Source organism: Myiozetetes cayanensis, unplaced genomic scaffold (genome assembly GCF_022539395.1).
Source record: "Myiozetetes cayanensis isolate MyiCay16 unplaced genomic scaffold, myiCay2020 scf6-25, whole genome shotgun sequence".
In the NCBI taxonomy this organism is placed as follows: Eukaryota; Metazoa; Chordata; class Aves; order Passeriformes; family Tyrannidae; genus Myiozetetes; species Myiozetetes cayanensis.
Window position 1 is genome coordinate 8,305,263 of NW_026087853.1, and position 71,695 is coordinate 8,376,957.

The 71,695-nt window shown below is 46.5% G+C and overlaps 1 protein-coding gene across 1 annotated transcript; it reads right to left on the reverse strand.

Annotated features, from left to right (window-relative positions):
* Positions 1–1,765: 1,765 nt before the first annotated feature.
* Positions 1,766–27,724, reverse strand: EXOC3L4 (exocyst complex component 3 like 4). The gene is given in 12 exon segments (XM_050336475.1): positions 1,766–6,243; positions 8,348–8,469; positions 10,047–10,199; positions 10,898–11,020; positions 13,129–13,243; positions 15,398–15,493; positions 17,474–17,574; positions 18,799–18,924; positions 19,912–20,029; positions 23,368–24,019; positions 27,365–27,527; positions 27,529–27,724. Coding segments are annotated over 12 exon segments (2,106 nt in total). The 5' UTR covers positions 27,703–27,724; the 3' UTR covers positions 1,766–6,080.
* Between the last annotated feature and the right edge of the window lie 43,971 nt (positions 27,725–71,695).

Genomic DNA, 71,695 nt, shown 5'->3' on the forward strand with positions numbered 1-71,695 from the left:
TCATATAGTTAACAAAAAAAGGGGAAAAAAGAGCTGTGTTTTCAGATAAAACAGAGTTGAAGAGAGGCATTTCACATGGGATATCACAAGGCTGCACATCAGCTCTTGAGACATTGGGGATGTAGGACCAGGGATGCGTAGATGCCTCTTTTCCTGGAGCTGCCATCTCCTGGTGGCAGAAGCAGGTGTAGGGCTGGGCTGCAGGCTAAGGCAGGGGCAGGAGATGTGTGGAATGAGCAGCACAAACTGTTTCTCAGTGCTTCCCCTCCCTGCACCCCACTGTCTCCCCTTTGCCCCTCTCCCCGTGCCACAAGGACACAGTCGCATCCAGAAGGTCTCCTGAGCCAACATGGTGTATCATCCATGCTCTGGCAGCCTCAGGCAATGGTGCTTCCAAATAACAGAAATAACAGCTCCTCCTGAGCTTGCTGGGAGAGCTTTTTACCACGTGCAAATCCAGCCTGGGCCTTTGGGCTGTTATTTCTTTCCCCATGTCTTCTCGAAGACAGCACACGTGTCATCCTGGGGAACGGTCTTTGTTTCAGAGGGTGACTAATGGCTGCTTGGCTAGAAGAGGCACAGGGTGGATTCAGCCTTGAGATCACTGGGGGAAAGAGGTACCATGTGCTTTTGCTGGTGCCTTGAAGGCTCAAGACCCGTTTGTTTAAAGGGCTCTCAAGACGACAGCATGAGTAATGCATTCTTGATCTGTAGCTCGGGCTGTGAGGGGAAGATGACGGTCCATGAGTGCATGACGTGCTTTTGGAGACAAAAGCCACCAGATTTTTGGCCTTGTTCCTTCTAATGAACCCCTGATGACTAATTCCGTGATTGCCTCTTATCTACTCAATGAGCTTCTGTTCATAGCACAGTTCTCTCAGGAAATACGTTTTCCCTGAGTTTTGGAAAATGTATTGTAAAGTTGTGAGCTGCCTCACTGACAGGAAACGATCCCCAGCATTTTGTGCCTTGCTCGGGATAATGGACTTTTATAATTACTTTGCTTTTCCTTAATTTCAGTTCTGGGATTACCCATGACCAGCTTCACCAGGAAGCGCTGTTGGATCTGAGCAACCTGGTCTAGTGGAAGGGGTCCCTGTTCTTGGCAGGTAGGCTGGACCTACCTGATCTTTGGCATCTCTTCCAACCCCAAACATTCTGCAGTTCTGTGATTCTGTAAAAGCCACCGATGGTAGGGATGACACGCTGTGCTCAGCGCTGCAGCCCCATCAGCACTAGTGGTGGTTTTGCTGCATCTAACTTGCCTCTACTTATGCAGTGGAAGCTTGTTTCTATATTCCTGACCCCCACAGAAAATGGTGAGGAGAATATCCCTTCCCTTTTGCAGCAATTTTTTAACCAACTGGAAGACAATTATCACGACTGTGCTCTATGCCTTCCCTGGAAATAATACCTTAGTCCACAGGCAGCAAAACGTTGAAGGCCACTGCTCTGCACTGGCCAATTTAAGCAAAGCTCTCATTCTCTGGGGATGCAGTTTGTGAAATAATTCCTGTTTTCTGGGCCTTCTTCTGATTCTCCACATCTTTCTCCCAGCTGTCATTCACCATCCCCTTCGCAGGGACTGAGTGCAGCCGGGGGATGACTTGGCAAGCTGTGTAACCACCCCTTTCTGCCTTCTGGCTTGCTTTGCTTTTTCTGCACTTCTCACAAAAAAAGAGTTCTGTCTTGCCTGATGCCAATCTCCCCACAGTCCTGGGAACCAAGGCATAATCTTCCATCTCCTAATGAAGCCATGGCTCATTATGGAGCTCAGGCTACTCATGCTGTCAAGCACAATTTCATGCCTGGAGAAACATAAACTATGCCTGGACAGACATCTTGGGACTTAGGTGCTCATCTTTAATCTGCCATTCACTTTTCCTGACTCATTTAACAAGAGGCACAACCTCTGTGCAGCTAGCAGAGAAAGCCTTACACTGACATTTCAAGACTCTCACTTAAGTAGTATCAAGATGGCAAAAATAATACAACAGCCTTTTTTTCAGAGGTTTCTCTGCCTTACATGTTACTTGTTTTCTGGATAACATATTTGAATGACTTGGTATGAATTTACAAATACAAATGCAGAGTGCTACATTGGAAGAGTATTAGAGGCTATTTGCAGTGCTCTGTGTAACAGGCATGAAGGCAGGAAGACAAAGTTGATGTGTTCAGTATGCTCAGGCAGTAGATAGTTATGTGGCTATGTGGGACTAGAGAAAATTCTTGTAGTTTTGTAAAAGTTATCTTAATCCACTTATGCCACACATTAATGTACATCAGTCTTAACCTGCTCCCAATACTGTTTTTTTATTGTAACAGTGGCAGTAAATAGTTTAAATCAATGCTCTGTCAGCCTGACTGATCTCTTGCAACAGGTTTTATAGGAGAGGTGGACCAGTCCCAGTGCTAATGTCATGTCATCATTAGCAGAATTACATAAAATAGTCCTTAAGGGATGGAAATGGACCGTGATACTGAGCAGAGCACTCTATCTGCCCAGTACCAAGAAGATGAAAATGACTGGCTTTGAGGCAGTAAATCCAACCAGGGGAGTTCCTGGAGAAGCATGCAAAATACAGAAGACAAATGTTCACTAAACATCAGTATTTTGGAGAAGTGTGATATATAATCACCAAACTCTCTAAGCCCAAAGCTAATACAACATTACTTTTTAGCCATCCCTGAGATAATAATGCTCTGGCACCTCTTTTCATCCCAGCTGTGTGTGCTGGGTGGTGTCAGGTCACATAGCTCAGCTCATAAAGTGGATGGAATATTGCAATCTGCTTCTCACTGATCATCTTTAATATTTTAACCCAGTTGAGAGCTCATTTCTGAAAGATACCATGACAGGGAGCTAAACATTACAGTGGTGCTGCACCAAAAGACTTTTTTCAGGAATATTTTCACTGATTGGTTAGAGGAGTCTCAGCTCAGGGACAGCCTCCTGGGCATTCATTGCAATGTGTTGGTACTCCTCCTTTTTTGCTTTGAGCGAGCCTGTTTTCCATATCTTCCTTTCAGGAAAGGACAACTTCATAGAGCAAAATTGATGAAATGATGATACCTAAAGGCTGGTCTCAGATGGCAAATGCCAGCTCATGCACCCTGGCTGCAGGCACTGTTCCCTTGCTTTTCGCCACAAACCAGAAACAAGCAGTATTGTGAAACAGCAGAGACCTCTGAAACACAAAAAAATATCTTTCACCACCCACACAATACTGTCAGCTGTGCCAAATCCACAACCCCTCCCCGCCAGAAAAATGCAGTGTTCACCTCTGAGAAGCTGAATCTGGAGAGAGTTTGGTTGTTCCATTTAGTTGGATACTTTTGAGACAGCTTTATTTATCAGAGGATGCATCTGCACGATGTAGCTTGGGTCCTTGGGGGTAAAAGTGAGCTGTGTGCCCTGGAGGGGAAAGTAACTGTGTGCTGGGTTAGGAATGGGTTTGATGGTGTTTTTCTTTGCTGAGAAACAACAAGAGGAGGAGTTAATAGGGTGATAATAATTGAGCTCCTTGGCACTTTCCTACAAGAGCAACATATTTCACATTTAAAAGCCCTGGGAGGCCTTCCTTCTCTTTTTCTTTTTGGAATGTGAGATATGGCGTAATGAACACTGGATGTTTTACAGAAGACAGATGGACAGCAGCAGCTCATTTTGGAAAGCACGCAGTCCTTCCTCTCTCCTTGTTTAGCTGGCTCCAGGATCTGCTCTGCAGCCTAGACCAAGCATCCCCCTTCACTTGGACAGCTGTTGGGGCAGGACAGGGACTGAACCATAGTCTTGTCATAATGGGGTTAAAATGGCTTGCTCAAGAGCAAGCAGCTGGGGAGCAGCAGCCCGGAGGAAGCCGGCTCTGTGCCTGTCACCGGCTTACAGGATGCCAGGCTGCAGGATCTGAGTGTCCCAGGAGAGGCTGTGACAAAAGGCAGGCCACTGTGCCCAGCTTTCCTCCGTGACTCCAGGGTAGCAAATTGCTTTTATTAGAAAACGGAAGCCGAGCTCCATATCTAACCCCAGGGCCAGGCGGCTGGAGCCTGAGGAAAGGCAGCTGCCTTGTGAAGGGTTTGCCAGTCAAGTAATAAGATTGAAAATCCAGTATACATTTAAATAATGCACTTGGGAAAATGTCTGTGCCATGGATGCCTTGTGTTAGGTGCTTGGATGAGAGATGCATATGGGACAGAGGGAAATTTCTGATGCACAAAAACAGTCACTGAGGCTTCAGTGCCTCGGATCCTGCACTCCACTGAAGTTGCAGTTTTAGAAGTCTCAGACTGAGTATTTAAAAGTAGAAATCTTTTTTATCTCTGCCATTTAGTCAATGCTTTTAACAATCAATGTTAATCTCTCAGCACTGATGTCCTTCCCCCCTGCTGGGATGGGGGATGTAGCTCACAGATCCATGAGGGGTGTAATCCAATGTTCCCTGATTGCACCATGACCCCAGGACAGGAAAGGGGAGCTCCAAAGTGTATCTGAGCTCTGCACATCCAATGGGAGATGCAGATGATGTTTTACTTCTCCTTCTCCATAGCAAATACAAAGAGTCACCAAACCGAGGATTTTCAGGAATCATCATGAGCTGTATTGAAGAAAAATGCAGGGCAGAAAATTCCTTCTAGTATTTCCCCCCCTCAAGATGATATTTCCCAGCCATCTTTAGAAGAATACCTCGTCTTGACTGTGGAGACAGCAGGTTTATCTTAGAAAAATTCTCATGGGATGGTTGTGAATAAAAGGTGCACTCTTTATTTCTCATCCATCAGAACAGCTCCCTTGCTGTGTCACCAGCGCCTGCTGCTCACCCAGGCTGAAATTTATACTGGTGCAACTTGAAGCAAAGGAAATGAAAGGTTCACTGCTGATGCTGTAAGCTCTGCTGCAGACAAATTAGTGTTCAAGGCTATGCCATGTCCACATTTATCATATTAATTGATAGATCATAAACATGCCTCTGCAAAGTCTCAGATTAATTCCTGCAGAAGGCAACCTAAGGATAAATTGAATTAAATAAAATTAGATTTGTACATCTCCAGACTGCTGGATATTTTTTTTTTAAGTCTACCCTGCAGATGCTGGACATGATGCTTTGGATCCCTTGTGGTGTTAAACCAGTGGTGTTCCATGCCCATCAATGGGGTGATGCTGCCTTACACCACATGAGGATCAGATCTGTAGCACTATGTCTGTCCACCTCACATTTGGTTTCATACTGCAGTCAGCTTATACCAGATTTGTTAAAATATGTTTAAACATGCAAGACAATGGACTAGAGGCACGGTGACCCTTTTCCTCAGGTCAAGTAGAAGTTGGAGCTTCACTCCACGTGGCACATCTGATCCAGACATGCCTGTCCACACAGAGAGGCTATGATGGCCTGAAGGCAGCCCTTGAGTGAGGAAAATCTGATGAAATGCCTGAAAGGCCTCCTGGGCCATCCTGGAGTGCAGAGGGGTCCATGTGCTACATGTCCCAGCTGTGGGGTTTGACTACCCAAAGTTTTCCTCCTCAGGCAGGTAGTGGTTTGTGGCATCGGGTCACAGCGTCACCGCCTTGCATCATGCCAGCTCGGCCAGCTGGTTCACAGTGGAGGAAATAAGACTTGGGTGCTACCACATCCCTGCCCAAGCTCTGCCCCTCGATTGCTCACAGGCACTAATTACAAAGGAGGCTCTTGCTCTGCTGCTGTATAATTATGCAAAGCACAGTCCAAGCCTTAATATAGCTCTGAGTGAACTGCTTTTGGTTTTCTCTGAAAAGAAATTTAATTTTGGACCAAGCAACAGAGCAGCCTCCCAGCAATAGAATCTGTATGGAACGCAGATGGGTGGACACAGTTCCTGGGCTGGAGCTGCTTCCCAGGAGCTCTTGCAGAAGTTCAGTGTCTCGGTGCCTCTGTTCCCTTTGGGTTCTGAACTCAGGGTAGCAAGTTCAGAAACCTACTCCTTTCTCCATGGCAGTCACAAATTTGGGTTTACAGAGGATCAAGATGGGATAGCAGATTCTGGATCACGTGTAGAGGCAGCGTAGGAGGCGGGAGGATGCTGACTGGTGTTCTGGTTCTGTTTTAGAAGCAGCTTATAACCACCGGAACATCAATTTCAGCGAAGAGTGTGTTGCCCTCTCCTCCACTGGAGCTTTCCAGCACGTGGCAGACTTGCCGAAAAATTGCCGCTCTCCTGGTACGCCCCAGCCCCCTGCGAGCGAGGATGGCCAGGATGTGGTCCTTCCTGAAAAACCAAACACGACCTTGCTCAGACCTGGCAGGCAAAACAAGCCCAAAAGGTAGCAACCAACAACCCTGCAGGAGATGGAGCAAGGACATAGCAAAGTGCCAGGGACCGTCCCCTCACCACGCCGGAGGAGCCACGAGGAGTTGGGTCTCCAGGCTCTGGAGGTACCAAGCCAGTGAACATCAGCTCCTGCCACACTGCACTGGTGGGATAACCTCCTGCTGGCTGGTGCTTCAGGGAATTTCCTCCTCTGTCTCCACACACACATGATGCCCGTTTCAGGTTTTCCTGAGAGGCTGCAGACCTTTTGTTTAATGATTATTTTGAATTGAGTAATGGAAGTGCTAATATTTAGGAAGTTGACAGGCACTAATTAGATTAGAGCTGGGAAGCCAGCTTGGAAACATATCCTGTTCCAGTAATCTCGGTATATACAAATTCCTTAACGTCTCTGAGAGCTCAGGGGAAGAATTAAGAGACCTGAACAGGAAGTAATGCAGGTCCAGCAGGTTCCACCCCGTTTTCCGAACTTGATTGTTAAAAATAGTATTACTCAATAATGGAAAGTCAAAAATTAGATAAATCAAGAGGACAAGCTTTAAAACCTAGCTTGGGTCTGAGCCTAATGATGCAGAAGTACCACAAATTACAACCTTGTAAATGGCTTTTCTGAGTGGAAAATTGTTTTCAAATAGCCATCATTGATGACTAGGCATAATTTCCCTCCCCTATCCTTCCCAGAACAGGCACAGCCTCCTTCATCAGCTTAGTCTGGCCACTGGGATTAAACCTTTTTTTTTTTAAAATAGGTGTGTTCACCTTGGAAATTATTCAGGAACAATATTTTTTTTTATGTGCACGTCTTGAATTTCCCCACACAGATAAGCCTGAAGCATATCTGACTGAATTGAGTTAAATCTAGTTATGAAAAAATTTGACCTGCAGTTATGGGGAAAGGAAAATAGATTTAATGTGATTTTTTTTCTCTCAGTATTTGAGGGTCCACTTCAGTGTTCTGAGCAATTAGTTAAATGTATGGTTTATTTTGATTGTATAAATGTCATCCATCAGAAACTGTGTAACCCAGTACAAAGACTTTTTGGGTTTTTTTTCTGAAGTTACTCTGATGAAATGGAGTTTTCTGCAATCTGTACCACTGATATTCATTCTCAGTTGTTGGTAGAAGAGCTGCAGAAGAGGAGGTAACTTCTGATTAGCAGCTGTTTAGCCATGCAGAGAGCTAGTCACTTTGTTTACTTTTGCAGTAGTTTTAAATTTTTCAGATGCAGCTTTGGAACAGCAAACGGAAAGTATAAAAGAAAGAATATGTAATTTATTCCTAAATTTAATGGTTGTGTTGAGGTCATTTCAGAAGCCACAGCTGATCTCCATCAATGGCTGCCTCACTTTGAGGTCTGAGCCTTGGAAGAGGAAACAAAATATTTGCTTCAAATCAGGAGTCTGCAAATTGGCAAACTGGGCTGATACTGGTGATGCACTGAAATCAGACTGGAGCTTTACTGTGAAACAAAGTTCATTTGGAGCAAAAAAAATAGAATTCAGTGATAGGATGCATGGAAATGGTTCAAAGCTGTGGTAGGGGAGCTCTAGACTTGACATTAGGAAGCGTTTCTTTGCTAGGAGGGGTGTCCAACAGTGGAACAGGCCTTCTAGAGAGGTGTTCTATGTCCCAAGCCTGTCAGTGTTTAAGAGGCATTTGGGTAATGCCCTTAATAGCTTGCATTAACTTTTGGTCAGTCATGAAGTGGTCAGGCAACTGGACTGGATGATCGTAGTAGGTCCCTTCCTAATAGACTGAAATAGTCTGATCTATTCCATTCCATTCCATTCCATTCTAAAATTAAAAGGCTTTGAAGTTAATTTGTGCGCATTATAAGATCCAGCAGACAAGGGGAAAAAAGAGAAAGTATACACTCATAAAGAGAGAAAATTAAGCTGGGATTCCCACTGTTGCTGGCACCCTGACCTCTAACATATGGCCACCAGCAATGAAAAGATGAAGAGCTTGGCCAAGGCACAGGGCAAGCTGGTGCTGTTTGGGATGGAGCCCAACATTTCTGGCATCTGCCATTTCAGGTACCTGATATCTGGATAATTCTGACACAGCTTCTTGACATACGCCTTGATCTTGTCCTTCTCCTTCTCCCTAATGATCTTGGCAATGTGGTGTATGGCGGGAATGAGCCAGTTGGAGTCAGAGCCCTGTGGATGAAGAGGCACATGGATTTCAGGGGGGAAAGCAGCACCTGCTAGATGCCTTTTTCCCTACAGTGCAGAGCTGGGTGTGAGGCAGGACTGCTGAGGCAGAGCAGGCTGCCTTGGGCAGGCAGCAAGCTGCCAACAAGGAGTTCCCCTGAGGTCGGACTCTGCTCTTCCTGGTGCTCATGAGCATCCCAGGGAGTCAGATCCTGTTCAGGGCATTGTGGCTGTGGTCCAGCACACCAGCAGATGCCAGACTTTCCCTCCTGCTGCCTAATAGTTTCATGTGCCTTATCTCTGAGAGGGGATTTGGTGTCCTGGATGCCTGACTTTCTGCAAAATGCAATGAATTCAACTTTGGCTTCCCTGAAAATCACAGACTGATGTTCCTGTGAGAGACTGAAATGTTAAAGTTAATGACTCAAATAATCAGCCATTTTCAAAACTGGCAGGGGCTTTGCTGAGGCCAGGTTTGCACCCAGCTTTTGGGTGTGTGGCGGCAAAACCTCTGATCTGTGTAAGAACAGCCCAGGTGCAGAGCATGTGATTACCCACCACTGGAGAGTAACCCTGACAAACCAACCTTTGTTTAGCAACAAGGTGGGTTTTGAGCCAGATAAGGAAAAAGCCGACAAGAAGCAGATCCTGCGAGGTGGAATAGCTTCTTTTATCATGCCAATTTCCTTCTTTACAGAGCTGGTTCATGTGTAAAACTCCCCTTTCATGGGGAGGTATTGGGACATTCACAGGTATCCCTTCTGATAAGGCATAACTGGATCAACTATAAAGGTGTGAGAAAGAGCAGTCATGTTTTAGAAGGGGTCATGAACCAGCAAAGACCCCGAAGCATCTCCAGACTCATTTCTGGGGCCTTCCAACAGAAGACTGCATATTATCCACAGTGTTATATCAGACAGTGTGAAACTCCTGCCCACTGCCATCCCCGACTGGGAGGGGCATTCCCATCTGAACCCATTAAACTCATTGCAGGCTTCCTCCACCCCCCAAAGGATCAAGACTGTTACCATCATTTCAACCAACAGACATCTAAATTGTGACAATCAAGCCTTGTCACTGGATCCATGGGTGGTGATATCTTTCCTTCCCACTATCTACTCTCATGCTTTCTTTCCCTTTCTTCCTTTCCTTTGCATATTTTCTTAAGTGATATTTTTATACCTTAATATTGTTATATTACTATAGATAATAACCAAAATGGCTACATCCCTACTTTCCATTGCAATCAAATTGTTCTAAAATAAACCTACCATATATATATATTTATAAACACTGGTCATTCAGTGTTGTTTCACTCTAATCTGCCCCCAGGGATCTATTAACAAGAATCTCAGTTACCTCACCTTCAGGGATGGGTTGTAACGCTGGCCTAGCCACAAAACACGCAAAGCTGCCACTGGAAGCCCACACCATGAACCCGCAGTAACAACCTCGCTTGATTTCTTTTAAGGACTTCTATACTTCTTGAGGCTTGGCCTCCTCAGAAGCTTGCCACATTGGTCTCTGGGAAGCCAAGTGGGAATACTGTACCTCTGGGATGGGCCAGGAGAGAACTCACATACCTGATCAATGAGCATATTATGAAAGATTGCGGCTTCCAGGTCCATCTTTTTGCTCACTTCTTGCCGTGTCTCCCTGTTCATTCTCCATCTGTGTTTGATGACCTGTGTGATGTATTCCTTCACCACGTATCTGTGAACTTCACGTAGAAGCTCCTGGATAAAAAAAAAACAAACTTCATGGTTTTTCTGTGGTTCCCATACAAGGCCAAGGCAGTGAAAGAGGGCAGGGAAAGCTCTTAGGTCTTTAGCAACACAGAGCGCATAGAGGAGGTACATGAAGGCAACACACCATCAGCACATGCTGCCCAGGCCAGCCCTGATGAAAGGAGTCAGTGGCTTACAGTCCCTTGCTCTGACACAGAGCAGTGGCTGCACCCAAGGGAATGCCATGGAAATGCTCCTCACCCTGAAATAGCCCACAATTTTGGTTGGTAGTTTGACTTCTCAGTATCAAAGGGGAATATTTAGGATTGTTTTAAAAGTCACTTTTGATGGTGCTTGCAGATTTTAAATATAGAACAGTTGTCACCTACCCCTTTATTTCACAACTGCATAGATGTGAAAGGAGCATATAAGCCTGCAACTCAAGGAACTGCAGTGCTCAGCAGCAATTGTCACCAAAGCTTTTTGTTCCTCTTTAAACAAAATCAGTTTCTGTATTTGAACGACAGGAAGGAAAGTTGTTCTCTAATTCACATGTGGAAATATGGTAATATTTGAACTCCTTTGCATCTGCAGTTCCCACAGTTATAAACAGCAGCCACTGCTGTAGAGGAGCCTGCAGGTCTGACCACAGCCTGAAAATGACATTGTGAACCCCCCCAGCATCACTGTGTGGGTCAGTGGCCTACCTTCCCTGTGGGCTCCCTCATGTGCTGCAGGTGCTTGGAGAACTGTGAGACTGCTGATGCCAGTGAATCTGGCCTTCCTGTATCCAAAATCCAGTCCTTTGTCAGGATTTTCTTCAGGAATGGCTGAAAAAAGACCAACTCACTGATGGCACTGGTAACATTCAGACTAGCTGATGCTGTAACCGAAGGCACTCAGCTGTACACCTGATGGCTTGAAATGAAAATCACAGAGCACTGATGGCACACCCCCTCTGCATGAAGACACACCCAGAGCACAGAGCAGAGTGAGTTTCTCTGTCCTCCCCATGGAATTCAGACCCATGTCTCCCCTTCCTGTGTAGGCACACCAGTGCAGAGAGGAGAAGCATCACTGCCTGAGCAGGAGATTTTTCGGCATTAAAGGTTTACTTGAGATACCTCATTTCCTTTCTCTGCACCACCTTCTGATCCACCAGATCTATTTCTTTGGGTAAATGAATTTGTATCCCTACACATAGGGGAAGATACAGATGTGAATTTTAATCACAGGAAATTCAGGCATGACTATAACAGGCTGTGGTGTGCAGCCATGTATGTTAGTGTTAGTGGGTTTGCAACAGCTATGGAAATGACAGGTCACTTGGTAGTGAATCTGTTGGAAATTAGCCCAGTAATCCATCACCCCTACAGCCTTATCCACAAGGAAATCAAGCTCCTCATGCCCACAGCCCTTTGAGGAGGCTGTCTGTACTCCTGCAGACCTGCATGAAATCTCACTGGGATCGTCCTTCTGCTCTTTGGTCTAATGTGGTGGGAGGGGAACAGCAGCTGGGAACATCTCCAGCTTGATGCCTCATGGTCAGTGATGACATGGGAATTATGGCACTGTCTCACATCAGTCCTGGGTTCAAAGTACTCTGACCAAGTGTCCTCAGTTGGTTATTGTCCTTGCTGGTTCCCTAGACTTAATGTGCCTTCACATAGAAATACAGCAATATCTGCTAAAGGCTTCTGGAAGAAACTCCCCTAAGGGCAAAATGCAAAATATCCCTTCTCCGGCACATCCCCTCTATACTTTTCTCCTCTTAGCTCTCAGAATCTCTGGCTTTAGAGTACTGGCAATCTCCTTCCCAATTATTTTCCCCTCCTTGTGCTCTCCTGCTATTCTCCCAGTGTGATGAATCATAGAATCATAGAATCAACCAGGTTGGAAAAGACCTCTGAGACCACCAAGTCCAACCCTTGATCCAACACTGCTGTGGTTACTTGACCATAGCACTAAGTACCACAAGAGCTGTTTAGAAATGCTTTGCCTCGGCCTCTCTCAGTTCTCACATTTTGGGTCTCTTGCTCAATGCCTTGGCTTGACTCCCTTCCTTGCTGCCACTTAGGATCCAAGACAAGATCTACAGTCACTGGAAAGTCCCCTTGGCCAGGCAGGGTTGGCTTAGGTTGCATCAGTTCCATGACTGCCTTGGTTTATGAAAGTTATGTTTGGGGACTTAAAAAGTGAATTAGGCTGAGTGAAAAGGGATGTGACCAAAGGCTCAATTTCCCCCATCTCTTGCATTATATCAGCCAGAGCTAGTGGACCCCAGAAAGTCCCATCTACAACACCAAGGAAGCAAAAATTTCATTGCAGCACATTGCACGGCATTTTAGACCTCAACACAAGCAGAGCTTTAGCATCCTCATGCTGGAAAAATCAGCCTTTCTTCACCATGGGAACAGCCTGGAAAAATCACCTCTATCAGAATTAATTCTGTCCTGTCTGAAGAAGTTGCTTACAGAGCATGATGTCAGATCAACAGTTCAGTAAGAATAAATCGAAGTCCTGAGAAATCCAAACACTTTGGTAGAAGAAAAAATGTTTCATTGGTGGTGTTCAGCTGACTTCCCCAGTGTTTCTCTATGGGTAAGGTTTTTCCCCACTGCTTTGCCTGAGATATTGGAAGTCACTAATTACCTTTTTTTTTTTTTTTTTTTTTTTTGACTGATTGTTGTAAACAGCTAGACAAAGGTATCCTTGCTCATAGCAAAAAACTCACAGGATGCTGGAAGTGCTGATTGGGGTTAAGAAGGATTTCTACAGGAGTGTTGGGCTTGGTGCATTTTGGAGGGACCATAATGTCATGCACTGCAAAATGGGGTCTAGTTGGTGAGACAAGGGAAGGACAATGGCCCTCAGCTTCTGCAGTCGTCCTGCACATACCCCTTACATCGAGGAAATAACATGGCCAAGAGCCTCTTACCTGTGCTTTTATTTTTAATTTGGTTAGAAAAATATTTGTGAAGTTTCTTGTCAGAGCTGCCAAAATCTTCTGCAGTTCCTCAGTGTTGACTTGAAACTCTGTTTCTAACCCTGACCTAGAGAGAGAGAGAGAGAGAGAACACCAGTGAGTTAACATTAAAAAGTAAACTATTACAGTGCCCTAAGCATTTTATCTGGATTGGCATGTTGGATATTATGTTTAAATAAACTCGTGCTTGTAGTACTTCCTCTTGGAAACACTTTATGGGTCAAAGTAATGGCTCCTTTTGCACAATCCTATGCACTGAAAATGAGTCACAGCTGTGACTGTGCTTAAAAACCCCACAGATTTCCTTATCAGGTGGGATGGTGCAGCCATGCGGAGCAGTTGCATAGGCTGGTTGCTCTTTCACTTGAGCAACACCTCTGCTGAATGGTCTCCAAGTACCTGGGAGAGCACTGAGAGGCCATGGGTGAAGAAAAAAGTAAATAATAAAGCCAGAGAAGGGAAAGCTGCTGACCCTGTTTCCCCCAGAGCCCATCTGAGTCACTCCACGCAATGCCTATCAGCAGCAGCTAGGATGGTGACTATGTTTATGGAAACCTGTGAAATTTCCTAAGGCCAGTGCATACTTCTGCAAGGTTTCATCCCATGAGGAAGAAAACACCTTCTGAGAGGTTAATGGAATCCTGAGTGTGTGTGTGGGCTTTGGGGGCATTGTGAACTCCTGTCTTTCTTCTTACTTTCCATCCCTGTCCCACTGTAACACGCTTTGGAGGTGTGGGGACTGGGGCAACTGAAGAAGCAGCACCACAAATAAAAGGCAGCACCAGTGGTGCCTAAGCTTCCCTGGATGTGCTACATCCACTGCTGTGACCACAGAGAGCAGCAGGTTCCTGCCACTACCCAGTAGATACTTTATATGTCTGAGGTTGCCCAGGTAGGACTATAAAGCACTCAACAGCATCCCTGTCATGCCAGGCTGGAGCTCAGGGCTGTAACTCCAGCTGAAGTCTGGGACCAGCATCCAAAAAATCATGCTGTTAGGTCATCTAGTTCTGCCCAGCAACTCATCACCCCAGGCTGATGAATATTTAGCTTGACTCGGGAATAAATTCAGCGGAGCCAGCCGGCCACCCAAACGCTGCCAGCCTGGGGCTGGCGTCTCCATTCACCCCTTCGCCAGTCTCCAGCAGGGAAAGGGAGAGCAATTTTCCGCAGGGTCAGGAGGAGGCAGTGAAAGCCAGCTCCTCGGCGAGGTTAGCATTGCTGGAGAGACCGTGCCATCTAGAGACTTCCCGATGGTAGTGCTCGCTGCGGCTGGAGCCGTCGGCTCCTGCGAGACACCGAACACGAAATCGCCTCCGTCCCCTCAGTAATATTCGGCATATAGCAACCCCGCTGGAGGCAGCGCCAGGCAGCAAACACCGGCTGGAGATCACAACCCAAGCTTTTTGGTGGTCAGAGCCCACACGTTATTCCTGTGTTGTTTTGCTGGGTTCGCCTCTGAACCACCACATCTGCATGCAAGAGATGACTCCCGATGCTGAAGAGCCCCCGGGCCTCGGTGGGCCACGTCCCTGCACGACTGCAGACCGTCCCCCTGGGGCAGGTGTATGAACAGCACCAATTTTCCGTGGAACTGGCACTGGGGGGCTGTGGCAGCTGTGTGAGTGGCTGCACAGTGGGATGTGCAAGGTCATCTTGTGCCACAGCACTGGGCTGAGGCACCAGACCCTGGGACATGCACTCACTGGCACCATACTACTTATGGGGAGAGTGATGGATCTCTGATAGCCAGCACTGATGATACTTGTTCATCAGAGACCCTTTTCAACACATGGCTTGAAAGAAGTAATTCATGCAAAGCCCTGGAATTTCAGCTGCCAGCAGCAATGGCAGGGGTTTATTTTCAGGTTGAGTGCTTCCACAGAGTTTCCTCCAGCCCGGTGCCAAAGGCAGCCTTGAGACCGTGTTTCTGGGTTTATACTGCTAACCTCCAGGATAAAACATGGCAAAACCCTCCTCTGAGACTGAAAATGAGTTTAAAACTTTCATGCAAGCACTGCATCTGTTCGTGTTTCTGTCTATTCACGCTTGTGACTTCTACCTGCAACCCTTGTGGAAAATTCCCCTGTGAGGTTAGAAGGGCTGGAGACCGAGCACCCAGCGGGGCACCCCAAGGAGACCTTGGTCTTTCCTTCGCAGATGCTGTTACCCTCACAGACCCCAAAAACATGTCATCTGAGCTCAGAGGGAGTGGACTTACATTAGTTCGTGGAAGCTGTTGATGTAGGCAACAACATAGGCTGCAAAGACGGGGCTGTCCTGGGCAGTGCTCCACGCCATGAACTCCTTCTCAAACCTGTAGGAAGAGACACTCAGGTAACACTTAATGGTGGGGGGACTGAGGATGGCTCATCTTCTGTGTACATGGTGATTTCAGGAGACACCCCTGGCTGTCCCAACCTGTCCCCTCTGTATGCAGACATGTTTTTTCCAGCTGTCACAACGTGTGTGTGCATTGAAGGAAAATAGATGGCAGATAATTACAGGTTTAGGATGTGCTTGCCTGAGCAGATACGGAGAACTTCTGGAGAGATGCCAGGGATGTGGGCAGGCCAACTCTGACTTTTCCTCATGCTGAGGGTTTAATTGCAGCTGTGGTACTCAGGCTTGTAAGTCTGGGCCTTCATTTCGTTGGCTTTTGGGACAATATATTATGTACCCTCTTAAGCACAACACAGGCAAATGATTTACCTGAGGGCTGATTCTACAACAGAAGGTGAATAGGAACAGGGCAGCACATCTACCTTTTCCTCCCCATAACCTCAGTGTCAGGTAGCTTTTTTTTTTGTGTGTGTAGCACAGGTTTTATGGGTTCACAGCTGTTTTACAGCCAGGTCCATGCTGATGGCAGGAGGCTGTGTGCTCAGAAAGGCTTTGTCTGATGGTCCCATTCTTTGTCAGGGTAAAGGAACCTGCCCAAGCTGGCCTCAGGCCCTTGTATCTCAGGTTTGTTTCAGTAAAAGCTTAAGTTTCAGTGGTCCTTTAATCTGAGAGCTGTTGCTGCCCTGGTTTGCACTGTACAGCATTTAAAAAAAAAAGAAGAAAAAACCCAATTAAAAAAATAAAAGGAAAATATAAAAGAAAAATAACTAAAAAAGAGAACAAAGAAGAAGAAAAGAAGAACAAATTAAAAAAAAAAAGAAATAAAAGAGAAAAATAAGAAATGAGGGAAAGAAAAAGCCAGAACATCACTGCTGTGTTTCTCTTCAAAAACCTAGGCAGATTTCAAAGTCAAACAGCTGGTCTGAGCTACCCTGCTCACTAAGGGCGTGGGAGACAAGTGTAGATCACTGGGCTACTGGAGATAAGGGTTTAGAAGGAAAAGCGTTGCCTTTACCGCAGTTTGGACCCCTGCCATGCCCCAGGTTCACGATGCGAGAAAGCAGCGCTCAGGTTCCCCACCCATGCTCCTGCATTAGCAAACACCACGCTCGGTGCCTGCCGGAGGTGGGAAACTTCAAAGGTTAATGCAAAATTATTTTTAGTCTTGCTCACAGTTGATTCACCAAACAGCCCTTCTCCTCCGCAGATCGCTGCTCCGGCAAACATCCATGAGCGTCCCAAACCCAGCCCTGACAGAGGGGTCGGAGAACGTGTCACCGTGCTGGGACCCTCTGCGAGCCTAAAACCTCCCGTGGAGCATTCCCAAAGCATGTTGCAGCAGGTAAGATCTGAGGTCATAACATGGAGACTACCAAGGAAAAAACCACTATTTCAGTAGTCTCCCTTGGACCCTGGGTAAATTTCAAAGAGACTCAGAAGGCAGCCCAGCTGTACATTTTGCCCAGGTGTAGCAGAGAGGGTCTCACCATCCATTTTTATGCCCAGAGACATGGGAGGTCAGAGAAAACCCTCTCAGCAGGACTCACCCCAGGATACCTAGATGATGTTTTGGGCAAACTGGCTTTGGATCTGAGAGGTCCATAACTGCTGCTTGCTCACGGCTGAAGCTGCAAGTGACCACCATCCAATGCACAAAGGTCCTAGATGGATGTGGTCACAGTGGTACCACCCCTTTCCAGACAGCAGCTCCTTCCTGGAGCTCTGGCATTAGATTCTGGGACTTGCAAGCGTCCTATCTGAGACTGTTTATGACTCCCTCCAGGTTGTTTTCCAGCTTGCTTGTTATTTGGCTCACTGTAATCTTTAATTCTCCCAAGAGCAGGCCTATGCCTGCTTGATGCCAGTGTCTGGTCTAGTGCACAGACCTTTTCCCTGTGTTTTTACCAGTGTGAGACTCAATTGAAAAGAAAGTACTGCCAGGAGTGGTGATGACCTTGGTATGAATTCAAGCAGCTCTGTCATGCACAGCTCAAGCATTTTTGTTTCCAGGCTTCTGCTGATAGTTCCAGATAACTTCATGTACTCCCCAATGATCTAAAAAAGGGCACAAAAAACCTCCAGTGAATGGGACAAGCATGGGTCAAACATCCTTCCCAAGGATCTCATGCAGCTTTGGTTAGTAAGGATGGCTCGCCTAGCCAAGGGGAAAACAGCCAACTTGTTGCCAGGAGATTTTCATTATTCTCATAATGCAAAATGGGCCAAGAAGCACCAATTGATTTGTGATATAATCATTTATCCCTAATAGCCTCATGTCCTTTTGCTGTCCGAGTGTGAGTTAGAGGAGGTGTTGGCTGGAACTCCAGCCTGCCCCAGTGTCATCCTCCTCTTTTGGGGGTTTTGTGGGAGGGATCAATTGGCAACCAAAGCCCAAGGGAAGCTGAGCAGTTCCCATGCTAACACCATGATAAGGACAAGCTCCATCCCTAGAGGCCAACACAGGTCCCAGGAGCAATACCAGGGCAGCACAGAGGGTCAGAGGCACCATCCTGAAACCTTGTTTGCACTGGAACTCCTCCTGGATTCCCATTCCCACAATCCTGGCTGCACCTTCAGAGTGAGGCATGTTGTAGTCCCATTCTCCTGCTTCCTGAGTCCTCCCATCTATCTGCTAATCCAATTCAGACCTGCCTTCCCCAAGATCACATAATGTGTAATATTCCTTTATGGAAAAATAGTCACGTCAGCAGGCAAAACTCTTTGATTTTCTTTCTCTCTCCCTCTCTTTTTTGTTAGTATTGTTTAATTGAAATGACTCAACCAATTGAGTGAGTAGAATGAATCCAAACCCCTCCTGGATTTATTACCCTGTAGTCCCTAAAGCTAGTAGGAGCTTTTGTTTTTTGTACTATTTAAACTGGAGTGGCTGTTACTGCCTACGGCCTTTCCACAGCTTCCACAGCCCCGGGACAAAGTTGCTTTTTAAGCCAAGGGTTTTTTTTTCTAACAAACCTTTTCTTTCCATTTTTTTTTCCCTTTCTCTTTCTTCTTTCTAATCAAAGAGGTTTAGGGACTTTAAAATCAGTTGCCTATTATGTTGCTGACACAATTGACAGCAGGTTTAATTTGCAGCTAGAAGGCAAGCGGGAGAGCCAGAAGTTGTAATAAATGGCATTTTCTGCTCTAATGTATTCTGCCAGTGCGTGACTTACATAAATTACCGCAGGAGGCGGTACCTCCACCCCAGAAGGTAACGATCCAGTTTCCCTGGAGCCACAGAGCCCCCTCCCCTCCACATTACCCCAGCTAATTAAATACCGCTTGAATATCAAAGGAGAGCGAGGCGTGGTAGTGGTTTTCCTTCACTTCTGAATGAACTTCCTTCTCCCACTTCTCTGTGACCTCTAGTCTCAGGATGTTTCCAAAACAACTTTTGATTTGCTCCTAAATGTTAAACGTAGGAAGGAAACATGCAGCTCAGGATAAGGAAGCAAACATGAGTACAGAGGCTCACTGCGTTTTGCTCCATCGTCATGTGTGTAAGGTTCACGTGTGCAGCATGGAAAGGCAAGCAGAGTCACAGGTGTTGTTCCAGTCCTGTCAGTCTAAACAGGATCTCAGGAGAAATCAGGAGCTGTGCTGCGTGTGGGCAAGGTACTTTCATATCAAAGGAGAGTCATTCTCCTGGCAGGAAATAGTATGTCTGCTGTTTGCTTGATTACAAAGTCCTCCAGCACATGGAATGCACCAGGTCAGGATTAAAGATCAAACCAGTCCTCTCCAGCGACACAGCCACTCAAGTAAGCAGCAACACTGTTCAGTCCTGGCTGAAAACCAACCTTGTTGCTGGTGAAACACTGATCTTTCACCAGCATGGTGGAGCAATACTGATTTCATTCAGCTGGGCACTGTGAGCTCACATTGAGCAGTGCCCTGTTTCAGAAATGGTTTGCAAGAAAGGTGCCAGCAAGGGTGCCAGCAAGGACTGCAGAAAAACAACTGCAGAAGGGGCTTCCTCAGAGGACATGAACCATGCTGGTGTCTTCTGGTGGGGATGCCAAAAGTTCTCTGCCTGTAGCAAACTTTGGATGTGCTGGAGGAGATCCCACACAGTGACAGTAGCAGCTAAAATGGCTTTACACCTGGCATTGCAATGCATTCAATCTGATGAAGCCCAGCTACAACCTTTCATTAAGCCTCTGTCACATTGTGTGGGTCTGGTACAGTCCCTTTGACTCTGCTTGGGTCTCTGAGTTGGTGTTCAGGACCTTTTTGCCTTTGATTAAAGGCCATTCTGTGTGGTGCTGGCAGGACTCAGCACCTGGTGGGGCTAGAAACCACAATGCAGTTGTCCAAGACCTCTACCTGGGAGACTGGGGCTCCTGTACCTTCCCGGGGTGGGGCATGTGGGCACTAGGTCAAAGCTCTCACCTTTGCAGAAGCAATGTAGTCGGTTTTCAGTTTATCCCAGTCAGCTGGTGTTAACAGCAGGGACAGGTTTTCTGTTTTAACCTCTGGTTTGAGATCAGGGTGGCCCAGAAGGAGCTCACTGTAAAGATTCAAATGAACAAATTATGTTTCCTCAGAGTGTGAATAAACCGATGGAATATTCATGCAGCATGAGCTACGTAATTATTAAGCCATGAGAAATATAGTTAAAGCTTAAATTGTGATGCTTGTTTTCAAGATTTAACAAGAAAATCTTTCCTTGCTATTCACAATCCTAAATTATTCAAACCCAAAATGATGTAACGTTCCAGCCCACCTCAGAAATCATGAGACTTCTGAGTTGTTTGGACATGAAAAGTGCTATGAGAATTTACTTTTTAAAATAAACAACCTGAAGCTGATTCATTCGACTATGAGCTTGCAAAATGCCTTTCAGGGTAATTCCTGTAGTAGCGTGTTGCTTTGTCTCTAGCCGATCCCCCTGGCTCCTCTCCGGTGTCACATCACGGCTCATTATCAGCCTGTTATTTTTCTCTCTAGGAGCCCCTGGTGGTCCAGTGGTAAAGGCGCCGCGCTATCACCGCGGAGACCCGGGTTCGATTCCCGGTCAGGGCCACTCCCGGGCAGGTGGGGCTCGTTAGCCCTTAAAGGCAACCCACCTACGTCCTAAGGACCTCGCTGCCACCGTCCAAGCTCGCTTGGCCCCGGCAGATGAACCTTAGGATTAAAGGGTAGGCTCAGTTCCGCGCACACTGTGTCTCACCTAAAAAAAAAATCCAATGCGCAGGCTGGAAGGTGTAAAAACCTTCCCCGGATCTTCGCTCGCGAAGATGGGCCATTATTTATTATTATTTTTCTCTCTGCATTATCCCCAGAAAGGCAAGGTGGCAGAGCAGGACCTGCTCTGTGCAGGGCAGCCCCTGGAAGGCACTCCCGTGCCTGGGATACGGGCCATACTCCCCCGTGGATGGAAGCGGTGGGTGGATGAGCAGCTACGGAGTCTGACTCCAAAGTGTGCTCAGCTGACACAGGACTTCACCATTACCACTCACTTTCCTCTGGACTGACACGTACTCAGACCAGCTGATTAGCCTGGAAGCAGGGAGAGGGATAGAGTGCCCGTGTTTCTCTCTCTAGGGCAAGAAACATGTCATTAGCCTGTACAATTGAATGTGCTGCTCTTGCAATCTGCAACGGATCGTGGAGGCACTGAATCTCGCAGGGTGACGAAGGTGAAAATCGGAAAGAATAAAGTATTTATGCACTTGATGAAGGTAGGGCATAAGTTACAAGCAGTCACCCTGTTATCAGGGAACACGGCTGCGATGTCCTACACACAGCCTGCTCATTTGCTCAGTCAGAAAGGGTTCCCACTGCCAAACCAGCGCTGCACCCACAGCCAGGTTTGGATCCAAGTGAGGATTGTACTGTACAAGGTCAGCCTGGTGCAGAGCGACTGCTCAGCAGAAAATAAGCTCAGCTTGCTGATAGTGTCCTGCAGTCAATGGTTCTGTGGTCATGGTTCAGATTTCCCAGAGAGGTACATCTGCACATATGGAGCATTGCACAGCCCACTGCTGCCAGAGTCTGCCGCTCATTCAAAAGGGCATCACAGATCTAAATACAGACTCTCCACCACAACTGAAAGGACTGTCTCAAATGTATACTTGAGGAGCTTATTACCCACTCTTTTTTTTTTTTTTCATTAATTTGAATTGTAACATCAGTAGTGAGTTTCAGTCAGACAATTTCTTCTCTTTTTGGAATGGGTACCAAGCAGCAATGAAATTAAACCAAATTAAATTTAAAAAGCCCAAACCATCAAGGTGATTGCAAACAGTGCCCCAAACAGCTGCAACCTCTTAATAAGATTTTTCACAGCTAAGTTAGATAAATATGGGGGGGCACTTTTCTTTCATGCAGAAGCTGGCTGCTGAAGTTTGTTTCTTTGCCCTCTCTCATGCAATGCTGGGGTGCAGTAAAGTTCCCAGGGTCTGGGGACATGCAGGAATTTCCTTCCAGATGAGATCAGCAGGACCTGATGATGCTGAGGGGTTTACACACATCATCATAGTCACCACACTGCAATGGGGTTTTAGGAGTAACTGGACAAGTTCACAGAAGGTATCTGTTGAGGGCTGTTCAAAACAAAGACTACCTGCAGTGCAAGTGTTTCTTACCCAGAAGCTATCTCAGACTAGGGGTGCTCTGGGAAACCATGTGCTGCTGCTTGCCCTGCTCCACCACTGCCCCCTCCCTGATCATTTTTGCCCACTGTTTGACTTAGTGCTGATACTCCTGCCTCTTTGTTGTTTTGGGTTTTTGTTTTGTTTTGTTTTTTTTTTGTTTTTTTTTTGTTTTTGTTTTTGTTTTTGTTTTTTTTTTTGTGTGTGTGTGGTTTTTTGTGTTTTTTGTTTGTTTGTTTTTTGTTGTTGTTATTGTTTTTTGAGGGCTGCCAATTGCTTTGCATTTGTCCCTTCCTTGGGCATTTGGTTCAGGCCATTCCTGTAGACCAGCTACTGGGACAGACACAAGTTTGCTTTGACACGTCTTTCACATGCTTATTTCAAGACCATCTCCTGTGAATGTTGCTTCTCATCTCCTTCCAACCTCACTGTGTATCTTTGTTGGGTTTTAGTCTGGGAGCTCTTTGGGGCTGGGCTGCGGTGATGGGCTGTGGTCTAGGGCAGGAAATAACTGAGGACATTGACATTAATGCATGGACCTTCTGCGAGTGCCTGTCTAAGATGTCTTCACTGGCTGTACAAGCAACACAGTTTTTATAGCTTTTACAAAAAATTGCTGCCTGTACCACCATACACCCAGGGTGCCCTGAGGATGGCGTTTATGATGTCCCTACAGCTCCTAGAATATTTTAGTCACCCTGAATTGCAAGGAGCCTTAAGAGGTTCTAAAAACCTCTCGTTTAACTAGCAGACATGTCTGAGACAGAGCTTTTGTTTTCATGTGGATAAAAATTCCACTTGATGATGTCTTGGCACCTCCTCAAAAGAACTCTGACCCCATGCATGGGGGTTAACGTGGCCCATTGCCAAATGCATCACAGTTTTAATTAAACAGGAAAAAGACCTCCCCCACAGGTCCCTCCCTGTGCCTGGAAAAGTCACTGAGCAGCTGCTGAATCCAACAAAATATCTGCAGAAGCTGCGAGGAGGCGCTTCCTGCCACGTGGGAACAGCAAGTGGGAGAGGGAGGGGGAAAGGGGGTGGGGTCGATCTTCAAAAACCAGCAAGTGCTCCATCCACAAACCCTTGTCCCCACCCATTAACACATTTGCTATCTGGCTCCGCTGTAGAGGTCACTGTGTCTCTCTTGCTCACTTGGAAAACTAAGAGTAGCTTGGTGCTTTTGGAGTACCCCACAGCCCTGCCGCTCTTCTGAGGAGGCAGAGAAAATGTGACAAGCACAGCAGCTTACCTGTGGTAGGTGTTGGCCACCCAGTTGAGCAAGGTGTAGAGCTCACTGAAATCCAGTAGTCCCTGGCAGAGATGTTGCAAATGTGAGGCAATGGCCTTATGAAAAGCCTCCACATATGTGTCACACACCTGGTACTCCTCAGGATAGCACTTTTTTACTGATAACTTGATTTTCAGTAAATCTTCCCTCAGGAGTTTCTGGAGGAAACTTAAGTGGAGATCAAGCCAAGAACTATCTTCTTCTTTTGATGCCATGGGTGCCTTCAGGACTCTTTTTTTAGCACTCTCGTTGATTGCTTCTCTCCACATCTCCCTCCACTTTCTGGGCCTGCCAAGCAAGTCTGACCCAGGACTTACAGCTTTGTCTGTGTTGGGATGAGCTGCTTCTTCACGGGCAATTAAAGTCACCATGGAGGTCAGCATGGTATCCTCTACAGTGGAAGCTTCCAGTGTGCCCTCCACTATGGACTGGATAGTGTTTGTGATGGAGTTATAAAGCAAATCCACATCCTTGGATTTCCTTACAAGCTCCTGAGGGTTATCATTGTATTTCTCAGCATCTCGTTCAGAAATAGTCTCATCTTCCAATAACTTGATACTTGCAAATGCTTCCAAGAGTTGTCTTTTCTGAATAAGTTCATTGATTTCCATTACTGCAGAAAGGGAGGGGAAAGGGTTGGAACAAAGCAGGTGTTAGGCTATTGACAGGTAGGTAACAGGACAAAATGTCCAACAGGGAGGCTTGCAGGGGGCTGCTCTGAGTAGTCAGGTCCCAGCAGTACCCCTGAGACTGACCCCCTCAACCTCTCCAGCTCATGTTTGACACAGGAGAGGAAAACAGTGGGAATGCAATCACTGCAAATTGAGCCACGTCTCTAAACTGTCAGTTACAGAGGTCGGAAATATCCAAAAAGCCAATGATAGCCCTGCAGGAGAACCTCAAGCAATGGCTACTGAGGCTGCAGAGCAGGATACTTGGGGCTCAGGCAGCATAAGCCACCTCTGTCTCTGCCTCTCTGTTTGCGTGGAGATGAAATCCAGCAGGATTTCCTTTAGCATGGATGTCCTTGTTTCCTCCATACCAGTGTGCTCAGCTCTGCTCCTGACACATTTTTTTGAACATTCCTTGTTTCGATGTAACCTTGGGCAAATCCCAGGCTTCTCTCCTGCTTTGATTTTGTGCATTATCAAGGCTTCCTAAAATACATCCTCAACTCATGTCACAGCTAAACTAGCTCCTGCATTTTTGAGGCTGAACAAAATGTGGAGATAGTTTCTGGTGATTCCATAATGAGATCTCTCTTCTTGAGATGTAGGGACTGAGACACCAAGACAGAGACTGACCCATGTGGGACTGGCCACCCTTTGCAGCCTGTGCCAATCACAGCAACTGGCTTCTTGACACAGGTAAGATGTCTCTTACCTGTTCCAGACATTTAGATGTTCCGTGAATGCTTGTGGTCCTCAGCCTTCCCTCTGTCAAAAAGAGGGACTTCTGGAGGACCAGAAGACACCACTTCTTAGCTCTGCAGTTACTGCAACCTGCAATAACCTTTTGGCCGGGAAGTGAAGAGATTCTTTGAGATGGTGGTCCTGGGGTCCCAAAATAAAGACTGAAACACCAACTATGCCAGCTATGTGAAATTCACCCTGCTGGGGTGGTTCAGGGTTGGATGACTTGGCTGTTCCCCTCCTGTATATAAACCTACAGTCAGATGCCAAGCGTTGCCTTGCACCAGTGACGTTTCTTTCTCAAGCAGGCCAGCACTGCCATTCCTGACTGCTCTGGGGAGGTGTGTGCATTGGAGGGACATCCAAACCTGTAGGTTTGGGATGCTCCTGGTGCTCAGGTCTCATGTGGGTTTTCCCCACTTCCTTTGCTTTTGGCACTCACTACCAGTACTGGCCAGTGTTGGCTGGGGAGAAAGTCACCAAATACTGCTACCCCCAAAGTGGCTGAGGTCTACTGAGTTTCACATTTATTTTACAAAGCCTTGCTCATGCAAGAACCACTGCCTATTTGCCAATAAGACAAGAAGTATTTGCCACGTGTTGAGGAGATCCAGGAGCACTGTTAGCTTTTGAGAGACCTTGGGAAGCTCTCACCATCTCCAGCACTATAACAGATGCTCTGAACAGGAGATGCCACTGTGATACTGGGCAAGAAGGGAAAGGGTCTTACTTAGGCATGTGTGACCACTACTCCTGGGACATACACATATTAAATGATAAGGAAAAACTGGAGACTACTCAAAGAAGATATGAAAGACTGGTTCATAGCCCGTAATTTTTGTCCTTGGGCTTGTCTGCACACAGGTTTTATACCATATGTACTAAATTATCTGTGTAGCATAAGAATATCTGTATAAATACAGAAATATGCCCAATATCCCAGCTATTGATACATCGTAGAACACATAGATCTTTGAGTGCCTATATGATGCTACAGTTGCTTCTGCACCCAGAAGGGAAGGAGATTGTACCAATTAACTTAGTCTCTTCTGGACAAGTTAATATAAAACCCATGTTTACACAAATGATTGCAGCGAGAGACTAGAGTAACACATTCTGGTTTGTTTATCAAAGTGAGAAAACACCATTTAATCACCATCTAGGATAATTATTCAGGGAGGTGATGTTGGGTGCTAAATGGATCTTTAATTTAGCAATACAAGATCAGCCAGCTGGTGGTTGAAGGAAGACAATTGAAAGGCAATTAACTATTATGCAGCTTAATGGTGCACATGGTGGAGTCTCCATCACTTGCCATACTTATCTCAGGATGGGATGTGTTTCTGACAGAGCTGTTCTAGTCCAGGCCAAACATGGAGCAGAGAATGGGCATTATTTGTGCAATTCTTCAGCTGGTTTATTGCAGGAGATGAAAAACCTTATGACAACATTTCCTATTGCTCCTCATCTATGATCCTTTGAGATCAGACTAGCAAAGTTCATGAGAGGGGTTAAAACCAGCTTACCAAATTCACAATGTATCAGTGTGAAGCAGTAAATAACTTTATGATGAGGTAGAGCACATTACAGCAGTGAGACAATGCCAGTCCATCTATCTGATCCCTGTGGCACCCTATCCAGAAGACCAAGAATTTCTGTCTAGAGATTTAGCCTAAGGAAAGGTCAAACCACATCAACCGACCCCAGTCTGTCTTCGGGTGGATGCATTTTAGTACCTCTGCCTTGAGAAGATGGAGTAAAGTGGTGCTCAAACCACGATCAAAGTCATTCCAGTCTGCCCACGCCTGGGGAAAGGTGAGAGTTATGCTAAAGCTAGTTATTGTAATTAGACCAAGACCTATCTGCATAATGCTGACAAAACACATGAGAGTAACCAGCCAGAGGAAGACAAACAACAAATACTTGCAGCGCTGCTCTTGTGAGAAGGACAGGCGGAAGGTCGGTGTAAGAGAGCAAAGTATCTGTGGAAGTGTCTTTGCAAGGCAGTCTCTAAGATTAGGAACCAAAGCAGAGCTGCCAAGCCAGATCACAGCCAAACTATCTTTATTGTCCATCAAGGCCTTGCACCAACCTATAGAGCACAGCCAGGGGACCATCAATCTGAGAGCTGAAGAGCAGAAATTGTCCAGAAGGGCAATGCAGGCAATAGTGGGGGAATAGTCCACACTGCACTTCTAGGTATTGTCAGACCAGCAGTTCCCAAACTGTGGTCAGCAGATTGGTGACTGATATGTATGAAGGGCGATATGTCCACTGACAGGTTGATGGGTAGGTTGCTGATACGATTGAAATAGTGCAGTGGTGGCTACAGAGCAGCATGTTCAGTGACAGCAGGTGACATGCCCACCCCGGGCCAGGTAACAACTGAGTCCATGCAAGGGGTGCAGTTGTCTCTCCCTTGTAATGGGATACCTTGTTCTTTAGCACCTCTGTTTGGCCCAACACTTGCACACTGTAAATTAATGTAACCTTCAAGGTTACATTTATCCTGCCAAGCAAATAACACTGGTGGTTTTGCTTCTTACCTGAAAGAGGTTTTCCTTGAATGGGCTCTTCTCCTTCATTTTCACCAGTCTCCTCCACACCATTACAGATCGTGGGTTTGTTCTCCTCACAGCTCCTGAATGATCGCAAAAGTCTTTTTCCTTTCCAAGTGCCAGTATCTTCCTTCCCACTCTCTTTGTTCTGGACTTTGTTTTGGTTTCCGGATGCTTAACCTTCTAATACTTCTTTCAAAGAACCCACTGTCCCTGCTGTGTGAAGTTGGGCTGCTCAGTTCAGAAATAACCTCCATCTTTTCCTCCCTGGCACTGCTCGTCGGAGAGGCTGGTTCTGAGGTCACGCTCCTTGGGTCTAACTCCATATTTCTATTTTTCTTGTCTTTCAACAAGAGGTTTACCAAACAGGCTGATGACAATCACTGAAATGCATAAAACAGCAGAATTAGAGATGTTCTTAACAGATATTACTCTGTCTCCAAAGTCAGTCCTGGTCTGAAAATCTGACCCATTCCTTTCCTGTGCATAATACAAAGACAGGGAAAGTTGCTGTAGCCTGCAGCTGCTGAAACAATCTCTCTACATACAGACACCAGGTGCTGGCCTGCACCTGGTGCTCTGGAAAGCTCCACTTAACTCTCTAAATCAGGAAAGTGGCAGCTATTTCTCCAGCTCCTCCTCCACAAAGGAATCATTAACCATCAGAGATGCTGAAATCTGTGCAAAAATACCATTTCACTTGGTAACAAGGTATGGTTTTACTTTCTGTCCCTCTAGGTGGATTTCTAGCCATGCAGGAAAATGATGATCCTCCCTTAGTCTCACTGGGGTGTTGGCACTTTCTGATGTGAATTTGGCAACCTCATTGGGCTTTGTTGCTACTTCTGCCCTGCTACTGCTGGAGGTGGCCCAGGGGTGAGTGTTCCCCAGCAAGTGCCCAAGCTCTGCTCTAGCCCCTTCTATTAAAACCACAGCTCTCTCTGCACTCTGAATCATCATGGTTACAGTGCAGGAGGCTGTGCAATGCAGAAAGAGTTCACATCACTCATCCTACCTCAGGGCGCTGCATCCCAGCATGCCAAGAATGGACATCTCCAAGGTCAAACAAACCTCTGCATGAGCTGCTGGGGATGCTGCAGGGGATTTCAGATCCTGTCAGTGCTACTGGGCTGCAATCACATCCTCTGCACTTGCTCAGCTCCTGCCCTGCTGCAGACAAACTCCCCTCTGCCCACCCTAAAGGCTGGTCCAGATGTTTCTGAAGGGGGAAGAGAGAGAGGTTTTGCCTTCCTTCCCTTGCGAAGGGATCTCATCAGGTCACCAGTTAACACAGCCCACTCATGGAGACGTTGTACATTGCAGAGATGAGGATGGAAAATGCCATGTTTCCCTGGCACAGGCCCAGGGCAGCTCAGTGAACAGTTTAAATCATTAGAAACAGCTATTGCTTGAAGTGACCCAGGAACTGCCTGTCTCAGGTCTGTCCAGCTCAGAGACTGAAATACAACTGCAGTGAATGGATAGGTTGGGACTCTGGAAATAGATCTCATCCTTCCTCGGTCAGAGTTTCAGTGCCTTGTGCACGGTTATTTCACAAGCTGTGGACTGCAGGGGCTGCACCTTCCCATGGGTTTGCTGAGCTGCTCTCACAGAGGGGATCAGACCCTGCATCACTTGCTCTCACAGGAATATCTAGCCATTCACTTCCTCACTCAGGATCTCACCCCATCACAGCCCATACAGAGGGTGGGAAGGGGAGGAGAGCACCCCAATGTCCAGGGATTTCAGTAGGAAGGAGGCTGATACCCTAGCTCAAACTCTGCGTGGGGGCTTTGTGGACAGAGCAGAGCAGCAGCAGTGATCAGAGGGGTGAGCTGAGCAGTAAAGGGAGCCAGGAAAGAAGAAACAGAAAATGTGATCCCACAGGCAAGAAAAGGGATGGAATATATACCCCAGTACTGACCAAACTGATCCCCTCTGCGGCGAGCTGGGATGGTACAGGAATGATCCACAGGAAAGAAACTGAGAGCGGCTCCGTGCCACAGGAAATCCAGGGGAGAGGCAGTGGCAGGTGGACAGATCTGCAGGACAGAGTGAGGTCAGCTCACCCACATCAGCTGGCTGAGACACCATTCCTCATGCACACGCTGGTTGAGGGGCTCCCTCAGAGAATGGTGCCACTCTCCATCCTCCTTTTCCATCTGAAAGTGGACAAAAAGGCCTGTCCGCACCTGCCCAACACCTCCAGCACCTTCACCTCTTTGCTTGCCAGGAGAGACTATGGCACTGTTTCGCTTTCACTATGCCTGAGCATTTAAAAGGAGGAAAGAGTTTGGAAAAAAATGTTGAGCAACCTCCATTCAAGGTTAATTATTACCCTATAGATGGAGGTTTGAACCAGCCATTCAAATGGGGTGAGCTGCTGCACTGAGCTGGCCTGGGACAATGGTGGGCAGAAGGATTTCAGCATGTGGTCCTGCCCCAGTGGAGTGAAGCCCCACAGTCCCTGGGTGTTGGGGTTCAAAAGCAGCCCCAGAGCTGCTGTGTGGGAGGGGCTTCATTTCACCACCTTCTGCTCCGTTTCTGCAGGTCATGAGTGGCTGAGTCTCAGTAATGATTGCCAGGCATGGGTGAGGGACAGGAGACACTGTGTCCTCTGTTTAAATATTTATATATTCATATCCTCACTTTGCTCTAGGGGCACTTATTTCCATGGTGTTGCTGGCCCTGGATCCCTCCATTTCCAGAGCATTTGTGAACCTTGAAAGGAACTCAAAGCAAAGGAGCACAAAAGAAAAAATGGGGTCTTGAAGGTTTAAACGACATTAAACACATTCACTTGTTTTTTCACTGACTGGTGTAAAGTGATTTAACCCTGGGGAATCTGCAGTGCTCAGACAGAGGCGAGTCAGGCTGCCAGGCTGGACACACCAGGCAGTTCCAAGTGGCCAAGGTCCTGGTGCAAAGCAAGAGGAAAAATCAAGAGTTGTCACCATGCCACAGGCAGTGTGCACTTCTTTGCTTCAGGAGCCTGGCAGCATGTCACCAGTCAGTGTGATAGGGGAGATAAAGGGGTTAGATATTGGTGCATTAAAGTCCAGCGGCATTTGGACTTTGTGCTGAGCAAAGGAAAACAGAGAGAGAGAAGAGAGTTGAACAGAGTCTCCTCTAGCTCTGGGAGACTGTGTGTCCAGGAGATGGAAAGTGTGTGGGATCGTAATAATTGTGATCAACTAAACAGAGAAGAGTGGCAGCACAGACCAGTGTGAAATTGCCTGAATAGCAAGATGGGACTGGGCAGAGCATCTTTTGTGGCTGCCCCATGGTGCAGGGGGAGTCTTGACTGAAGCTTCCCTCAGCTTGGCAGCCCAGTGCTGAGCTTTCCGTCCTTGGGCTCTTCAAAGTCATGGTTAAGCCAGAGACTGCCCTGCTGTTCTGGGGAAAACCGTAACTGATAACTCTTCTGCCATCTAGCAGGTTGACAACATGGACAAAGGAAGGAGCTATTTACTCAGGCACATGCTGAGGTGTGGAAAGCCCCTTTGGACCCAAGTAATTTTCTCCTCCCCTAAACATTTACAGAGTGTTGGTTTGTACAGACAAGCTCACTATGACTGGGGTGCAGCCAGAGCAGGCAGCAGGCCTAACATGGGTGGAACCTGATCTGGACCTCTCTGGAAGTTGTCAGCTACCCCAGAACACAGCTAGCACCAGGGCCTGCTGGAATGATAATCAAGACAACCCGGAGGGAGCTCTGAATCTTAATCCAGCAGGAGGTTTCAAAGAGGAACAAACACACTGATTGTGCTGAAGTTCAATAACATGGTGAAGCTGGGGTGTGTTGTAACACATCTATCTCTTCCTATTCTCCATAGCCTCTGGATAAAACATCTTCAAGAAGTCCTGATCCCTCTGTTGTCATTATTAGCAGCCCTGAAGCATCAGATGTGTGTTTTCTCACCAGAGCTGGTGAGTGGTTTAGAGAACTTTGCACTAAAAAGCACATGGTCCTTAGTGTTGTAGGCACCACATGGACACCATCCTGTCTCCAACCAGCCATGGGGCACCCAAGCCAGCCCTCCAGGCATCACAGGCCCACGATGCTCCTCCATCCCTCCAAGCCACCAGGAAGGCCCATCCCTCTGGTGCTAGACTCACAACTATGCTCTTAATTGGAAGTGACCTGGAGAGAAAAGCCAACCCTTTCAGGAGGTGGCCTCCCACAGTTTTTCCCCAGGGATAGTTTGGATTGTCACCTGCTCAGCCTATGCTAATCCACCCACTGACACAGTGGCAGCCACGCAGCTGCACCATACGGTTGTTCACGTGGTGTTCCACGGAGTTGTTCAGCCCTGCCATCAACGGGAACACATGTTCCTGAAAAGATCTGGCTGTGTGGGAGAAGCATTATGAAATTACCTTCCACCCAGCGGCACCAGCCTAATTGCCTTTTGGGTCTCCGGACACAGTGGTGAGAACAGGTTAATCACCATCTGGGGTGCTGAATATTGATGCACTTACTCCAAGCTAGCAGCAGGCTGGTGGACCAGGCTTAGCCTGAACCTTCCCACCAGAACAACTCAACAAGGAAGAAGGAAAGCAGAAAAGAAGGCAAAACCAGGTAGAGGAATCACAAGTAATGGATAACCTAGCAAATCCTGGTGAAAACACCAGTGCCTCAGAACTGAGTTCAAGGATCTTGTGGCAAGTGGCTGCTGCAGTCACTCTGAGATGCAAAGCCAACTGCTCCTCACCTGGTTTCCCCCACCTTCACCTTCCAGGGGACCTACAAGAAAGCCACAGAGGATCTTTTTACAAGGGCACATAGTGATAGGTTGTAGGGGGAATGGCTTTAAACAGAGAGAGTAGGTTTAGGTTAGATATTAGGGAGAAATTCTTTACCTTAGGGCACTGGAACAGGTTGTCCAGAGAAGCTGTGGATGCCCTGTCCTTGGAAGTGTTCAAGGCCAGGTTGGATGGGGCTTTGAGCAACCTGGTCTAGTGGACAGTGTCCCTGTCCCTGGCAGGGAGGTTGGAACTAGATGATCTTTAATGTCCCTTCCAACCCAAAACATTCTATGACTCTATGATTCTTCCAGCACAGCTTGTATCAGAACTCAGGGGTGTAGATGGGGTGGAATTTTAACAACAATGCAACTGATGCTTCCCAAAACAATTTTCCCATTGGCTTTTATTAGAAGAGAAAGGTGTGTTTTATCAGTGCCAGAAGTCTGGTCATCTCACTGCAACCTGCTCAGCTGAAAGCAGGGACTGACTGAAGCTGCAGGAATCTCCCACATGTTGGTGTTTCCCATGAAAGCAGCATTAATGTTAATTCCTTTTACCCCTTGATGAGCTTTGAGTCTTGCAGTGGTGAAGTTCTCCCATGCACACTTCTCCACGTGGCTTCTGCAAAGAGTTTTGTCAAGTTGTAGGCGCATTAAAAATGACTATAAATGGGGCTGGAGAGAAGTGTGGTGGATGGGGATACAGAAAATGTCACAGTCATGTGAAGGGTCAGATCGGCTTTTCAGAGATTTAGAAAACAAGGACTATGAAGAGGAATTGAACATGTTTGGGCTGTTTAAGTTAAGAGAGGCTGCACAACAGGTGTCAGCTATGGAAAGGACTGATGAGAAAAGGATTGGAATAACATGCCTCCCTCTGCAATGGGGGAGAGGACAGTGATTCTCTGCCTGTTGAAGCTGCACTATCTGAGATCTTCAGGATGGATTTGGACAAGTGTCTGTGAGCAGCAGTTTAGGTGCAGCATTCTTGTCCTGTTTGCCTTGTGCATGGGGAGTTACCCCTCCAGCTTCAAAGAGAATGCATGAGTTCCCCTTCTCCCTCCTTCTCTACTTCCCTCCCTCCCTCTGGGGCTCAGGAGTCTCTTCCCAGCAGGTATTTGTACTCACAGATGTCCCCAAGCCCTGTGTTTGCATGCCTTTTCCTTGCTTTGGCTTAATTTGTGCCTAATGGACACAAATTAAAGAGGACACTGTTGGGAACACATTGCTGCACCCTCTGCCTCAATTTCCCCATCTGTGAAATGCATGGATTCAGTTTACCCTCCTTGGGTAAGGTGGAGGTGTGTTGCTTGATCTCTTTCTATGAGAATATTTTAAAGGGTTTTTGATTTCCTCTGAAAAGATGTGAAGGATGTGCAGAGCCCAAATTTGCAAGGGTGTTGCTGACTAACAGCTTCCTAATGCCCCAAACCCACTAATCTCTGTGGGGCTTTCAGACAGCTGCTTTGCCTCCTGACCCTTCTGAATATTCGGTTTGGGGTTTATTTGCTTCCTCTTCCCTTCTCTGTGTTTATTACTCATATTTATTACCTTCCTTCTTATTTCTTTTCCTGCGATAACACCCTCAGAACACAGTGAAAGGCTCCAGAGGTGCAGTGCTCCTTTGCGGGGTTGAGGGGCAGGAAGAGTGGTTTTGGGGGCCCCGCAATTCACTCCACAGCCCCAAGGTTTTCATCAGCTCTGAGAACCAGGAGAAAAACACATTGCTGAGGCTCCAGGGGAACACTGCTCTGATGCGCATCCTGAAAAACACACTGGATGCCCTCTCACAGCCTTGGCAACCCAACTGGCACAGGCTTGGTGGGGCATGCTGTGACCCGCTCCCTTTCTGCAGGTTTCATTTGCTCAGTGGTGGGGCTGAAATCTCAAACAGTGTGGGTGGAGGAGACCCCAGAGCTGCAGTGATTTATTGCAGCAGGGAGGCTGGCTTGGTATTTTTAACAACATTGCCGGTGATGGATGAGGCAAAGGCATGCTGAGGGCTGCACGTGCCTGTGCAGCCATTGCCTTCTGGGGGTTGGTTTGCAGAGAAATGAGATATATTGCTTCACCTGCAACATTTTTCTTTCTGCTTTCAGGTTGAGCCTTAAGCTGAAAAGTACATTTGCAGGCAAGAAGCAGGTTGTGGTTTGGAAACTGGCTTTTGCAGAAGGGATGCTGGCCTCAAGGTTGAGTGGGAGAACTTGGAAGATGCATTTCTGCAAAACACAGGAGTGTTGCCTGGAAGTGGAATGTGCTCCAGACCCAGGATGGTATCGTACAGTGTTTCTGTGTAGCCATGGAAGGAGACCACTGGAACTGGTATATATATTACAGCAGGGAAGGAAACCACGAGTGCTCATTTTGTTGCAAAAAGGTGGGCCAGGAGGATTTTCCATGAGAGCTGCCACTGCTGCAGAAGCCCACCCTAGGTGCTCTGGAAGGATAAGCATCAAAGTTTTCCTTCCTCTCCTCCCAGAAAAGGTCTGAAACAGGTCTGTCCAATCAGGATCTTTCACACCGGTTTCCTTCTTTTGAAGTGAAAATGTTTAACACTTTCAGCAAGCTACGCCAGGGAGCTGTGCCAGGGCGTGCTGGAACTCATGTGAGGCCAGCGGGGATGACGTGACCAGGAGACAGGCTTATCCATCCTCCTGGTTCTCACTTCAACAGCCCCACAAGCGTGTTTGCCAACATGCACAGACTGGCCCCCCCAGCCCCGGAGCTGCGTGGTGCATCCAGGGTCAGGGCACAGCGCCCGTGTGCTCCCCCAGCCCTGGCAGGAGCTCTGCTCCTGGGGATGCTCAGCTGGTGCATCAGGGACACGCTGTGGTGCTGCCTGCTGAGTGTTTCCTTCTGCTTGTTTGTCATCAGTGGTGAGCTGATGAGTAGATGGATGGTAATTGCTAAAACTGGCTGTGCAGGTTGTGTGCTCCGTAGCCCATCAGTTTGCAGTGAACATCAACGAGGCTGGGGTAGAGTCCACCACCCCAGTCCACTGTGCAGCCTTGAGATTGAAGTGTCAGAGCTCATTGACTTCAAGAGGAAGCTGCTGTCCTACTGAGCAGGGTGCCCTCACCCCTCTCATCACTGGAGCTGCCAAGCCAGAACTCAAAGAGCAGAAGCACTTTGTGCATGACAGTGACAACAGTTAATCTACATGATTTTGCTTCTGCTCTTACTTCACCCTACACTCTGCCAAAACACCAGCCTGATGCCATGGCTTTTCACTGTGGTGCAACTCCACTGGCTTCAGTGGGATAGAGCCTGAGGTCCATCAGCGCAGGGGGATAACCAGCCCCATCAGCTGGAGATGGGGAATAACAGTGAGAGCTTCCCCTTGGAGGTGGCTGAGAGCTGAATGTTCCTCATGACCAGCAGACTTTGAGTGGTGATTAAGCCCTGCTGAGCAATTCAAACAAAGTTAGACTACTCTGTCATTTAAATTAGGTGACTAAGAGCAAACCACTTCTGGAGCCACAGCACCTGCCTGCTGTGCCTGTCACCACAGCTAGATGTCTGCTGTTGAAAATGTGTCACTGGGGCCAAGGACTGAGCTGAGAGCTCGGCACTGCCTCTGCTGCAGATGATGGGGAGGCTGCAAACAGTGGGAGCTTGAGTTTCTCCTCTGCAAGGCTTTGCTTTACTGCACCAAAATGTCCACTCTACAGTGCTCAAAAACTTTACTATGTTAACATTTGTTTGCCACATTGCTGCAGGACATTCTACAGCACAAGGACCTTGAGAAAAATCAGTGGAGCCTTGTAAGAAACCCCTTTGGCATCTTCCTGGCTCAGCTTTCTCCAGCTTAATCCCAGGCTTAGTTTGATGGAGAGGAGAAAGGTGCAAGCTGGTTCTTATCTGTATAACACTGGGTCCATGGCTTTCTTCCAATGCTGAAGCATGTATGTGTCACACCTTTACATTTCCCACACCAGGGTGAGCTGTGGCGCCCATAGCAATGCCCCAGGGAAGGGGGAAGTGACTTTTACTGAACATCTCCCTGGATGAAGCCCGAATGTCTGATCTCTGGAAAGCTGAATTTTCCTTACCTTTGGTGGATGGGAAAAACTGAGAACTAGTGCTTTAATTAAATATATATTTCTCTACCATTTTTTTTTTAAAATGAGTGTTTCTGAAGTTTCACTGAAGATGTTGTCACTGGAATCATTATATTTCTATAGAGATTATAATGACTCCTTTCAAAGAGCTAGTCTCAGTCAGTCAGTGCTTAATTCACATATCAATGACTCCATAAACCTCAAACCCATAAATCTGCTGAAATTGCTCAAATCTATTGTGCCAACCAATGCCTGCAGGAGCTCATCGTTGTGGAGATGATTCCCTTAAGGAGCCGCTGCTGTGAGGGTGGATGGTCAGTGATGGCAGAGGGACCTCATCCCTGTGAGGCAGCTGAACGTTTTATAACCGAGACACTCTTGGGGTGAACATTAGAGCCCAGTCACTCTCTTTGGTTGATTTGCTCCAGACTGTTTCATGTGCAGTCCATCGGTCTGACCCTCAGAGTCTTTCCCATCACGTGCAGCGAGTCGTGCATCATTTCTGCGTGGTGATGGTGGGGTGGCTGGACCCAACTGGTACAGAAACCATGATGTCACTTTGTTCAGAGGGAACTGGTTAAACCATAGCTGGTTATTAAGCTGACAAAGGCAGTAGTTCCTAACCAGTTATTAGAGTGTTTGCAAACCCTTGCTCCTGCTGCTGCAAAACACTGAGCACTTCTGGCTGACTGGAATCTGTCTAATGTCATGATTGTAAACCAGTCTTAGGAGTTTGTCCTTTATTTTGATAAATGCATAATCCCTACAGAAAACTGGTGACCAGTAGAAAATGGTGCCAGAATCACCTGGAGCAGAGGGAGTGTGGGCAGCTGCCAAAGAGGTAGGTGAGAAAGGCTCTTGTTCATACCCCGGTTGAACGTCACTCTGGCAGTCAAGTGGCACAGGTTATAATTTGAGTATCCCCAAAGCACTCTAGCCCTGAGAGGTGTCTATCAATCCTGTTTTTCCTTTCAAATGGATCAGTTCACTGGCAATGTTTTTCTTTGTCAGTCCAAGGGGGTTTATATAGCCACATTTTAAAACCTATTAGTGTGGGGGGCTATAATGGAGTCCTAATTGCAGTGGCATTATAGGTGCTGCTGTAAAAATGCCATCTTCTTTCTTGCAGAGCCTAATTTGATTTAAAGCGATGACAGGGACACAATGGATTGCTCGTAGGTTCTGGCAGGCTGTGCCCCTCCTCCCTGTGGCTCCTGCAGAAATGAGTGCAAGAGCAGTGTATGGCAGGACGTGTGTCCATGTGTCCAAGAGCAGTGCCAGCCAGCTGCCATGTCTTCATCGAGTTCTAATTGCAGGGGCACAGGTGAAGCCCACTGCTGCAGGGGCCACCTCCGTGGTGATGGGTTTTTTGGGGGGCCATGGGCCACCCTACTGGAAAGGCTGGCTGCTTGTGGGCAGCACGGCTGCTTGCACTGCCTTCCCTGGCTACGCTCCATGGCCACCTTTCGCCCACAGGCTCCCACGCATCTCCTCCCACTGGGCGGCAGCAGCCCTGTTCCTCTGGCATCACTGCATCGGGAAACACTGCAAACCGCTCAGCCGTCCCTTGCCTCCGCATCCCCGGCCATGCTTTCCTGTCCTCCAGCAAGCCAGGGCTGCCACCGGCACAGGGAGCCGGCGCGGTGCAGCAGCGGCGCTTCTCCCACCGATGGGCACCGCAGGTGTTTCAGGTTGCCACATAAAACCAGGCTCCGGCACACACCCCAATGGGTGGCGTTTGCGTGTGCCGTGTGGCCCTTTAAGGAAACCTATATATCGCATTTCCCCGGGGAAAAAAACAAGGAGGCAAGTGGAGCAGATGTAATTCTGCAGCGCTGATCTGACTCTGTGAGTCTGACAGAGGGAAGCTGGGATTTGTCAGGGTGAAACAAGGAGAAGCTGCCTGGGGATGTGCTCCCCTCTGCCATGGAGTTTGTGATGCTGGGGGGGCAGAGCTGCCGCTGGGGTGTGTGGGTGTCCCAGCTCCCAGGGTGCTCTTGCAAAAGCCTCGCTGTGTCAGAGCCAGAACCACAAAGTAAACGATCTACTTAATTGCCTCTATCTGCTCCAGCATCAAAATTCAGGCAGCACTGGACCTGGGGAGATAGAACTGACTTTATTCCAACTTGGGAAACAAAGGCTTCAGATTTACTTAGTGTTTACCTACTTCCACGTTCCACTATTTCACCCAGATGCATTTTGTGGTTGTAACCTCTCTGCATGTGCTTGCATAGAGAGATGGTCATGTTCACACACGTGTGTGTATGTAGGGGACAGCAAAGGACCCCTGGACATTGCATCTCCCTTCATTCCAACTCTTGCAGTGAACATTTCACCCTCCTGTAGAGTCTTTCCCTTCTTCCTTCCTTCTGCAATGCTCTAATACTGGCAGGGTGAGGATTAAAGCCCCAAATAGTTTTTTATTTTACTCTCTGAATCATATTGGTGAGAAATTTTCTACTCCTGGGTCTGAAAGTCAGTCTGGATCTGCCCAGCAGTTCTTGCAGGAATGGAACTAAATCATGGTACAGACTTAAGACCCAGCTTTTCTCTCTACCCCATGCACTTTCAGGGGCATGAGAGGAAAGGGTGGAGATTGCAGAGAACCACTTTTTCAGGAACCCGATAGCCAGACCCTACTGCTGTCCTGGTCCTCACATGACTGCTAAGAGCAGAGCCCAGCAGCCTGTCTTGGACCACTTTGTCCCTCTCTCTGCCAATATAGGGACAAAGCTCAGGGCAGCACAGCTATGACTCCATCCCTGAACCCACAGAATATTCCTCTGGGTGATGTCTGTGGGGTTCATGCAGCATCAAACACGCCATGGTGTAGCTGAGATTGAGCAACTGGTGGTGTCTGCACCACCTCCTTAGTTGGGCAAACCCTGCCAACCTCACTCCTCTTTCACCAACAGATGTGGTTTAATTTGACCTAATGCTACTGACACCGTTGTGAGGACATGACATGCCCTACAAGCCACAGCATAGCCTTGGTATGCAGAAAACTCCACATCCCTCCTAGGACTGAGCCAAACTCGTCTCTGTAGAGCTGAGGATGTGCTGGAAAGTCTGGCGTTAGCTGGAAAGCTGGAAGATGGATGGAGCTCTCTGTGCTGTGTCAATGCAGCTCTTTTCAGCTGTGTCACCACGGAGCTGGGCCCTCCAGGGAGCACTGTTCCCAGTGCTGGGGCACTGTGTCCTGGAGCCAGCCCCATGGTTTTCAGCAGTGCCTGTGTCCCTGCCAAGTGTGTTGCCGTGGCCACAGCATCCACACCACCCCAGGGATGGGTTCCCCACCGTGGAGTCTGGGAACCTTGCAGCTTCTCAATGCCATCGGTGTTGGATGGGCTTCCCACTGCTGCTACAGGAAAGAACTAATAATAAAAAACCTGATTTTGGAGTCATCAGATGGGAGCAGCTGAGCTTTCTGCCTGTTTCTATGGAGCCCCACATGAGGCCTTGGCTCCCGGTGGCTACCAGCACTATCCCTTCCCAAAGGGAGACCTTTTCCCTTCTCCCTGCAGGGAAGCAGCAGCTCCTTCCTCAGCACCCAGCTGCTTCAAACCCCCATCCAGTGTGCCAAGAAGAGCTGCAGAACTCTGTCTAGGCCATGCAGATGGATATCTTGGAGCTGGGCAGTCCCTGAAGGAGCTGCAGCACCGATGGCAGGTTGGTGCCATGCTGTGGGGCATCCCTTTCTCCTGATTATCCAGGCCAGCAGGCACACTGAACAATTTGGTGGGGGAAAGGGAGAAGTCAATTTGTGATTCAACTAAATTTTAAATTTTTCAATTTTTTTTTTTAAGTATTTTACTTGAAACCTTGCCTGATTTTTCCTACCCCTCTCCCCTTTTTTACCTTTCAGCTCTCTGTAGTTATAACTGGATGGCAGGAGATAGCAGGAGACACTTGGAGTCCTCTTTGATGTCCCCTGTCATGCAAGCACACCTTGGCAGCCACACCCTCACCTAGATATGTACGAGATCACACAGACAGAGGTGGCTGCCTGGCCTTGCACCATGGACTGCTTTGTTGGTTCTGAAAGTGCTACTGGCACCTTCCTCCTGAGACAGTGCCTGGCAGGCATGCTGAAACCACAAAGGTCTGCTCTCAGCCAGGCTTCAGCCCTCTTTTATACATCAATTTGGATTTTAGGCTATTTCTAGCAATTCCCCAGAAGAGCAAACATAGATGTGCTTAAATTAACCAAACTCCAAGGCCATTCCTCCAGTTTTCCACATTCTTTGTTTTCTAATCAGCCATTTGAGACACCTTTTCTTGGAAGGGGAGAATGAGCATTAGAGAAGATGACACTAAGGTGTGGAAGTCCTTCCTCTCTCTGATTGCAAAATAGCAATGGGACCGATAAATCACATTTTAAATGCTAATACAAATATCTTCCCCAGCCTGCTAAAAAATCAAAGGATAAACAATGAAGCCAAATTTGTATTGCTTCTGTGGCTATTGCACATTTTGTGCCACGCATTTTAATTGCCTCTCTGGCTTCATCTGTTAGAAAGACGTTTAAAAATATTTGTCCTCGTGGTGATTATCTCTGTACCACACTGCAGAGGAATGTCAGTCATCTCCTCTTCTTTGACCTATTAAATACTTCCCTCTAATATATTATTGACTTTTATCAGATTGAAACAATATAGCCTTTTTGATTTTTCCTATTAAGCTCCTCTGTTTTTTCCCTATTAAGCTTTTGTTGGGTTTTTTTTCAACATCGTATTCTGAAAAGTAATTCACACTCCGCTCAAGCTGTGATTGTGGGCTCTCTTGAGTTACTCGGTGCAAGTGCAGTTGGGTTTCAGATTTACTACACACTGCATCACATTGTACAACCCACGGTGCTATGGCACTGCACCAAGATGAAAATAACCCCCCCACAAGCCATGACTCAGGTCATTATGTGCAAATCAGTAATTGCACTGGTATAATTTATTGAATCACAGCCTCCAACCTCTCCATTCCTTCAGCAGCACTGATACATGGGAATAGTCATCACTCCTGTGATCAGCCTCTCCAAAGTCTGAGGATTGCTTCTGCTTCAGCTTGATACTTCCATAGTATTTCTTATATCTGGGAGGAGTAGGTGTTGTGAAGTCAATGTGGATTTACCTCATGCCCAGCAGCTTTGGTGAGAGCACAGCTGGCAGAGACTGGGCAGTTTTGGGAAGTCCTGTTATGCACCACTGAGTCAGGCTTTCACATTTTGAGGAGTACAGTGGCAACAGAAAGTCAAATGGATGTGTGAAACCTGACCATGAAAAGCCAGGCATCAGAATACATTGTGTAAAGTTAGAACTGCAGTAATTATTCATATTTACCTTGTCTGTGAACAACCAAGGAGCACCTCTGGATGGCCCTTGCACCTGATAGCATTTGAATACAATGGTCAATAGCCAAGAGCGTTCAATAAGATAAAAATCAGGACTTGGCCTTGGATGTTGACCACAACAAATTAATGCATCCTGTTTGGTGCTGGTCACAGGCCAGCTGCTGAGTCACAACCCACATCACATCCTTGTACTTAGCTGACCAGGACTGTGAACAGATAAGCACCATAAAGCCATGTGAGGCGAGTTGTGAAGAAACCATTACTTGGGACAAAGGTCTGTACCCCATTTCTTTGGTTCACATATAGGTCTAAAACAAAGTAGGGTGTGAAACTAGTGATGGTCTCTGTGCTTTTGCTTCTTAGGATGTAGAGCTGACTCTGAAGATGGTGAAGGTAAATCCTGGGTTCAGGAGTCTTCATACAACACAGGATGTAAGGTCTGCACTAAGATCTGAACATGGTGATTGATGTTCCCCTGCCCACATCTGCTGCAGGAATGGCAAGCACCTAGACCCCTCACCATGCCTTGGGATCTCTGCCCTCCCCACCTCCACCCAGCAGCTGCACAGCCCCTGCCAGGAATCCTCTCCCCATCAGCGCTGCGTGTCTTCCAAACACAGGGCATTGTTGACACAACCAGACGCCGGTGTATGGGCACAAGTGGCTCCCACACTGATCCAGCTGAGCACAGCGCCAAGGACTCCCGGCTGTGCCAGCAGTCAGTGCCAGCAGAGGCTGCATTTAACTGAATCCACTTTTTTTTTTTGGTAGACACTCAAGAGTCTTGTTGTTCCTCAACACCACATCCTACGCAGGTTCCCAAAGAGGTGTAGGAAGTTGGCAGTCACATCCTGTCCCTAATCTCTTCCCTGCAGCCCCTCTCTTTTTATACATCCTCCATCACTGGATTTTCCTTGGGAGAGGCTACAGCACCCGCGCTTCTTGGAGCTGGGTGGCTTTACTCTCAAGGCAGAAAGCAAAGTGCACTGAATTTAGGGAGACTTTTGGCTATGCTTTCAGCATGATTTAGCACACCAGCTCTAGCAGGCAAAGGCTTTCTTGTTCATGCTGAACTAGTGCATATCTGAAATTGTTTCTGGTATGGACAGCTAATTCCCTGCCTCCCAGCATCACGCTGGTGAAACCCATGTCTTCTCCCCTGGAGAGTCCATGCTCTGCAAGAACCCTAGAAGTGATGGAGAAATGAAGAGGCAGCATTGAGTGGGGGAACAGGCAGGAATATAATACGTTTTGAGAAGGAAAACAAGTAAAGACAACAGAGAAAAAAAATTGAAAGTATCTGTCAGAAATAAAAATCCTTCCAGCAGAGGAAAGAAGACAGATGGGAAGGCAGGGGAGAAACAGTGAACAAAGAAAGAAATGCAGAGAAGTCAAGGAGAGGTTGGGCGAAGGCTGTGCAATCATTTGGCACCAGCTCCTTGCATTAGTTCCCTGAAAATTGTGTGAAGCGGGGGCAGAGAACTGTGGATTACTGGAGTGTAGCACCACAATATCGTGGGCTGGCCACTAAATTACCATTCAGAGAGTCTCTTGGCTTAGCCTCGCTGCTGCCATGAGAAGGAGCAGGATGTAAACTGAAAAACAGATCTATGGAGAAGAGGGTTGAGACTAGAAATTCCATTATATTCTTGGCACTTTGACATTTTTCCTCCCCTTTTGTGAAATCTCAAGGGAGCACTGCCTACTCTTGCAATAATAATAATTAAAAAAAAGGTAGCATATGAGTTGGCATGGTAACTTCATCTGCTAAGTAACTAACATGTAGGATTTACTTTTTGATCTAGAATAATAATGTCAACAGCCCCCAGGAAGATGCTTTCTTGTGACTGAGTGTCTATTGTCAACTGGATTTTGTGCTTCACTCATGCTCAGTGGCCTTGGTGAGATTCACTGTGGTGCAGGGACAGACCTGTGCTACTCTGGCGCCAGGACACATATTGCTGGCTTCCTTTGTTACACCTGTCAGGCCAGCATTACTTGGTCATGTCCAGGACCTGGTTTGCCTTTAATCACTGTTATGCTTTGACTTTTCTGAACAGTCTTTATAAATGAGAAGGTCTGAGAACTGAGCAAACCATTTCAAATGTGCCCAGGATGGGAGTGTCAGGCTGCTGCACAGCATGGCCAGCAATAGCCCCAGTAATTCCTGCTCCCAAGCCCTTCCCTGCCCATGGGAACTGGCCAGGAGGCTCCACTGCTCCTGCTGAGCCTCTCTGGACAGGACAGAGCTCCTCAGAGCAATGCTGGCCAAGTGATGCTTCCTTTCGTGCCTCCAAATGCGGTATGTGCACTGCTACCTTGCAGTGTCCAGGTGGGGAGAGCTCAGTGCTCAGGAAACAGGGGCAACACAGGGGACAGAAGAAGTGGAAACTACTTCTTGTTACATTTTCAAAATACGAAGAAAAACTATGAAGAAAAAAAGAAAAAAAGCAGCCTGATGCTTTATTTTGCCCATGTCTGTGGATGAGGATTAGCTGTACAGTTGGGATTCCACACACCTGTACCCCTCTGCACCTCCACCCAGGGCTGCTTCTCCAAGAGAAACAAGTACAAAATGCACAGTGCAAACAAACAGGGGTGCCTGTGAGGAGGGAAACCAGTAGGCCCCCAGCCCAAAATGGAATTGCTCCTTTCCTATCTGTATTTTTGTCCCTGCAGATGAGTTTTCTTCTGGGACTGGTGAGGAGACTGAGACCATCCTGGCCCAGGAGCTGGTGAGCAGCAGCTGTCCTCACTGGGGCCCAGGGGAGAAAGAGAAGGGCCAGGACATCATGTGGCATGGCTGCTCCTAGGAGCTGGCTTCTTTTCTCACTTCTTGTTTTATATTCCTGCATCCCTCAGCTCTTCCTTTCCATGGGTCCCACGTAGTTTATTTTTGTCCCAATGTACAGACACTGTCATACTGGTGTAAAGATGACTTGGATCGGTGTGGCTTTTTTTAAAAGACTACAAATTTGGCAATACCAGTTCTGGCCATAGGTTCATCCAGCCCAGCATCCTGCCTCTGAAGGCCATCATAAATGGGTATGCAGAAAAAATAAGAAGAAAACAGATACATCAGATACTCCTCCAGCCTCCAACCATTTTCGGCTCAGGGGCTTCCTGAGCTAAACGTGGTTTGCAGCGTGCATGTAGCAACACTCTGTAGGTTCCTTTTCCAGGAACTTCTCCAGCTTCCTCTTGAATGCCTGCAGACTTTTAGCATCCAAAACACCATCAGCAAGGGGTCCCATATGGCCACCCGCTCTCTGAAGAACCACTTGCTTCTGCTTGTTTGGAAGCTGGGCTTCACTTTGAAGCAGGCTTCACTATCTGCCTCTAATTCCTGTACTGGAAGAGAAAGAGAATATTTCCTTCAATGTACTGGAGAAAACTGTTTCAAAAGACACCTTTTAATTATTGTGTGTCCTGAACAGTGAGCTATACTGCCTTAGAGACACTGATTTTAATTCAGTGCAGCTAAGCAGCACTGAATAGACCATGTACCAGCCCTGTGTGCTCTCCAGAGCCTCTGCAGCCTCCGTCCTTGCTTGATAGATTAACACAACTGCATAAAAGACAAGCTGCAGGGTACCCAAACCCTTTCTGGGCCAGACTTTGTGCAGTTGTTCCGACACATCAGGTTCTATAATGAAAGATACATCTTCCTGCACTCCTTACCTTACTTGCAGCCTTGGCCTGCCACTGTCTTAGCACAGCTGCCTCTTGCTAACAGTGTGCTGGCTTTGCAATCCCAAAGAGAGCACAGTGAATGCAGAGGTACCTGATTGAGTTTTAAATGAGTAAACTCTCTTTTTGTTAGTGTTAGCCAGCAGCTAATCCCACGGGGCTGCAGTAGCCTTGAGCCACTGTGTGGCTCCTCTATTCCTCTATTCCTCTATTCTGCCCCGGAGGATCCCACTGATGCCCAGATCTGCTCTGCCTTTTTGGGCCTGGGCCAGCTCCAGCGTGTCCTGCTCCACATGCCAGCACTGAGGGTATGCTGGGAGGTAATTCAGCCTCAACCTTCTGTTATGGAGGGTGGCTTCGTCCATGAGGGCACGTGGTGTTTTCCGAACATGGGCCCTTGCCTCCCTGCAGGCATCTTTTAAATGCAAGACATGTCTGGTTTTAAAGATTTTTGCATCACACAAAGCTATTTTAAACAGCTGGGTGATAACCTACTCAAAGGAAGATTTATAAATGTTTGCATTCACTTCCCAGTGGTACAATAAAAATATATTGTACTTTAGGTAACTGCTTTGCCTAGAGGAGTCCCAATAAAATCAATGATCGTTTCACTGTTGTTTTTTGTTGTTGTTTTCTTGTTTTGCTTTAAGTGAGCAACAAGCTCTAAGGACCTTTATTTCCTTCACTGATCAGTGACTTAGAAATACTCTTAGTGCAATCCCTTCCCTATAGAGCTCCCTTCGTCTTTTCTGTCTGTGCTGGAGAAACAGGCTATTGGAAGCCAAAAGCAGCTACTGCACAAACCCTTTTTTTTGCTTTTCATAGTCTCTGAAGAAATTCTGAGGCACGCAGGGTTTTCTGAGAGCTGTTTCAAGGTTTCCAGAAGAGCTTTGTAAATGCTGGGTGATGAGGCTCCATTTACACCTTGCATGGTTTGCGGGACCTCCGGTATCTGACTCCTCACCAGAGGTGAGGAGGTCTGTGGTGGTCCTGTGTTGTGGTCCCCCATCATCACCCTGCTGGGGAGCAGTCACACATGCAGAGCAGGAGCAAGGGTCCAGCGGCATCCACGTGGGAAGTGGTGAGCAGACGTGGGGAACAGCCCTGGGATGCTGCTGGCAGACTGGGGGATGGCATGGATTTGGTAACACAGAGAAAACTGTGGGCCCAAAACGGAGAGGTGGAGAGCGTGCTTTGTGTTTCTTTTGAGAGGATCACACAGTAATGCCAGGAAAACAATCATGACTTGTGTATGTCACGGTGCCTCCTCACGCCACTCGTGCCCACTCATCAGTGCTCCCAGCTTTGGTGCTGGGGCTCGGTGTGTCACTGCAGCACTCAGAGGCACCGTGTACCCTCCACGTGGTGACTCAGAGGGATGGTGGGGGAGGCAAACAAAAGGAAGCTTGACTCTCTCTATTCAGTGATTTTTTTTTTCCCTCCACAGGGCAGGAAGGAGGCCACAGGCAACCAGGCTGTGCCCAAAGCCCCACCACTGCTGAGGGAGAGGGTGACGGAGCTGTCAGGCCCTGGGGAGGGAGATGGGCTGCTGATGGGGTGCACTGGCAGGGACTTCTGCTGCGCAGGTAACCTGTGAAACAGCCCTGCTGAGGGACTTCACAGCTCATTTTGTCCAAGCAAGAAAACATTCCTTTCTTTGCATAGGGCACCTATAAAAAACTGCATTGTAAATGGCAGTGAGCAGCAAAGGCCCCGGCTGAAGAGAAGTCATTAAAGCCACATTATTTTTGGAAGGTGAAAAGTGATACAGAGTAGGTGAAATCCCTTCACAACCTTTTTTGTGTGTGTGGGTGTGTGTGGGTGTGACTAAGAGCTCCTTAGGGTTATTTTTTAGTTTCTGTTAATGATAAAAAAATACTGCTGATCAGATCATAATTTCCAGCTGAAGTATGTGAGCGAGCAAAACTCCTTAACTACTGTTAATGGTGGTGGCACTGCTGTTTTTTTCCACAGCTGTGTGCAGTATTACTAAAACAAAGTAACCAAAAGGCATCTCTGATGCCTCGATTTTGTGCTTTGTGATAGAGTGAGATGAGCTGCAACACTGCTTGTTCCCTTGGGGATGATGTTCCTCTGACTTTCCAAAGACCAGGGTGATTTTCCTCTGACCCTTTGGAAGGGCAGAAGGAGCTGGAAGGAAGAATGGAAGCTAAATGCTAATGTGTGAGTGCACAAAGATACTAGAAGCTCTGATCTGAAACGACAGCTTTTCAGAAGGTCTTGGGGTGAGAACAGTTTTCTAACCTGAGCTGGGATTGGGTCTGCAGGTTATTGTGCTGATGCAGTGCCACCAGAACCCTCACTGGCATGGGAAACATCTTACGTGTGGTAACCTGAAGTTGTTAGGTAAGACCACTGGAAGGCTGTTTGATTGTTTAATCTGCTGCTTTTCTGAGAACCAATGCCATTTGCACCCCTTGGGGTTGGCACTGCAGGAACTGCAGAGCCTTAAGCACTGGAATACCTCCCCTCATCATGGGGTTGCTGTAGATGTGCTTGTACGGAGGGATGGGTGCTGTGCAGAGCCCCTTTGCTGCCTCTCTTGTGGGTCTGCAGGGTTCTTCGTGTCAGACCAGGTAAGGGGGGCACTAAGATTCCACACCTGGGCCTTGAGATCTGCCTTCAGGCAGCTTTTGCTCTAGTCTCAGGCAACTATTTCCCTGTCTGGTAGCTACCTGTAGAAGCGACAGGAAGGCCGTGACCACAGCTGCTCTGCATAGTGACTCTGCACTGTTTCTAGGAAGAAGCTCCACCTCAAGTGTTCTAGGTACTTATTTTAAAAATGGAAGATGTAATCCTTCAGTGAAAACAAAACAAAACAAAACACACACACAGAAAAAAAACACACACAAAAAACCCCACAAACAAAAAAACCCAACTACAAAATAACAGGCCAAAAACTTACTTTTTGTGCTGGAGCCATTTTGATTTATGTGCTGTTCAGGCCCAGTGGCCTTGGCTGTTCCTCCATCAGCTCTGGGACCGTTTGCAGAGAAACAAGGCATCCTACTTTGCTTTGTGTCAGGGGTGTGAGTATGCTGAAATGTCATTTCAGCATGCAATGTTTTAGTGCCCGTGCATCCCCATGAAAATTAATTTACTCTAGAATTTTGCTTACTGCTGTCTACATACTTACTTTGGAGTTTATTTCAGGGTAACTTCTTCTCTTTCTCAAGCCAAATGTTTTGCCGGAGATGCTCAGAACGTTCTGTGAATGAGCCCAAGGAACAGATTTCCTGGCTGATGGAAAACTGGCAAGGCTCCTCCAAAGCCAGGCAATATTGGGAGACAATAATTTTGGATTGCTATTAAAAAGCTTAGCAATCTGTAAACTATTGTGTGAAGTTGTCTAGCAATATTTTTTTGTGAAGTTATATAAGCTTGCAATAGAAAGTGTTTTAAAACTCGTCTCCCTTTACTTTCCTAAGGTTAATGCTACACCATGAGACTTGAGACAAAATAACTCAATACTCCCATTTAAAGGCAAAAAGGTGGGGATGTTAAGATTATATTTAACACTTTTTATATATATATGGATAAAATTAGGCCTTCTAGTCAGTCATATGAATAGCTGAGACCCTTTTTATTATGGTATCATTTGGCACTGAGCGTCATGAGGTGGAACACAGGACTGGGGCATCTCAAAGCACAAAAACTATAATAAGGAGGCCATAGCAAGCCAGGAAGATCAGGGAGCATGTCAGGGCTTTGCTCGTGCTGCAGGAATCATGGTACTTGAGATCAGTTTGGTTCTGATGCTCCTGGTGAGCTCCAATCCAACCTCTGGTCATCCTGACACATATAGCACTGCCAGGTGCAGGATGCAGAGCTTGTCCCTGCCAGACAGCCCCACACTGGACAAATGCTTTTTGTTTTCTCAAACTGTTCCCATGTGAAATCACTGATGTAGGGGTTTTTTTATATTGCAGGGATGACACTGGGCTGCCTTTCATTTGGGGTTTGCCTATAACGGTGTTTGTTCAGACACCCTGTTGCCTGAACAAAGGTCTCAGCAGTGTTCATTGTGCCTGATCACTTTGTTCTGAACACCTGCTGCAGGCATTCATGATAAAAGCTGTTTCACTGCGATTGGCTGGATTTACCTTTCCTCTGACATTCTGACCTGTGCTTAGGGCAATACCGATAAAGAGTTTTAGCTTGGTGCTGAGGGAGTTGGAATCCCATTACTAAAACAGAAAAAAGAAAAAAAAGTGCTATCCACTGTGGATGAAGCCACCAGATTTAGGAAAACTGCTGCCTAGCTAAATAAATGCAACAGAAATTCTCAAGAATCCTGTTTCTAGGAGATGCTATGAGGACAAACTCACTTTTTTCCCTCTGAAATGAAGATTTGTTCATTGCTATCTGGTTCAAACTAGGCTGTTGGTATGCTGTTGCATCCAGTTTACCACTCACGACATAGATGTTGTTAGATAAGCCCAGATCACCAACCATGCTGTCCAAACCTGGAACTATAGCTGCCATGAGAAAGGCCAATTCCTTGCAGGAAGTGAGTATTAGTTCCAGCTCAGGGAAGGAGACACATTTGATCTTGTTGCTCGGTGGTAGCACTGAGCATTTCTTGGTGTCTGGATGGTTCCTCAAGATTTAGGTAACCAAATATTTCTAGCATATCACAAATCTTCAGGGGAAATGTAAGAGAGGTCTATGAAATCACAGGAGGCAAGGGAAGAGTTGAATGTGGGATGATCAAACCCTTTCTTTTGTCAGAATGAGAACTGAAGATCACCAAGTATAAATAGCAGGAGGTTGGCTCAAAATGTAGAAGAGGTTAATTTTTTACACACCACACAGCTGATCTGTGAATTGCGTTGCCAGGGGATGTAGATGACAGAATTTTACAAGGATTCACAAAGTGAGTAGGTAGTCAAGGAAAATTAAAATCCACTGACAGTAGTTAAATACATTGATTTCTGGCTCAATAAAACCTTAAGTCATAGGTGCTTGGGATGGGAAATGAGAGTAGTAGATCTAGGGAGGAAAAAAATAAATCACTGTATGCATGCTCCATAGCTGTGTTCCTTCCCTAAACATCTCTTGTTGGCTGCTGTCAGAGCCAGGTTGTTGGGCTGGGTGGACATTCTGTGTGACACAGTGTGACTGTTCTGGTCTTGGAGAATATCTGCCCTGTAAAGTCTCTGCCTCCCCTGTCAAAGACTTTCTGAAAGCCAATATAAAATGGGCACATGATAGCTGCTATTCTTCCACTTGTTTTAAGGATGTGGAAAATATGGTCAATCCTAGAATGGAGCAAAACCCAAGTTGCATTCGAAGCCTGTTCTTGACAATGTCAGTTTTGCATCATGCTGGTATGCCAAAAGAACAGGCATGTTTTGCTGGTCTTTTGGTCTCAGTGTCCCATCTTCCTCCAGCCACTGCTTCTCAGAGGTTCACCAATTTCTCATTCTTCAGTTTGACACAACCTGCTCCTGGCTGTTTGTGCTTACTCATGCTGAGCAGGTCACTGCTCTCTCCATCTTGCCTATGACTCAAGCTGAATTTCCAGCTGGTGTCTCTGTGGGTATACAGTGGAAACCCATCTGTAATCAGTCTGTTTCTCCAGGCTTGCTCTTCATGATTCTGACTTCTGGCCAAGACAGTTTGTTTAAGATCAGTTAGTAGAGGACCACTAACTGGTTCAAAGATCATAAATAGCCATCAGCAGGCTCTTCCCTCCACCTAAGAAATACCTTGTGACAGGTTGAGTTGTAGTCCTCCATTCAGAGCCTTCAATCCTCATCTCCATTTCTAGACCTGAGAAACCAGTTTTGCCTGGCCTATATTTATATCTCCTGGACCCCTGTCACTGTCAATGTCAAAAATCCCCCTAGTCCTGTGCACTGTGATTATAAAGAGGGTGAGGCATCTTGTACTGCAGTGAATTAAAGTGTAAGTCCCATGTGCTCCTTTCTCTTATGCTTACAGTAGAAGGAAGAAGTAGCAAAGAATGTGCAAAATTAAGGAGAAATGGGCACTCAGTCAACTTCTTTTTGTCTGAGGATGGTACAAAATTTGTTTCGTTTCTAGTTTTCACATTAGCTATGCAGGTCTTTTCTATCCTGTTTGTTTTTTTTAATTCGCTAGAGAACTAATAGTATTATGACAGTGCAAGTAAAAGCTGATGAATTTCGAGTAGAATTGTTTTTCCTACAAAATGTTTTAAGTCGTCTGTATTTAGCTAACATTTATCTAACTTCACTCCTTACCAACAGTTGGAAGAAAAACTCTTTGCAGTTTGACACCTCCTCCTCTCCCCATTTCACTAGAAACTGCAAAACCTCCCACTCCACTTCTATAGATCTTGAGAGTAGACCTCTGCCAAAACACAACTTGATGTTTGATATTTTTCTTTGAGTAAGAAAAAGCAGAAAACAAAACACTTCCAGCTTCTCATACACAAAGAATCAGAACAGGGCACGAGTCCAGTTTGTTTCCCTTCCTATATTTCCTGAACTCTCACAGAGGCAACCAAGGTGCTCTGCTTCATGCTCTACCCACCAGCCTTGCTATGGCTCTCTGGCAGGAGCTGTATAAAGGATATCTCCAATGTGACCCTGCTCTTCAGGATGAGCGTCAAAGCAGGGACTTTCCCAGGCTCCTGAGTGTTTGGCACAAAGGAGGTCTTGTCTTTGTCATCTTGGGACAAACTCATCAGCAATGACACCAGCCTACAGTGAAGACTCTGGTTCTTCATTGTCGTCTTTGTTTCTGCATCCATTAACCATTTTTCATGCAATTTGTGGGTGTAGAGAGTTTCTTTTCTTTTTTTTTTTTTTTTTTTTAAGTAGAGCATGGACAGGCTTCCCAAGATCTTTTCCAGGAGGTGTCAGTCAAAAAGCATCTGCCTCACAGTCTCCTGGCAGTATCAGGGAGATGCTGTACTGGAGTGAAATGGGCTGTGCCCAGGACGTGGGATCTGGCCTCCTCACTCCACTGTGGGCGAAGACTGCATGAAGGAAATGGAAGAGGCTCCCAGTCTGGGCTCCCGGCCAGCCTGTGGGCGAGGTCTCAGCTGGGACAATTGAACAAGCCCTGTGTAACTAGACCCTGGCTGGCACGGGGCGATGCCTGTGCCAGGGCCACTGGGCAGTCTGCAGGGCACCAGCCTGCACATGCCAGGCCAGAGCCAGGAAATTGGAATAATAGTCTTTTTTAAAGAGCTTCTCTTTCCTGTCTAGAAATTCTTTCTCTTAAAACCTGCTGATGAGTTGGGAAACTTTACTGCAGGCTCCTAACCCCTGACAGCAGCCAGGCTTTCCTTTTTCCTACCACGCATGAAAAGCTAAATCCTGTTCCCCTTGATGTGTCGGCAACGTCAGTTCCAAGAAGAGCTGCAAAAGTCCTTTTTTTTTTTAAACACAAGTTTCTTTACCTACAAGACCAGAGCTTCCAGAAAGGCTGTTACCTCTCCAGCCTTTAGCAGCACAGGTGAGCAACAGCTCTGGTAATCTCACTCATGCTGCACAACTGACCCCTGCTCAGCCGAAGCTGCAGGTACAGCTGTGGGCAACTGAAAGCAGATTTGCCTGGGAGGCTTGTCCCTACGTTGTTTCCAGTCTCTAGACATCCTGAAGGATGTTATAGGATGCTTTCTTGGATGAGAAATCTCTGATGCACACCTATGAATTGGCTTTCCAAACTCATTTTCTTGCTGCTGTTCCCTCACAGGGCAACTGCAACCATAGTTTGACTGACGGTCAAGAAATACCAATACTTCCAGTTAACTCTTAACAAAGTGGTGTGAATTCATCAGATTCCCACAAGACACTCATCAGGTGCTGCAAAGTAAAATGAAAGCTTCAGCATGTGGTAAGCAAGGGAATGCTGAGTCCTGGTGCATCTCTGAATTGTGCACATGTCCAATTCACTGTGCTTCTACTGCTGGAAAATGAAATGTCAGCACCTCCTGCTCTTCTGCTTTCTCCTGAAATACCCCTTGATCCCACTATGGGAAACCTGCTTCAAGCTTGACTTCTGCAACCTTTCCACAAACAATAGTGCAACCCAGCCAAACATCCCACATCACCCAGACTTGTCCCAGGACAACTCAGATGCCACTCTAAGGCTTCCAGGACAAATATACAAGTATTTACAGAAATGCCATTACTTTAGGAAGCATGGGCAAAAAATCCCCCAGTCACTGATGGCTTACACCAGTGGTAGGACCCTTCTTCCCCCTTACAAAGGCTGTACAAGACCCCTTCTCCAGAAATGCTTTCCCTGAGTTTGCAGGTTGGAAGTGGTGGCTGCTGCCTTCCTGAATGGACTGCTCTCTGGAAATCATGCTGTTAACTACAGCTTGCAGGTGTAGATGTTGGATTTCCTGTTCTATTCTGCCTGCTGGGGAACAGAGAGAGAGAGATTGGAGACTGAGCCTCGTGTACAGTCTGGATTTATCCTGCCTAATATTAGAAGCAGGGTTCCTTGTATAGTTGGTAAAGAGAGAGAGGGGTCCCTCTGTGCTCAGCTCTGAGTGGGTGTAAGTCAGGCACAACTCTGACTGGGACACCCTGCTCAGCACTATCCGAAAGCACTCAGAGCAGTTAAGGGAGGATGGAATCACTCTGCACATACACCTTTATCAAGGTCAGACTGCTCGGTGGAGGAGGTGACAGATGAGTGCGTGAGTACATCCATCCACCGCCACTGCACTGCCCATGGTGTGCTGCAAATTGAACTGCCATTAACCTCTGCTCTCTTAACTGCTGCTCATCTGTCTTAATTACATGTGGGAGAGATAATGGTGCCTTACAGAGGGGGAAGTGATGCGCACAGTGGTTCGGAGCACAGAACTGATGTGCACTCCACCCAGCATGAAAACAGAATGAAAAGGTGATTCCCTTATGAAACAAAATCAAGCCCTTTAAAAACAGAGGGGACTGGAAAGCAGTGAGAATAATCAACCTGTCTGGCTTTGATGGGAGATTTTGTACTGGACTGAAAGAGAAATTTCATCAATAACTTTAAGAGCCCCAACCAGCAGTAGAGCTTTTGGTGGGAAGGTGGTGTTCCATGAGCACATTAAGTGACTAGTCAGTTTTTTGTTGTTTAATTGTATTGTTTTATTGGATAACTCAGACTATCCCCTCTCCCTACTCTAGGTAGTGTACTGTGGAGACTGCATGACACGGAGACAGATGGAGGGAGGGAAAATTCTGTGTGACCATGTGGTTCCTCACCTGTTGACTTTCTCTTTTCAAGAAAAAACAAGAATCAGTTTCAAACAAAAAGTTCTGTTCAGTGCTTTTTGTCAGAAATGCCTTGTTCTTTTTTAATCCTTCTTTTAAAAAACTGAAATTGTTGTGTTGAACTTGGCATGCTGTCATTTAGAGCAGCGCAATACATCAAACTTACAGTTCTCTGAATAAAGTTTTTTGGACCTGCTCGGACTAAAGAGCCTCCACCCCAGAGGCAGTGAGACAGGTGAGCATCCCTGCCTCTGGGACAGCCAGGATGAGAGTGCAGCAAGGCACAGCACACCACCAGGACAAGCTCAGGGTGCTCAGGGTGGTGGGGGTGAGAGGGGGAGTCTCATGGGTTCATATTCATCACCTTGATGAGTAACCACCAAGGGAGGGTGAGGACAGAGCTGCCAAAGCTCTGCACCGAGGTTAGTCAGGGACCAAATAAGATGCAGATCAAATTCAGCATTGAGAGAGGCTAACCAATAGCTCCTCAGAAAATAATTTGAAGTGTTTGTACTGTGGTGGGTTTCCCCATTAACCGTGACAGCCCAAGAAGAAAACAATCCAGGGTGTTGCTGCAGACAGCCAAATCCAGAGGTGCAGCAAGCAGGGTGTTAGGCTGCCCAGGAGACAGGGAAAATGGGGCTGAAATGCCACCGGCTTCAGGACTATCTAATATCTGTGATCAAGTGTGTCTCTGATCTTTATGCAGACTGGTGGAGGTGACAGATGTACTGAGCACCTCTTTCCCCTCTGAGAGCCTGGTGTAGCCAGGTGCTGTCACTTGATGGCCAACATGCCCAGCAAGCACAGCCTTATAAGTCAATCCCAGACCAGCAGGAGCCTTGTCCAGAGAAGCAGCGAGTGGTAGGACTTTTTTTGGGATTGTAATCACAAGGTTAGAGGGATTAACTGGCCATAGCCTCATGTGGTTTGAGAAAGAAAGCAGTATTTCTGCTGTCCACCAGGGATAGAGCTCATTGGAAACCCAGATCTGCTAATGGAGTACAGCTTCAGACAGCTGAGGCTGATACTCCCATGGCATCCTGGCATCTCTCCTGGCATCCCTTCCACCTCCTTCCTGATCGCCTTGGCAGTCTGTTCAGATTCTTCTTATTTTAGACAAGTGAGGCAGCCCTGCAGAGCCAGGGGCCAAGGATGTGGGGAGGCAGGGTGGCAGCAGCCTCAGCTATAAGCTACCATGGTAAATGGTACCTTTGGCAAATGGGAGGAAGAAAACTGCTCTTTTAGTTGTTGTTGTTATTGCTTTTTTGTTGTTGTTGTTATTGCTTTTTTCTTGTTGTTCTTCCACACTTGACAAAACAAGGCTTTGTGCTTAGTTGCCATAAATAAACAGAATTGCACCTGGAAACATCTTAATTGGAGTCTCAATTTTTCCAGTGGAGAAAGAACCCTATGAAGTCCTGACTCTTAGCTAATAGTTCACTCCAAGAGAGTAAGACTATAATAACGCTATGAAATGTGTTGCTTTCAGTGTTTACCTGCAACCAGGTGTGCAGCTCTGTGACCATGCTCCCTGCAGGAGCACCTCAACCAGGCTCCTGGAGGTAAATGGGGTGATCCCAGGCTTTGCTTCAGGACAGGTTTCCCTCCAGGTTTGGACACTTGTGAGTACCAGGTGAGTGGAGGTGGATAATGTCTCTAGAGGTGAGGACGAGCTGTGCTGGGAGGCTTCCTCGTGTCCCTGTCTCAGAAGGCAAGTGTGAGAAGAGGTCAGGACTGCAAAGCAGCAAAGCAGCCAATAGGTGTGTAATGCCAACATGTACAGAGGAAGCAGGTCAGAGATAATTAACCTCATGTAATGAGGCTGAAAGGTAACACACATAAAACCACTGAAGGGAAAGTCTTTAGCTGATACATTGGCTGTGGAAGTCATTAGCTCAGTGCTGTGGTGGCAAGTCTGAGAGCTGAGCAGGTAGGTGCAGCCACTCATCCCCACTGCAGGGGTCAGGTTCAGGCTAGATGAGGGAGGACTCCATTTGAAAGCATTGCTTTATTTTCTTCTATATAATAGAAAATATGCATAACTGATATTGAATGCTAAAGGTTTCCACACAAGTCGCTCTCACTGACGAACAACCTTTAAGATTCAACCGCAGTTGCAGGAAGGTGGTTTCCTGGGATTTGTTGGTAAGGTTAGTAGTCAGTAGGGATACTTGAATACTAGACCTAAGAAGTGATGATGTGTGGCTGATTTAGGGCAGGCTGGATAGCTGCTCCTCCTGGCACGTTGTTACATCACCGGGAGCTCAGACTTGTCTCCATTGTGCCAGCCTGGAGGAGTTTAAGGGTGATGCTCCCTGCCATGCTGACATTTCAACTGGGTGCAAATGGCATGAAGTTGTCCTCTGTTTAATAGGGAAGGTCATGCCTGGACGCTGTTTCAGGCTCTCTGCAATTCCCAGTTTCTTTACTAAATGGAAAAACTTGGGGATGATGTTTCCATTGCAGCGTGGGCTGCTTAAATAGCTGTCTCCTGATGCCCAGTGGACAACAGGGCAGCAGGCTGGGGATTAATCCACATTGTTTGAGGGTTTGGTTGGGTTTTTTTTAATTATTTTTTTATATTTTATTTTAGGTTTTTTTCCTCCAGCCCCCTGACACTGTGTACCTGGTTTGACAGGAATGTGATCGGGCTTTTAAAATATTAATGGCAGAGGTGGAATGGAGCTGTATGACTGGGTATGGCTCGTGTGCAAGCAAAGCTGGTTTAAAAAACTCCAGAGGTAAATCAAGCATGTGAAATTTGAGATTTTGTAAAAAAATTTGGCTGAGTTTGCAAACAGTATAGCTAGCTCTAAAAAGACTTGAGGGTTTTTTGGTCGTCAAAATAGCACAACCAGATGGCAATAGGCTATTTTTGAACGTCAGTTACATAATTTTGCTAAATATTTTTCTTTCCCCTCCAATTCAAAATTATCTGTAACTCAGACTGTGCTGGTACTGTGGATGGCAATCTCCTGGTAGAAAGGCATTCCTAATGTGCTCCCTGTGTTAGGGAGCAGCCAGGGCCAGTCTGCCTCAGAGAGGAGTGGAGCTGGGAGCCAAGCTGGCCCCAGGTGGGATGTGCCTTCCCCAACAGCGTTGTCCTCTAGGGACCAAAGGGATGGACAGATGGCCGTGGGGTCCATGGATGGTCTCAAACAAAGCAAGCGATGAGTCATGTCCAGGCAGAACATGGGTGTAGGTCCCAGGTAAGGAAAGTTAGACCTAGGAAAGAGTTTTGGTGTCTAGGGAGATGGTGCATGGACCCTTCAAGATATCTGAGGGGAACAGCAACACCTGGGAGAAGAGAAGGTGGTGGACAGGCAACTACAAAGGACATTGAGGGGTCCACAAATGTGACCAATGCAAAGGGACACTGCTTTGAGGGAAAACATGAAGATGTTTGTGCTCCTCACACCATTCTTCTGCACCAGAGTATGACAATTTTTGGAAGAAAAAGCATTTTATTTCCCTAGTCTTAGGCATCCATTGCCATAACTTGAATGGTGAGAAGGGAACTCAAGTGACAGCTCCCAGGTGACAGGACTCCAAAGCTCCAACTGGAGCAAGCCTTGCCTGAGGGCATAAGAGTATGACGAAGAGGTAGAAATCTCACTTCTCTGAAAACAATGTAAACAGCTTTTATAGAGCTTTTTTCCTCTTTGAGAGACCCCAAAGATCTTTATGAATGAGATCAGTGTTTATTTTCTTGTTTCAGCCTGACCAGAACTGAGGAGTCAGTTCAAATGAGAAGGGGTTTTCTATTTCTAAGTTTGGTTTTTTGCATGTAGCTGCAGTGGGGGCAGTTTGCTTCACTGCTTCCTTGATGCAGTTGACCACCAGCTTAATTTTTCCTATGCTGAAGCTTCTTGCAGACCTTCAGAGGAAGTGAAAACTCAGTTATGTTTTTAAAGGAGATGATTGAAACAAGTTTTAATAAATGCCAGTCAAGGGGTGCTTTCTGAATTTTGCTTTAGTAATGTGAAAAAAAAAATTAGGTCCCCAGCATCCTATTACTTCATAAAAATAATCACAATTCATGATAAGACAAATTAAATTTACAACTGTTTTTCCCTCTTCCTGTTGACAAGGTCATATACATGTATTTGTTATGGGTTCCCAGTTCACCACAGAGAACACCAGATAACTCCTAGCACTAGGCCAGCTGAAAAAAAATACCAGTAGGTGACTTTCTACTAGAAAAATTGATTTTTTTTCAGGAATACTTTTTTTTAAAATGACAATATTTTGATAATCTAACTGAAATTACTGGAATGAAATTGGTGAGGATGGAAGATAGTTCAGAAAGGCTTTGTTCTCAAATTTGGGTTTTATATCAAAACGGATGCACTAAAAGTCTTTCTTAGGTATTTGACTCAATTTTTGATCGAAGTCTGGTCTATTCTTGAGATTTTTAAATAAGACGTTTGCTGTAAAGCAGAATTCTGGTTTTCTGCCCAGTACTGACAAGCTCTCTTCCTCAGGTGCCTCGATTCTGGCTTCTTCACACCGGTACTTTTATATAATCACTCAGTGACGACTCTTGGGTCATGTCAGTACAAACCCCATTGGTCTTTGGATTAGTGAGACAAGGGGCTCCCTTTAAGCATGGGCTCAATCTTGATTTCTCCCTCTGTCTAGACTCCCTAACAGGTTCTCATTACCTTCTGTGTGCTTGTGAGTTTAGCCCTGGCTCTAGTGTTCCTGACCCTGATCTACATAGTGATAAAGTCTTGATAGGGCCAAGAGCCCCAAGACACCAGCCACTTGCCATGACAGGCTCAGGGAGGGAAGTCTCCTGTGGTTATTTGCAGCAAGGGAGAGGCAGCCCTCTCTTTATTTCTTTTTTTTTCCTTTTTCTTCAAGTGACCCAAAATAAGTGCTTCCATACACAAATATTTCTGCAGTATCACTGGAGAGAAGGAGAGGGATGGGTGGCTCAAGCCAGTCTACTTAGCCCAAAACAATAACAATCTTTTTTCAGGTTGTTCCGATTCTGATTTCTTAAAATATTTTTATTTGGGATTAAAGCCAAAAAATCTCAGCTATTTTGCACAGCCCTAATTCGAGCTCTCTGGAGTGAGGTGCTGCCTCCGTCTACTGGAAAGAGAGATGATTCATCAAGCTGTAGAAGTCTCATTGCTCAAATCTCCTCATAACATGTCTCTGCTGTCACCCACAGTGTAATATTACCCCACGCCACACATCATATGTGAATCTGCCAGTCTCTCAAGGTCTTCTGCCTTCTTCGTATCTGTGAGACTACTGACCCTCCACAGGTTGGGCTGTGTTTATATTTGCATCTTGAGCACCTCATGAGAACTGAGGGCATGGTAAAGTGACCACGAGGCTATGAAAATCTTGTCTGGATGTCTAGGTCTGTCCTCTCTCCTCACCTCTTCCCATCATCTTCTGTAGTTTCGTGACCCAGTTCAGCACATGCTGCCAGTGGCTGTGCATTTATCTCCTGGAAGTAAAAATACAGACCCTCTGGAGCTGACTTGGCTCAAAAAAGTTGCCCAAAATTGGTGGCAGCCACATGTGCAGGGGGTTCTCTCTAGAAAGGAGATGGTTATTGTTGGTCCCACCACTGGCAACCATGGCTGCAGGAGGAGCTGAAGCTGTGTGCTCTGCTACTTTTCCATCTCTCCTTCTTCATTTGAATCATTTGGAAGATGATAAGCAGGCATGCCCACTTCTCCCCTTGCATTTCCTACAAGCCCTTTGTCCCTATTCACAGTCAGGCTGGACCTTCCTTCTCCTTCCTTTGATATGACAGGTAGCCCACAGCCACAAACCAAAATAACAGGGCTTGTGATTGGCTAGAAAAATTAGAAGGGAAATAATAATATTAAAAAAAGTCAGTAGTGCTGAATGAGGAAGCAGTGACAAAGACACAGGGATCTACAACAGCATGGGAGGAGCACAGCACCACACACAGGTTCTGGGATGCTGATGTGACCAATCTTGAAGCCAAAGCAGTGGGGATCTGCACTGGAGAAAGGGGAGCCTGGTCCACTGCCTTGGGGTGTAGGAGGAGCCGTGTGAGTATCAGCACCTTCCCTGGGCTGCTCATCCCACCACCCAGTGAGAATCAGTTGGGGCATGTGAAAAATTTGGGTAAGAGCGCACCACAAGAGTAGGACTGGGACTGCAGAGAGGCTGCCAGGCCCTGGGACAACAGGGGCCTGGAGACATGCCCCTAGGTTGTTCTTCAGAAGGGCCAGGGTGTTAAAATAATTGGGTAGCCCATTTGTCTGAACCTTGACAAGGTGGGAATTGCTAACTCCTGTGAGGAGAGTACCCTCAGAAGTGTACTGATTATGTGCTAACAGGGTGCAAACCCTTTCTCCTTCAGGCCCACAACGTTTCTTCAGTCTCATGGAAATGGCCTGGTTCTACTTTCTCTCTGAAACCTCATGGATGTGCCATTTTCAGAGGTGGCTGGCATGCCCAGAGCTGGTCTGTTTGGAGTTACCCAGGACTGGCTTTTCCTATAGCAGCTATCTGTTTTCATGCTTAACCCATTTTGCTCTAGTTTGAATGCCCTTTTCTCTTTTAGCATAACACACTTGGAAGGAGTTGAGATGTTTAAGAATGGGGATTGCACTTACAGTTAAGACCATACTTAAATCTGACTTGCCTTTCGAATGTAGGCATGGCACAAAAATCATGCCAGTAGTCAGTGGAGATGGTTGCCCAGAGGGAAACCCTTGCTGTAGCAGGACCAAGCTGTGCTGATGAGCTTAGATCAGGGGTGTTTGGTGTCAGAGGGATAAACAGAGCATTACATTCATAGTGATAGTGAAGGAGAAGCCTTTCACCAGCTTCAGGGCTATGTCATTTTTTCCAGAAGCAAATTGTTTTTTCTTAAATGTGGCAGGGCTTACTGACGAGGAGATGACCTCACTGCAGCAATTTACTGAAGCAGTTATGGTTAGAGCATGGCTGATTGCTCCTGGTCTCAAAGTCCATCACCCAGGTGTCCCTGGGCAGTGACAAACATGTGTTAGACCTCGCCTGAGGTGAGAAAGATGCAGGTGGAGAGCCGTGCTGGCCCTTTGCTTATGAATTGGGAATGCAACTCCTCCAGCACAGGCACTCTCACAGTTTTGGGCCTGGTAGATGACTTCTCTAGTTTTAGAAAGGAGAGGCTCATCATTTTGGGGGGGGGGTGTTTAAATCGGTAGGTGACATGAGAAGACTGCTTATTTTCCAACTGTGAGAGGTGGGTACCTTCTGTCTGGTGAGGATGAGTGCATGGCAGCAGCAGTCAACATCTGTCTGTCAGGTCAGCAGTAAAACTGCAAGAAACCAAGCTGTATCATGAAGATAATGGCTGGAAAGGTGCTTAGACTGAACATGGTCCACACTCTTTCCCCTCTCAAATACAGATACAGTCAGTCCTTCATGGAGAACAATGGCCAGAAGGCATCAGAGATTTGTAGCCCTTGGAAGCTACAGGGGAAAGGCAAAGCCCATGGTCAGTATTAATGGTGGCCCCAGGTTGCTGCTGGGTCCTCATTAGAGCACATGCTGATAATATTCTCATCTTTATGCTGATGTCTGCTCTTTCATTCCTCCATCAGCAACACCTCCCACACCACCTGAGCTCAGTGTCCTGGAGAAGGGAGTGCTTAAAGGTGAGGTCAAGGTAATTTCAAGAGGTGCTAAAAGAAAAAGCAAGGGCAGGCTGGCAGCCAGGAAAGGAAAATTGGCCCCATTGTTAAAGGAAGAAAAGAACATCAGAGAGCTTTTTAAAATGTCAAGAGTGGAGTATTGCTGTGTGCTCTTTGCTTATTGAGTAGAGCTGGAGGGACATTTGCCTTAAATATACCTTCCATACAAATATACAGAAACATGTTTTTTAGTGTACTTTAAACATAAGCTATAATAGTCTTTGGATAAAAAGGCAGTCATTATTTCTTCGAGCACACTCTCTACTGCTGAGCAAACGTTCCAGTGTGGCAGGATGGTGGCTTTAAAAATAGCTGTTCGCTCCCGAGCCTCCTAGTGTGGCTGGGAGGTAAATTAAATGTTTGACTGTGAACAGTCATTGATGTGGTCCAAGAGCTGCAGCCAGCAAGTCCTCGTCTCACTGATGCCAGTGGAAATACAAGGCAGTGGGAAAAGCTTGCAGAATGAGAAGGTTTGGGCTTCTTCAGGAGGCTCCAAGTCTTTTGGGAGCTGTTTTTAAAAATCATTACTTGCTGAACTGCTAAAAAATCACAGAAAACTGGGTAGAAAGGCACTGACAAGGTGTTATCTCAAGTGGCATACCTGTGACATTTGTCAAAGTACTTGTCCAATCTCTTCTCAAATATCCAGAGACAGAGACCCACGTGTCTGTGCTCAGCAGCTCCAGCTCCACCAACCCAAAGCTCTGCTGGGTTTTGTCTGAATCTTCCCTGCTGTAACTTGAGCACATTATTTTTGTCCTACCCACAGCTGAAGTGGTGAAAAATGTATTTCTTCTTTTCTTTATGTCCCTTGAATTCTTCTTTGCTTCTCCAGGAAGAACAGGCCGACTTCCTCTGACCTTCTCAAGGTCAAGTTGTGGTTTTGGGTCCTTGCTCACCCCAACTGTTGTCTCCTCTGAACTCCCTCCAGCGAATTCAAGATCTTAAAATGAGTCCAAGCTGAACACAGTAGCTGAAGCTAAAATCTTGCTTGTGTTGAACAGACTTGAATTATTCCATGTGTCTTCTCAGCAGCAATACTATTTGTATGTCACATTGCAGTATCCGACCTTTTTGCAACAGCAATGTTGATTTGCAGTCAAGCTGCGACCCACTAAAACCTTTAGCTCCTTTCCTACCCAGCTGATACCAAAGGAGCTTCTTATCTCCTATAAACAGGAATGCCTGTTCCTTCCTACAACTGGAACTTTGAATTTGTCCTCATTTAATTTCATCCTACTTTTTTTTCAGAATATTTCTTTAATTTTGGGGGTTTATTTTACATTTACTTGTGATCCAGCATGGAGCAGCCTGCCCCGTGCTAGTGCTATTTGCAAATATAATAAGTAACTTTTCTATCCCATTATTAACATTAGTGATGAAGATACTGAAGGATAAAAGTCCCCATCTTTTGGACTGTAAATACCTCCAGTCTCCCTCTGAGTGTCTAATCTCTGAGTACAGTTGAGTACAGTCACTGAGTACTGTTGTGCCCCTTATTTACAGCTGTTTGGTTGCTGTGCACTGTTTCCTAATGTGAAGGGTGTCTCCTGGACCCCAGCCCCACCAACCTGTCCAGGGAAGCTGAGAGCCCACCAGCACTGGCTGTGGGCATGGCAACAGCCCAGCTCCCCACTGCACCCACACCTTGCCCTGGGCACAGCACTCCAGAAGCAGTTTGTTCTTCATCCTGGATTAAATATATATTTTTTTCCCAATGGAAATATGCTCTACTGTCACACGAGGGAGGGAACTCACTAGAAGGTTAAATTTTGGCAATTTCGTGAGAGATTTCAGGAAATGTGCAAATATTGATTTTGTCTCCACTTGTCAATTTTCAAAATAATTTTTTTTTTTTCAGTGCAGTTTTTCTTTTCCACTCCCTGCCCTCATCACCACCTCCCCTCAACTTTTCCTCCATCTCCTTGCCAGGGAAAGTACAATGTTCAGATATTCTTTCCAAATCTTCCTTTTTCCACTGTCTAACCTTTCAAAACTTCAATTTGAAGAAGTTAAAGACTGGAAAAAAACTGGGGAAAGAAAATTGCCGATTTTTCTAGGACATCTGTGGAACCATTCTTGTGCAGGGGCACAAATAGGAGAGTCCTAATTAAGAGAAAACTAATATTAATGTCACTCAGTGGCCAACAGCAAGCATCAGGGAAGAAGGGAAAGCAGTGCAAAAGCAAAATGCTTTAAAAGGCAGGAAAGGCGATGTTTTGCTCAGACTTGGCAATGAATGCCAAAACACATTCACCACTTGACAAGGGTTGATATTCTCCCCTCTCCACGAATTTCTTTGTCCTGAGCAGATTCTTCTGACAGGCTGTGTCTCCTCAGTCTGGTTCTGCTTCCCATGGGGTGCCTGTGACAGAGAGACAGGTCTCAGGCATGCTGTCCCTTTCTCTTCCATCTCACTAGGACTAGATACTTCATTTTCATACCACAGCAGCAGTAAGCACTTTCAGTGACCATGCCACAGTACGAAAGCCAATCCTTCTTTTTTCATTTCTTTTTTCAAAAACATTTCATTCAAAGAGCCAAGAAAGAGCTGATTACAAAAGTACAAGGGATAAACTCTTCCTTAAATTTAAAAAACACGACTATTACTTTTGGAGAGGGCACAAAATGCAACTCAGAGCAGGACTGCTGATGGAGCTCAGCCGGCCAATGTGTCACCCCCGAGAGCAGCAAGGCTGCTAATCTCATCCACTAGATAATCCCACTCCCTGCTGAAGGCAGTAATTAAGGGCCATGTTTTCAGCAGCCCTACAAAAATAGGCTTGTTTGACTGCAGGAACTGGACAAATTGCAGCATATGTAGACAGCACCATGGCACAAATACTGATTTTCCACATGCACCCAGAGACACTGAGGGTTTATTCTGGGCAACCTGCTGGAAATGTGGCTGGAGCTGCCTGCATACCCTGCTCTAATGGCTGCAGCTGTACCTACAGCCCACACTCCCACAATGAGTACTCACCACACTTCCCTCCTTTCGAGGATGACTGTAGGGGTTGGCAGAATTTCAGGGCCCCTCTTGCCACCCTGAAACAGGAAGAAATTCTTTACAGTGAGCATGGTGAGGCACTGGAACTGGTTGCCCAGAAAAGCTGTAGATGCTCCACCCATGGAAGGGTTCAAGGGCAGGTTGAAGGGGTCTTGGAGCAAGCTGGTCTACTGAAGTGTCCCTGCCCATGGCAGGGTGTTGAAACTAGATGATCTTCAAGATCCTTTCCAACCCAAACTATTCTATGATTCTATGATTCTTCATGTCCCCATGCTCTCTACCCTTCCACAGGCTCATGTAGAGGTTACTTACGGGCTATTTTATTTCCTTTTCCTCTCTTGATTACTTCTTAAAGGATATCTTAACTAGAAACATTTTCTGGTTAAAAATTTAAGATGAATGTGAACATGGAAGTTACATCTCAAGCTCCCCTGAGATCTGTGCTGGTTTGGATCAAGGTCTGCCCATGCTCTTAAAAAAAAAGCAAACCAAGGATCCCCTTCACTAAGACGGATGTAAATGCCTTCCTTGTTCTGACAAATGGGAAGCAAGGAGTTAAGTCCTCATGTGAAGGGGTGATAGTGGGAGAGGGAATGGAACATATCATGGATTTTATCCTGATTTATTGTCAGTTTCTTTGAAGACCCTGTTTTGCTCAAATGGGAGTGCGAAAATAGGGTGGATTTTCTCTTTGTGCCCCACAAGTGCCAAGGTGCAGAACTGCATGTTTGAGCTTGTGAACGGTGTTTTGCAAAGAGCCACCTGCTGTCGCAGCCCATGGCCCCAGATGTTGGTTCCCAAGTGAACTCAGAGTTTTATCACAGACTCCTGTGGGGTTTTGTGAAGGTACCTCAGTTACCTTTAATCTACCACTCTCTCACCACGTAACAGAACAGCTCTCTTTATTCCCCTTTTATTTATGTACCTGAATAACTTCTGACCATCAGCAGTATCATCACCAGTTGCATTTGCTGTCCAGGCTGCTGCTGGGGCAATAGAGCCTCCCACAGTGACAAGACTCTTTTAGCACATCTCTGCTGGCATTATTGCAGCAATATTTGCCCATGACCAGACGAGTTTGAGTAGGGGACCAACACAGTTCTGGTAGACCATCATTCCCTGAAAAAAAAAGGCCTCAGATGGTTTGAACTCTGGTGCATATTCTGCCTCTTTATTTCCGTGCAGCCTTTCCTGGCATTACTGGAAGCTGTAACTTCACCTCTAGTTTCACTATTGCATCTCCAGGACAGTGTTGCATCTTCATTGCCAGTGTTGCAGTCAGAACCTCCACAGAACCTCCATTTCTGCACACCCCACAAGCAGGGAATTTTAACTCTTTATTCATACATTTCTATCAAAAGATGTCTTCAACACAAGGCAACAAACAAACAAAGAGTTTATTCCCACTCTCTCTTGAGCTCAGCCTTGACTGTGATTGAACATCAGAATATCAGGTTGCTCAGAGAGGTTGTGGTGCCTCCAATTCTCTCAATTTGAAGATATTCAAAACCTGACTGGCCCTGAGCAACACAATTTTGGTGCCCTGGCTCTGGCTACTGCCCTGCTGAAGGCATGCTGCCAGCTCCTATGGCTTGTCAGGCAGTAAGGATCACAAGTTCTGGGTTTTTCCGACACTAAACTACTTGAGTTTCCATCGCCTTTTTTCAAACAAACTGATGGATTTTATGATGACCGTTGATAAACTGCACTTATTTCAGAGTTGTTGGAAATGCCCTTATGGTTTTCTCTCTTTTTTTCTGTTAGAAATGCTTTATTTTCCATTTCTAGGTAAGCAAGAAAAAACATGACTCTCTCAACTCTGCTGTCAGATTTGGTATAATCAAGGTAATTACTGACATTCTTTATGATACTCAGTAATTTCAGCCTAAAGACACATCGAACTTGACAGCTCTGAATACACAGGTAGAATGGAAAGGCTAATCCACTCTCAGCTAGACCAAGGTAGAGTCACAGTGACAAAAGAAAACTTTAAGTATGCTGCTTCACTTAACTATCTCAGTAATAATATGTTTACGACCTGGAAAGCATTTTATCAGGTTTCTCAAACGTTTGTCCAAAATTTTGGGCATCTTTATCTTTTTTTTTCTTGATGAATGAAAGCCTCATTTTCTCACCTCTCAGTCTGATGGAGCTGGAGACTCAGAATAGGTACTCATATACTAATTGTGCAAGAAAACATTTACTGAATAACCTGAAGCAGAGAGGTAAGTGATTGCAGACATCTTTATCATCTGCTATTAATTGGCATACCTGTTGCACAGACCTGTTGGTACCACGGGATGCAACAGTGAAAGATGAAATCATGGTAATTGCAATCTCCCCGCAAGCTATCATTTAATTTACATTTTAATTAATTTATGTTGAAGCAATTAAAAGCATGAAGGAAAGAACATTCCAGTGTCAATTAAGGACTGTGAGTCAAAGAGGAGAGTTTGGTTCAAGACAAAGTTCATATGAGAAATAAGGCTTTGTTATTTATAGTTCTATTATATAGTTCTATTCATTTCTAAGTTATTTGGAAATGTGAATAAAAGAAGATGTAGTTTTAGAGTCTTGGGCATTTTGAGAGATAAATAGTTTACTTCATTTTCAGATGGGGAAACTGAAGCAGAGCATGTTTGAACATCAGTTCTTTGAGCTCAAGGAGAAAATCTGCAGCAGAGCTGGGAATCAGATCCTGAGCTGTTGAACAATCCAGGTAAGTATCTTCCTTACAAAAGCCTTCTTCCAGCTGGCACATAAAAGGAATTATGAAAGACATGTGTGTTTTTGAGAGTAGGGTGACGCCTTTGCTACACAGATCTCATAACCTGGCCTTTGGCTGCCCAGCCTTTTGGTATTCTCAGAAAATGGCTGTTACTGATGGAGGTTTTGATAAGTGTTGTGATTTCAGTACTTGTTTTCTTAAAATCTCAGATACTAGATGCAGAAACTTCACTTCTTTTTAAATGAAATTGCAAAGAACTTAGATGTATCTTTGAATCACACCCAGTGTACAATACGTCGAGTTTTTCAAGCCCCTTCCTCAATTCCTAAGGACAGATTTGGGACTTTCGGTGTTGCTGATGCCCATCAGATGGGAATGAGCCTGGAGGTGCTGAGCTGCTCCAAGCAGTTGTGGTCCCACCAACAGTGTATCATCTGGAAGATGGCAAGAAGTGGCTGCCCGTTAGGTTGGAGGATAGCAATGCTTATTTCAGCTCATTGGGCTATATAATCATTCAGCTTTGAGTGCCAAAGTGGGTGAAGAAAAGAGGAGGGTTTGTTATCACAGGAAATGCAAAATCAGGTGGTTTCAATGCAGCAACAAACACAGGTGAGGGGGCTTAGCCACCGGCAGGTATCAGACTAAATCTGTGCTGAGGTGCAGCAAAGATATGACAGGAGATTTATGGTCTTTTAAAGGGATTTGTCTGTTCCCATAATATATTCTTATAAAATCTATGAAGGAGGACACAGGGCAGAAATCTTTCTGTTTTCTTGGTACAGACACAGCCCAGCCTTGGAAGTGATGGAGAGAGAGAGAGAGAGAGAGAGAGGAGCTGGTCCTCAGAAAGGTCTCCATGCAGGGAGACACAGATACTGGGCTGGGGAAACACTGAGAGAAAAACCGTCTTTGCAGTAGCAGTCTGAACTGAAAACATCATTTACTTCTATTCTGACTAATTTTGATTATTTTCTACACCAAAGGGTTTTGTGTTCTCTTTCTGCTCACAAAACCTGGTTCTTGAATTTCATTATTTGGAGAGATTAGGGTGGAGAAAAGGGTCAGAGGGATCCCTTGAAGATTTGTCTGACATGGGTCCATCATGAGAGGCATTGACACCAGTGAGGACTGATCTGCTGGGGGTTGCTGGGAGCCCTGTGAGCAATCAGACTGCAAGGACACTTGTGCCACGAGTGTGGACATGCTCAGGGCTTGCTTGGACACCCTGTGTGTGCTTTCTTGGACACAGGTCCAGTCCCTCAGGAAGGCAAGGTGTCCATGCTCTCAAAGGGGGCTTGCAGAGCCACTGGTGTAGGAGCTAAATTACTTTTTCCTGATGTTTCTCACTGCAGTGTATATGCAGGGAGCACATCTCCATCCCTCCCTGCTGCTCCTTGTCCTGGGCGGACTGCAGGTCGCTTCTCCAGAGTTTTCTTTCTGCTGTCTCCCAGACCCTTAGGGATGCTCTCTCCCTGCCTGGCCACTGCCTGGATGGGACTGCTCTGGCTGCCCAACCTCCAGTTAATCAGCATTTTCACACTATTATAACCAGAGAGATGTGAAATTCCTGAACCAGTCCTGGGCGGGGAGTGTTCTGTTCTTTACCTTCACAGCACGGCGGTACAGAAAGCTGCTAAAAAACAGGCAACTCCCGGCTAGCGAGGGATGGGAATGGGCGTGAGCTTCCTGCGGGGTTTCAGGTTGCGTCCCACGGCTGGCGATTGCTCTGGAAAACAGGGGCCGTGGTGGCTGCGGCGGTGACACGTACGTGGCACCAGCTGCTGGGGGGACAGCGAGGGCAACCGCAAGGAGCAGCCAGAGAGGCCATTATCTTTGTCCTGGGGGGAGGAGGTCGTGTGGAAAAAAAACATGAGAGATGGCATGAAAACCAACCAGGAGAGCAAGGTCCGTGGGCCAAATTCTGCTGCAGCTGCCAATGTCATCAACGGCAGGGCTGGCGGTGGGGCGGGAGCCACCCTTTCCAAACACGGCAGAGGACGTTGGATGCTCTCCCAGAAGCAGTGCTGCAATCCCACCCAGAACGATCACGACACAGGCAAAGAGAAATATTATTCTCCCATTTTAAAAATAAAAAGTCTGATAAGATGTTGAGAAAATGGTGCCGGCTCAGCCCTGCTCCCACTGCTGGGGCACCCAGCATGTTACCCCACTCTGGGGACAGAGGCACAGATGTTGCCTGGCTATGGCAGTGCAGGTGCCCAGGGAACTGAGAGATGCTCCTGCCAGGGAGCTGCTGTGAGAATGAAGGCAGAGTGGGATGCATGAGGCCTCTTGGATCCTCCATCTGTAGAAACAGAGCTGTGGCTTGGCCTCACAGCGGTAACCATCGGGCTCCAGCTGCCTGGTGAGCTTTGGCGTAGGATGGTGCAACTCCTCCTGCTAATGAAACACCCGTTTCTGATATCGCTCATGTCCTTATCCTGTTTCTGTGGAGACGGTCCCAGGCCACTGCTGGGAGGGAGGAAGCTGACCTCCCAGGTCAAGTCACGCTGGACACAGGGACTGAGGTCTCCTCGCACGACTCCCCAGTTCGCCCCTGGATCTTAAGCCACAAAAACCCATGTGCTGCCAGGCCTTGAGCTGTAGGAGGTGTTCCCAGGCTTTCCTTCTCTGCCCCTGCTCTCATGCCATCCTTCCCATCACCTTCCTGGCTGCCTGTGGAGGGTCCCCTGCAGTTTCCAAGCTCCAGATGCAACAAGCACTGACAGGCGTTCAAATCTAACCCTGCAGGTCATTAACATGGGAGAGCAGTTTAGTGAGGAGCAGTGAAAATTTTATTAACGTTCTTTTTGTGTTAAAATTATACTTCTTCTCCATAGGCTGAGTGATGAAAGAGAACAGCTGTGTCAATAGTCCATAATGGGAGGAAAAAGGAGTTGTTTATAACCATATTGGCTCTTAGAGAATGTTCACAGGCTTTGTTCGAAGATGTGTGTGGCACCAGCATTAAAGTATTGAGGAGTTTGGGGGTGCAGGTGTGCTCAGAGCATCCCCCAGACGCTGTAAGGCTCATGTAAAACTGAGCACAAGGAGAGTCCTAAAAAGTGAGGCCACAGTGTCAGTGAAGATCAGAGCTCAGATGCCAATCAAGATTTCCCAACTGGGACTTCTGGAATGCAAAAGCTGCTCATCTATGCTGCTGATAAAGTGCTGCTTATGGAGAAAAAGGAGTAGATTGGGGCAGATGTCACTGAAGGAAGAAAGACAAATGTCTGGGGACATCTCATGCAAGAGGTTTATCTTTGTGCTGGCCAGAAGGTTCTGGACCATATGTCCCAGAGCAGAGGTGAAGAGCAGTGGCCTTGGTCCTGCAGGGATGCAGACTGCAAATGGGAGCTGAATTCACGTCTCCTGCAACTGATTTATGTAAGTTGAGGAGGATTTTGAAAATAATTTAATTTTTTTTCTGATTTTTTCAGCTCCATATTTACCCATTTTTTCCCTCAAATGCTTACCCTTGCAGTAGATATTCCTTGTTTATTTACTCCTCCTACAATCCCAGGGTAATAAGAATTGCTTATATTGCAGTTGAGGTTGTTTTTTCACTGAAGCTGTACATTTTAGGTAAGTTGGCAGGTGACACAGAAAGTTTTATTCTGAAATTTAGAGATGTCAAATTAAAAAGGTCATCATTCTGTCACCTAAATTAATGTTTTTCCATGTAATGCCCAATGTTATTATGCCAGAGAGGGTAGAGAGAAAATATGTCTGTGTTCTTTTCAGTTTTCTGGGGAATTCCTCAAGATCCCTATGTCACAAGTTTTGCATGCAGGTTTTTTTGTATCTTATGCAGATACTCTTTGTT